The sequence below is a fragment of the Raphanus sativus genome, chromosome 4 (genome assembly GCF_000801105.2).
Source record: "Raphanus sativus cultivar WK10039 chromosome 4, ASM80110v3, whole genome shotgun sequence".
NCBI classification, from domain to species: Eukaryota; Viridiplantae; Streptophyta; class Magnoliopsida; order Brassicales; family Brassicaceae; genus Raphanus; species Raphanus sativus.
Window position 1 is genome coordinate 17406553 of NC_079514.1, and position 70756 is coordinate 17477308.

The window sequence follows — 70756 nt, forward strand, 5'->3', positions numbered from 1 at the left end:
AGAAAATGATATTACACATGCAACCATCTATAGTTATGCACTCACATGATCTTTTAAAATATTTTAAAATTATAATAGTACAACTAATTTACAAATCTCTTAAGGGGTGTTATTCAATGGTGTATTTTAAATGAATTCTATAGGTTTTATAATCTAGTGTTATTCAATGATTAAATTTAAATTCTTTATTAAAATCTAGTGTTATTGGTTGTTGTATTTAAAATATCTTTACTAAAAGATTTTAAAATCTAGTGTTATTGGTTTTTATATTTACAATCTTTTCAATAAAAAGATTTAAAATCCATTGTTATTCAAATAAATACTTCAATATAACATTTAAAATCTTGTGTTCTTCAAATTTGATAGATTTTTATAACTCATTTGATTTAAAAGATTTTAACTGAATTAAGAGATGATTTCATGTGTAAAATATATCACTCAAAATCTAACATTTTACCTACATATTTGCAAATGAAAAACGTGCATTTGTTATTATCTTTTGTCGATCAAACTCAGGTCTCTGTCAACAAAAAAAACTCAGGTTTCTCTTCGTTATCTCTCACGTTGTGATCTCTCAGGTATCCTTTTGTTAATCATCCATCTATAACGTTAATCATTTCCCAATCTCCAAAGAGCACGGAATTGATTTCTTTATAAACAACAGTTACGTAAGGATTTTTTTTTTTAACACTGAAATACTTCATTCAAATGAAAGACCATGAAAGGCCAGAGTAAAGAGTTTGGGAATACCCATAGGCAGACAGACTTAAAGAAAAAGACAGAACTAAAAAAGCATAAGAAAATACAGATACCAGTAGGTACCACAGCACCCATGAAGTTTATAAAACCTTCGATGGAAGGAGATAGAAACGAGGCTTCTCTCGTAAATAACTAGAGGAGTTATGTTCCCCTCTCTTGAATGATCATTTGGCCAAGCCATTGAGGACCTCCAGACGCAACATATGATTGAAGTCGGGCGCCTGTGACTACACTCTCTGCTATCGCTGATGCTACTCTGTTTTTTTGGACAGAGACATGAAAAACAGTCCAATCCTCAAAGCGATTCAGCAGGTCCAGTATTCTCCGGGACAAGGGCAGACAGCTGACGAAGCCATCCGGGTCTAAGAGAGTTTGTCTCACCTCCGTTGATGAAGATTCAAATATAACTTTCTTGATCTTCAAGCTATCCATTGCTTCCACAGCCCATAGAAAAGCTTTCAGGTCAGCTTCTCGTTTACACGATGACTGGCAAAAAGCTCTGCGACTATGATGAACAGGGAGGCCAGAAGAGTCTCTTGTGATCCAACTAGCTCCGTTTTGAGAACCAGAGTTTGACCAAGCCAATCCAATGTTACACTTGATAAACTCTCCAGGAGGTTTAGACCATACGTCTTGAGAGTCAGGGGCACTAACCACTGCCGTTTGCGGTTGATAGTCACTCAAGTTAACCTTATTCCATATATCTGCCTCCTCTAGAGCTTTGGACACACACGAGAAGGCTGACAGGCGACTTTTCTCAGACACTAAGGCATTTCGACCCTTCCACAAATTCCATAAAATCCAAGGAAAGGAGTTAATATTACCTTGTGCTAAGTTCCGTTTTTTTGAGCTAGCCACCAAGAAGTGCAAGTTCAAGAAGGTCGATGATGACGAGAAGCCAGAAGCAGGAGGATCAATGCCTGCCAATCTCCAAGCCTCCACAGCAGTAGTGCATGTGAATAAGACATGACAGATAGTTTCAGGTGCTTGACCACAAGCAAGGCAGGTTGTATCATTGTGCAAACCCCTAGACTGGAGACGCTCCGCCACAGCCAAAGCCCCAGACAAGGCTCTCCATAGAAAATGGTGAATTTTAGGAGACGTCTTGAGTTTCCAAAGGCTCTTCCACAACTGTTTTTCCACTGGAGGCAGAGAGCGGTGTGTAGGCGAGTTCGCGGTATGGATGGTAGACAGCATTTTGTAACCACTTTGAGTAGTGTAGTTGCCATCTTTTGTAAAACCCCACACGTCTTTGTCATCAGACCCCAAAACAGGTTTTATTTTAAGAATCCTCTCAGCATCTTCATCCGTAAAAGTATCACGAACCTTCTGTGTATCCCACCAGGCAGAGTTAGGGATTAAGAGATCACTCACCGTAAGTGTGAGATCAACCACACTGTTTTCACGATACATAGGAGGTCTTGACTCATTATCCAGGAGCCAGTTAGTTGTCCAGACATTAGATTGTTCTCCAGAACCAATGACTCTTAGAAGACCTGATTTCAGCGCTTCTCTGCCGTGAATTATACTCCTCCATATATATGATGGCCTCGATCCAATGCTTGCCTCAAGAAAAGAACCATTTTTAAAATAACGGCTCTTTAACACCCTAGCCATCAGAGAGTCCGGTCTGGAGAGGATTCTCCATGCTTGTTTTCCAAGTAAAGCTTGGTTAAATCGGCCAATATCATGGAAACCAAGACCACCCTCCTCTTTACTCTTACACATCGTGTCCCAAGATACCCAAGGTAACTTCCTTCTAGAACCGCCATTGCTCCACCAGAAGTCCCTCATAGCTGATGTGAGTTTAGCACAAAGGTCCTTAGGGAGTTTGAATACTGACATAGCGTAAACCGGAAGAGCCAACCCAATAGATTTTAGGAGGATTTCCTTACCTCCTTGGGAGAGAGTTCTAGCGAACCAACCATGCAGTCTATGCTGAAGCTTTTCACGGATATAGTTCAGAATATTTTTCTTGGAACCTTTAAAGACCTCAGGGAGACCAAGATAGGTCCCTTCTCCACCTTCGAGTTCAATTTTGAGGACTTGCTTAATGTCTGCTTTTAACCCTTCTTCGACCAACTCACCAAATATGATGGAAGATTTAGAGGGGTTGATTTGTTGACCAGAAGCCTCTCCATAGAGTTGCAGACATTTTAGGATTTCTAGACTGTCACATAAATCAGCTCGGCACATCAAAAGGCTATCATCCGCAAACAACAAGTGATGAACAGCCGGCCCCTGTTTGTCAAGTCTGATCCCTTGAAGTCGACCCTTAGCCTCCGAGTTGTTGAGCACACTAACCAGAGCTTCCGCCACCATAATAAATAGGAACGGGGACATGGGGTCCCCTTGTCTAATCCCACGCTCAGGTTTGATGAATCCATGGGTTCTTCCATTCAGTAAGACTGTATATGACACAGTGCTCACACATGCCATCACCCAACAGACCCATTGACGAGCAAACCCCATTCTTTCCATTAGAGCTTCCAGGAAATTCCACTCCACTCGGTCATAGGCTTTGGACATGTCCGTTTTTATGGCCATAAACTGCTCACTTACCGATTTCTTGGTCCTCAAGGCATGAACCATTTCATGTGCAACAACAATATTATCCGAGATTAACCGGCCTGCTACAAAGGCTCCCTGCGTATCTGATATGATAGTATCCATTATCGGTTTCATTCTCTCAGATAGCAGCTTAGACACGATCTTGTACTGCACAGAACAGAGGCTTATTGGCCTCATATCTTTCATGGTTTCCGGTTTAGTAATCTTTGGTAAAAGACAGAGTTGGGTGTGGTTCCAACCAGCAGGGAGAACCGATGTCTGGAAGAAGCTACGTACCTCTTCAATGACTTTAGGACCCACAATCTGCCAGTAGTTGCGATAGAAGACACCAGTAAGCCCATCTTCACCTGGAGCACTACTCCCCTTGACTGAAAAAGCAGCTGCTTTGATCTCGTCGTCAGTGATTTCCTTGAGCAGAGCCTCATTCATTTCTGGAGACACACGACTCTGAAAACCTTCAAAGAGTGTCTCAAGATCAGTAGGGTTTGAACTCATGAAGAGGTCTCTGAAATACTCCACAGCTAGATTTCCTTTAGCTCCTTCAGAGAACAGTTCAGTGCCCCTTTCATCTTTCAACATCAATATGTTGTTGCGGATCTTCTTTCCTTTAACAACATTATGAAAGTAAGATGTGTTTTTATCACCTTCTTTGAGCCACTGTTCACGACTTCTCTGTCTCCAATATCTCTCTTCCTCTTTATACGCTTCAGCCAGATCAAACCGTAGCTGTTTCATCTTTCTCGCACTCGGTAGGACCTTTGCTATTTCAATCTCCAGCAACTGTTGAAATCTTTGGATTTTCGTTTTAGAGTTAAACTGGGAGCTCTTTTTCCATCGCGAGAGTTCCCTCCTGCATCTTGACAGTCTGTCCATTAAAGACGTTGAATCTCCATACGAACCATCTCCCCAGCCTCTTGCGATAGCTTCTTCTATCCCCACTTTGCCAACCATTCTTTTGTCAAAATAGAAACGACCATGACCTCTATCCTCTGGCTCCAGCGAGAAGGATAGCAAAATAGGCCTATGATCAGACGGCCACATCCCAAGATACTCCATATTAGCTCGTGGGAATAGTTGAAACCATTCATCATTCCCAAAGCTTCGATCAAGACGGCACTGAATCCAGACGTTATCACGCCATCCAGTCCACGACAGGACGTTGCCCATCGATCTCACTTCTTTAATCTTGCAATTCTCAACCATGTTTTGGAAGTCCCAAAACGTTGACTCATTGCGCAGAGAGCCTCCAAGCTTTTCTGAGTTGTCCAATAACTCATTAAAATCACCAATTAGTATCCAAGCATTGTTTCTAGACAAACCAATGCTCTCCAATCTCTCCCATACTAAGTGTCTACGTTCCCTAACGGGATCTCCATACACACAAGTCAGGAAAAAAGTAACCGAACCAAGCTCCACACGTAGGTCAATGATTCTTTTATCAGCAGACAGAATCTCAACCTTGAAACAATCCTTCCAAAATACTGCTAATCCACCGCTCAAGCCAACCGGCTCAACTGTAAACATCTTATCGTAACACAAATCTTTTTGTAAACCAAGCATATATGTATCTCGTTGCTTAGTTTCCATGAGAAACAAGAAATCCGGAAAATACGTTTTGCGCATCTCCGTTAGTCGACGAACTGTCTCGGTGTTTCCCGCCCCGCGACAGTTCCAGCTAAGTATGCTCATTGGGATGGCAGCGGCCTCAAAATGGAGGCCACCGTATCTTCTTTGGTTTTTGATGTTTTGTTCCCCTGTTCCAACTGAGCTTCTTCTGCCTTTCTTTTTGATGAAACCACTTCTGCACTTACTTTCTCCAGATCTTCTGAAGGTTTATCAGCTGCGAACATATACTTGTTGATTGAACTCAGATTGATTATTTGTCTTCTCTTGTGATTCAGTACTGGCCACGTGACCTAACATCATCTACTATGTTTTCCATTTTTATAATAATTTTTATTTCATTTTGCTCTTATGAAAATATTTTTATTGTAGGTTTATAAAATGGAACAAAAATTTAATGAAGAAGATGATTCAGATATTGATATTGTGCTATTGATGCTTTTGGGCTCTTTTACTGCATATGAGATTCTAATTCCACGTCCGGTTAGACGACAAATCACAAGAGAATGACATGATTATATACAAAGGGCTTTGAAAAATGATCCTCATCATTTTCGACAATTATATCGCATGTATCCTGATGTATTTGCGGATTTATGCTAGCTTATTAGAACAAATTCAGGGTTGGAAAACACACGATATATGTGCGTTGAAGAGATGGTTGCGATGTTTTTATGACAGTTGGCCAAAGTTTTAAATACTGTCAAACGATAGACAATTTTAAGAGATCAAAATTCACAGCGAGTACGAACTTTCATAAAGTTCTTAAAGCTTTAAACATGCTCGCACCAAGTTTCATGGCCAAGCCTAGTCATATAGTGCCAGCAAAAATAAGCCAAAGCACAAGATTTTATCCTTACTTCAAGGTATATGTATTTATGTTTAATTTTTTTAAAAAATTATTATTAACATTATGAAAGTTTTATTGTAGGATTGTATCGGAGCACTCAATCTCGAGTTATTTCACTCATATTGCAGCAATGGTAAAAGGCCCTGAAAAAGCAAGCTACCGTAATCGAAAATGAGTTATTTCACAAAATGTATTAGCTGCTTGTAACTTCAATCTCGAGTTTATATATGTTTTAAGTGGATGGGAAGGCTCAGCTCACAACTCAAAAGTTCTACAAGATGCATTAACAAGAAGAATTAACAGACTGCATGTTCCTGAAGGTAATATTTGATTCCGAAATATAATATGAGACTAATTGATATAATGTTTTCTAGATCAAGTATTATATAATGAGTTTCAATATTTCAGGAAAATATTATTTAGCTGACTGCGGGTTTGCAAACCGGCAAAATTTCTTAGCTCCAATGCGAAGTACTCGGTATCATCTCCAAGATTTTCATGGTGAAGGTTGTGATCCAACAAATCAAAATGAATTGTTCAACCTTCGCCATGCGTCCTTAAGAAATGTTATCGAGATAATTTTTGGTATATTTAAATCTCGGTTCTCAATTTTTAAGTCAGCACCACCATTTTCTTTTAAGACCCAAATAGAGATAGTGCTTGCTTGTGCTGCCATTCATAACTTTCTTCGCAAGAAATGTGGATCAGATGAATTTTCTAGTGATGAAGAAGAAGAAGAAGCTAATGCAGAAGCTACAAATCTAAATGAAGAAGAAAATGGTGGTGAAGAAAATGGTGGGGAAGAAAATGTTGGAACACAAGAACAAGAAAAGGAATATGCAAGACAGTAGAGAGCGAACATAGCTTCAGATATGTGGAGAGATGCTACTAACACTGGTAGTCAAAGATAGTTGATTAATCTTACATTCCTTTATGTAAGGTCTATGGTTTTATTTGTGTTTCTTTATTTTTGATGGAAATTGTTTTTCCTGCTTTGGAACCATAAATGTAAGTTTCTATTATTTTTTTGTTTCTAAACATTAAGGAAGCTCCAATTTAAATTATTACATTAAAAAGTTACGTATAATTAAAACTGAGCATTTAACAATATCCTAAGTTGGTCCATTAACATTCATAGGTTATCATTATCAAAAAGAAACTCGTCAACTTTGTCAAGATGGACTTAAGTATATTTTTCATGGTTAGAATCTCAGATTATATAGTTTATTATTATAGCATTTTGAGAAGACGATAACGTTGTATCAATATTTAGGATGTACACTACAATATTAAAACAACCAAAATTTAATTTAAGAATAACTTGCTGATGGTTATCTTATTAATTTCATGTTTATCTCTTCAAAAACGCACCCACTAATTATCTTATTAATTTCATGTTTACTAACTATATATATATATATAAGATCATGAAAATCTCTCTTTGAAGCATAAACGTCCTTAAACTCGAGAGAAAATGTTAGAAACTTCTTATTCTTTCTTCTTACATTCTTTGTTTTTAATAGTTTTGCATTATACAGTATATATTTGAAGTATATGGATGATCATTAAACATGTTTTTTTTTCTTATGGTTGTGAAACATTCTTTTACTATAGCATTGAAGGTGACTACCTTAAAACCTAGTGATTTTAGAAAAAATGGATCTAATTGACTTTTAATCAAATGTAGAATTATAACTTACGAGACATTTGCAGTACATATATTATTGACTTTTGGTGTTTATGTATCTTACTTGTCCTTACTCAGTGATAAGATATCCTGAATTTTATAATGTTTCATTAGATGGGAGATTCATAATTCATGGAATCATGACGACACTAGGATACTAGTACAACTTCTTGTGGAAACAGCTAACAATAACTGGCGTGACTCTTCTGGCTCTTTCAATAAACTCACCGTTGAATCAAAGATTTTGCCAGAACTCAATAAAGATGTCTTCCGTGCAAAAGATTTCAAGCACTATCAAAGCAGACACAAGTATTTAAAACTACAACATAAAAATTGTGCAGACTCTCTACGTTATTCTTCTGGTTTCGGTTGGAATCCTTTAACCAAAATATTTATAGCTTTAACTGAAGTCTGGAATGATTATTTAAAGGTAAGTATTTCATTTTTGAAAATCTGGATATAGTAAGCATGCAGCATAACTATGTGTAATTGATTTATTTTTTCTTCACAGGCACATCCAAAACATAAAAATTTACATAGTGATACGTTTGAATTTTTTGAGGACTTGCAAATCATATTCGGACAAGGTGTTGCTACTGCAAAAAACGCAATTGGATTAGGTGATGGAACTGATGCGCGTACATACAAAGCTGGAGAGACTTCAAATGAAGAAAATGGGAATGATGAAGACAACATATATGAGTTTGATGCATCAACTCGTGATCATGATCTCTCAGAACTGTATGCATCATTTGATTCTCAGACAGTTCCAGAGTCTCGTACGGAGAAGCTTCAACCAAAGAAAAGAGCAAGATCCGAAAGAGGTGTTTCACAAAAGGATGAAAATCCAGCAATGGCTGTCAGTACTCAGATCTTGAATGTAATACAACAAAGAAAAGAAAGACAACAGAAAGAAGCATCAGAAAGAAAGATTAATGTATGAGACGCTTTTGTTAAAATGTCAGTGGAAATGATTGGGAGCTGCCTAAGGAAGCTTGTCGAATCATCAGAGCTGCCTAAGGAAGCTTTCTTGGATGATTGATTGGGAGCCAACCAAAGACTCATTTTTGGGTAAAGTTTGGTTAAAAAAAAGTACACACAATCGAGGCTCATATTTAGCATCTTGATTTTTCATTTTGCAGTGGTAAGAGCTCCTGGCATGAGTCCTTTAAAGATTCCACTGACTAAATGGTTTTATGCATGTGGGAATGGTGTGGCTCTGCCTTTGATGAAGGAGAAGCTGCTAAATGGTTTTATGCATAGAGTTTGATTAACTATTTTTAAATAATTTTGATACAGATACTGAAACTAGACCTTCACCTCCTGAGTGTGCAGCTGGTTACACTACCACATTTGCTAATACATTTCCGTTTCATGGTTTCCTCACAGGTGAGCCAACATCAACAGTTCCAATATCTGTAAGCTATAAATATGCATTTGATCTTCCTCCTCTTTTGTTATTTGTTATTAGGCTTCTTTGGACAAGCTGAATACAATTCTTACAGAACCGGTGCCTATTAACCGTTTTCGACCCAAATAAAAAACTATTATTCAATCTCAAGTTCTTCATATCTTCAAACAATATGATGGTTTTTTCTTCATTGTCTTAATTTTTTTATTGTTTCTCTTGTAGCATTCTCGTCGATAATTGTGATCCTTTTGGGGAAGATCTTTGGGATGAAATCAAGATAAATGATTTAGCCTTCCAAGGAGTTAGGCTATGTAGCCGCTGCAAGTTGAATATTATAATGTGTAAATGTTAAATACTCCCAGATTCTTTAACTTGAAGGGTTCTTATAACTGTTTTCTTCTTTCAGATCAGACAAAGTCTTAATGCCACACAAGAAACCGCATGGAAAGGTTATATATATTTGAAACGTATTAAATGATTCCAAGTATTCTTGATGTACCTAGTGTGGATGCTAAACCGGTTTGTGACAGGTTTTCTTTGGTAAGGATATGGTTTGGAATTGGAACATAACCAACAACCAAGGCAAAGGCAACAAGACGATCAAAGTTGGTGATTCCATCTCTGTCCTAAGGATGATCTATTCTGTATCTGAAGCAGCTGTTTGAAGTCAAAGTTGCTTCTTTCTGTTTTGTTGCTTCTCTAAATAAATTAAAGAAATATGCTTTCTTGCTCATGTAACTTACAAATTAAACTTCACTTGTTCTGACTCTGAGTTTAACTTTGTTGAAATTGTAATTGCATTTCCTTGAATAGTCTCAGTTAATCTTGACCTTTTCAACCTGAGTACTTGAAATAAATCTTGGAATGTAATAAAAAGGATTCGTATCATTTATCATTTATTCTTTGATTGTGTATTCTCTTCAGAGGTTTGGAAATTTGTCAAACCATCCGTTACAAGCTCGAATCGTTATCAAGGACTCAGAGGAATCTTCCTTCTACTATCACTTACTTATCTACTTGACTACTTGGTTTCTTTTGTTTCAGTAGTGATTAAGGGTTCTCTCCATTTTTGTTCTTTAAAAGAAACAAAGTACGAAATTATGTTGTTGGACTAAAGAATTTGATGTGGATAAAAAAGAAGTGTATTTTTTATCAATATGTATTGCACATTCTAGTGCAATGGACTTGTACTGTGATAGTAAATATGCATAGCTAATCGTGTGTTTCATTAGAGTACACAATAAGTAGAGTTCGATTGTCATTTCATCTGAGACGACGCACAAACTTGATTTTTTTGAAAAAACAGGTTTCCAGATCTAAACAGTAAGCAAACTTCTTCAGTACGTACGGTATCAAAAAAATCAGAGGCGTCAATATACTAGAAAAACAAATAAAGTTCACAAGAGCAAGTCAGATAAAGGAGTATAAAAGAATAATTAGAGCCATCATTGAGATGAACTCCAAAAGAGTCATCAATAATGACCTTAAAAGCAGTTCACGATGAGATAAATCCCCTGTATATTAAATTTTGACAAATAGAAAATACTTTGCAATTGTCCAAAAAAAAACACTTTGCAAAAAATTAAAAATAATCAACTAAAAAAAACATTTCGATCTCTAATTTCAAACTGTTTTTTTCTCTTTCATATCTAATTTCTTTTGTCTATACCAATTCAAATTTTTTATCATTCATCACCTGGATAACTATTTAAAAGTTCATGATTGATATTTTTTTATATATAACAGCGGAATGCAGTCATCCTTGAACCTTTCTCAAAGCAACATTTGGATTGGTGCTAGGGGGAGAAATTCTGAGAATTTTAGGATTTTGCTCAAGGTATTCATGGTACCTTTTTTTTAACTCAATGAGTTCATAACTTTTTCTGCAAAAGCCGAGCAACAATATAGCATAAAATCGTGTATTGATCAGTTTAGAAATCATATTTGTTTACTGCAGACTTATAAATTGTTATTTTAAACTATAAATTTAATAACTTAGATTCATTACATCTAAATTTGTTAAAATTAAGTATTTGTTATTCTGTACAAAATCATTGAATAAAGTTAATTGATCAAAATAATAATTTACTTTAGTTGAGAATTATGATAAAGTCAAAGCATTTTAGAACGGTAAATTAATCGGTGCGTAGCATCGGGTATATACTAGTCATAACTCTTAAATAAATTAAACTAGATCTCGACATGCACAACCGTACGGGTTTTTTCTTTTTATATACTATAAAATTTTAGTTCATATAACAAATATCACTAAATTAATGTAATTTATCTATATTATATAAATCTAAAGGCCTATATTTTACGGCTTATAATGTTATTACAATAAATTTTATAAATTTTGTAAAAACTTTTTTGAAAATATTAGCTAACAGTATCATTATAAATAATTTGGTTTTATTTCTAAATTTGAAATGTATATGGAATTTAAATTAAATTGGATCTGCATAACAAAGAAAAAATATTTTGAAATACCGTTAAAACAACAATGTTTTTTAGAAAATTACAAAAGAAAAATTTTAAAAGAGAAACTATTATATATTGTAGTTGGATAAGATTGTTTTATTTGAAATAGAAATGAAATTTTTTTCTAACAAAATCTTTTAAAGATCTTGGTTAAAAGTTTTTTTTTAAACTAATCAATTTAAATTTTTATAATCACTAAAATATTTAATTTTCGTTCATAAATAAAAAAATAATTTGAAACTCTAATTATATTCTATGATAATTTAATTTTAAACTAAATCATTTTCGGAAGTAAATTTTGAAAATTCTGAAAAGATTTTCCTAAAATTTTCTTAAACAATATTTATTTTTATTTTAAATAAAGATATGATAGTTAAATTATGTAAAATTTGATAAATTTTCTAGATGATGGTTCATTAAAAATAATCACACATGAAAAAAGTCATGACTTCTGTTTTAATATAATAGATATATAGATAAACTAGTTACATTTTTAGAAAGAGACCGTATATTGGTTGTGGCTTCAAACTATGTCATCTAGCGATTTTATGAAGTGTAAAAAATTGGTAGAACTCTCTGTAGCAGCCAAAATCCTTCAAAAGAATAAAAATATATTTTCCAGTTCACAAAACTCTTAAAAATGTACAGGTTCTACAAGCAAAGTTAAGAGATAAGCCTTGAATTTTCCATTGTATAGTGGAAGACGCAATCTATCGTATAGAGAACTTCCATCCTATATTGACGAGTTAGGGTAAGAGCATCCCCATTGGGGTATGTTAAGTGGGGTTCACTCAATTCCCAAAAAAAAAATATTAAAATAAGCCAACTTTTATAAACCTCTTCTCCGCGAGTTTTTTCCACCGAACCTGTATTATCATTATTTTGCGGGTCCCAAGATATATAGCGGCCCGCAGTTGATTCAATTATTTTTTTTTTTTTAAATCAAACAGTAAAAAAAAAATATTTTTTTGCGAACCTCTCCATAGGGTTCACTGATGGGGATGCTATAAAGATTCAATGGAAAATGTTGTTAATCGTTAAGCAATCTTCGTTATTGTTTTATTCTTAATGTTTTAAACCGTACTTAGTTCCATGTTACTACATCGTATAGTTAAAGGCGATTGCTAATCTCTATTATTAAAAGAGAAGTACACATAGGAAATGTCCATGAGTTTTCAATGTTAATTACACTTCCATGCCACTGAACCTATTAATTAACATTCTTAAAAAAAATCTTGTCTTTTCAGATTATTAAATGCATGTTTTCTCACTTTGATTTTTCCTTAAAAATCGGAAACAACATCTTCACAGAGAATGAAGTTATTTATTTTATTTTTAATGACTTAATCAATGATAGAGATAAATCACCTATAACAATAGATGATTATTAATTTTTTTTCTTTAGCCAAAATAAATTCAATATCTAAACAGAATATCTTTGCTGACAATAAGTTCTAACCTATAATCACTCTCAAATATTTAATATACCTATAAAACACAGAAACTTATCCTATAATTACGCTAACTTCTAAAATTTGGTGAATAATAAATTATCTTTACATTTTTTTCATATCTAAGTAATAAATAAATTGTTGTTTTAAAATGTTATATTAACAATAATGTAATACATATAATTTACAGATACATATATATATATATATATATACAAAGAAAAAATTTAGTGAAAACAAATATTTATACGGCCACGGGTCAAGCTATAGAAATAAACAACAACAGCGCAAGATTATATTTTATTCATTTATATTTTTTTTTAAAAAATGTTAAGATTTTAGAATTGGAAAAAATTATGACAAACCTCTATATTATTTTAATTAGAAAATTTAAAATTTATATCAAAATATTTTGTTAAACATTTAATCTTAATTTTTATTATAACTATAAATATTAATTTCCAATCTAAATTTATGTCTAAATATTACAAATATATCATTTTGTATAAATAAAAACCTAAAAACATAAAATAATATCCGCCCGGTCGGGCGGGTCAAGGTCTAGTATTCCTTAATTCATTAATATACCACATAATCACATCCCAAGTCAATTTAGGACAACTAAACAATAGTTCAACTTAATTATTCTAAAAAATTGTGTACCTCATCATCAATTATGACATCCATGAGGCGGCGTACATTTGCATCTAAAAAACGGGTAACCTTTGGGCTAGAACTTTTTTTTTGACCATTCAAAGTAATACTTATAATTAGTGTTTCCAAATCACATAGGAGAAGACGACATGGCTTCATACCCTGATATGCACCAACCGCTCTGTTTATTAAATTTTGGCACATGACTGCATTTATCCCATTTGCTAATATACAAGCTGAAGATTTGACCTCAAAAATATCTTAAACTGCCAAACTACACCAAAATGTTAATAAGCAAATATTTAGATACCAGTTGATTTTCCCGTGCTCATGCACGGATATAAATAGTTATAAAATAAATATACTATAATAAGTGATTAACATTTGCTTATAATTTTAAATTAATTAATAAATAATGTTTAAATTATTTTAATAATATTATATTACTTTATTTAGAAATATGATTTTAGATATGTCACTTATCTCTAGTCGGTTTGTTGTTTTTATTGTCGATTTAGTTATCATTTGGAAATATTAGATTGCATCTATTTCTCTGAATTCAACTACAATTTTCTTTTTCTAAATAATAAAAAAAAATTATTAGTTTTCTTATTTGCATTTAATTTGGTTGTTGTCTTATATATGTAAATATATTTTAGTAAGATTATGTATAATTTGATATATATTGCTTAGAATAAAATAAAACAATAAACTAAAGTATCTGATTCCAAATTACATAAATTAATATAACGATAATATTTTGAAGTCTCATGCATATATATAAAATTTAAAAAAATAACTAAATTGTAACCATCAGTTAATATTTTATTTTCATTTATTAATATATCTTGAATCATCCTATAAATTATATTTATAAATAAATATTTTTTTATTCTAAAATTATATATTATTATTGTAGTTAAATATAAAATTTAGATGTCAAGTATTTTCATAATATTTATCAAATTATATGTTCGTTTTTAAAAATATATTAGAAAAATAAAGCTATGCTCAATAGGAAGTTATTACATACATAAGTAACTGGTAAATTTTAAGAAGCTCGTGACCACATTTAAATATTTATAATAATCAATTTTTTTATAAATTCTAAGTATTTTATGTCTTATATTTATTGAATGATAAACTAAAATATATTTTAAATAATTTTACAAATGATAATTCATATTTTCTTGGGTATTTTTATTATGGTTATATTAAGTTCCACAAGCATAAAAACATAAAATTAAAACTATATATTAATAAATCAAAATATTTTAATAATTATTTATGCAATAATTGAATAAATTATATATATATATATATAATTCTATTACTTTGGAAAAATATCTTTTTGTATTTTTAAAATTGTGTTAAAAGAAATAATATTTTTTTTTAATGTCAAGATTATTTGTGTAAACTTTTTAGTGATCACATTTATATTTTCTCATCTAAGAAAATACAAATCTATATTTTCATCTAAGAAAATACAAATACAAAGAAAGTATTTTATTACTTCAAAAGCATATTTCATGTTATTTTAAAATATGTTTTAAATGGAATATTACTATTTTGTGAACTTTCTTTTTAATGAAATTATATTATATATACTTATATTTTCGTTTTTAAATTCATTTTTTAAACTTTATAAATGTTTCCTTTTTATTATATATTTTATTTGGAAAACTTTTAAATGAAATTTACTATTTTAATTTATTAAAGATATCTTAGTAATTAACCATAAAAATTAACGTAAGGACGACATGTAAAAACTGACATTTCAAATAATATTATAGAGATATAAAGGTTCTAATGGGGTCTTTGATCAAAATTTAGAAACTTTCAAACAAAATAGAAAACTCTACATTTAATTAAAAATTTGAACTATTATGCTGAAAATTCAGCCATGATTTCTTTGTAAATGCCACAAATAATAAGAATATATGTTCTTCATAAATTTTGGGAATAATATTCAAAAGCTTTCCAGTTATCCAAATGAATATGAAATGAGACCTACTTTTCAACCTTGTGGATTTGTCATAGCCATCGGTTCTCTGACTTTTACTCCCGTCTACAATCTTTCCAAAAGATCGATGGTAATCCCAAAAGGCAATGAAGTGCCAAATGAGAAAAATATCAGAGATGGTAACTTATTTGCTACATCAGTGTTCAAGAAAGCGCTAGGCGTTAAGCGGGCGGCGACCTAACGCCTAACGCTTAGAACAACTAAGCGGACGTCTAGATTATTAGTTAAGCGGTTTAGGCGTTTATAAATTATAGCATTATATTAAATATATGTAATGTTTTATACTTAATAAAAGTAAAATCTATTATTTATATATGATAAAAATTATTATCATAAGAATATATATTACAATATATTAATTATTAAATTTATGAACAATAAATTATTTATTATTTATTATTACAATATTGTAATTATGTAGACGGTTTAAAGAGTAATCGCCATGGTCTTATAACGCCTATCGCCTAAGCGCCGCCTACACCGCTTTTTAGAACACTACATCACTAACGACAAGAAAGTGTAGCACATTAAAAAGATAATATGTTTTCAACTTTATTTCTTTGGTCAAACCGAGAATTTTTGTCTGGGTGAATTTTTTTCATTCTTCTTTCTTCCTAAAATGATGTTTTTGACAATTACTTCTTTTTTTTTAAACACCAAACTTATATTAAAAATTCAAAAAGTATAAAAGTTTATAACTGAATCAGAAAATTTTGAAAACATGTTCAACGGTAAAATAAAACTAAAAACATTATAAACAACTAAAGATAAAATTCTCGAAAGGTGAATTATGCTCAGCGAAATGAAGAAACTTAAAAAGAAATTCCACTTTTGTCCGATGACGATTGTTTGAATGAACAATTGATAGTCGAAAATGACTTTGATACATCTATAAAAGAATTGGACTGCTGATTGGCAAGAACTTTAGATTATAATCTTCAAAAGTGTAGTCAATATTGAGGGTAGTCTTATCTGACTTGATATTGATATGGAAACAACAAATTAATATTACTAATATGGAAAAGGCCACCCACTGGCAACATTTGACCATGGACAAAAATACAATATTTTTACCGTCCGAATCTATATACTAGACGATTTACCAATGTTCGAAACTACGATAGGCGCTAGTCGGACGGCAATACCAGGCCTAACAAGTTACCAAAAAATCGGGGATTAAGGGAGATTAATCGGAACCTAGTTTTTAATATTGTTTAATATATTTATAATATTTTTATATAACAAACATGACAATAAAGTTTTAAATACATGGTCATGGATACATGTTGGCAGCATTAATAAAATTAATTAATTAAACAACCATTTATCAACTATTAATGAATCAATTACACGAGTCATGGATACATGTTGGCAGCATTAATAAAATTAGTACAGAAAAGTATAATAATGAACAACTAGATATAAGGTTTAATTTATTAAGAATATATCTATAACTACTGGGTAGTGGTCCGTGCCCGGCACATATTGAATACTTAAAAAATATATATCTTACATAGTTGTAATCTTACGTAAAAGTTTTAGCTTTACATTGTTGATTTTTCAGTTAATAGAAATTTAATTATACATGCATAAAATCATAGATATGTTAAAGGTTTTTTAGATCAGAAATTGATAAAAGAAAATCATAACATTATTTTTGTAGTGGTTTGCCACACGTCCTTTCTACAATCAATTTTATAAAAAATATGATATCACTACTAAAATTGATAACATAACTTATTATTAAATATTTCATTTTCTAGACATTATTTGAGAAGTTATTTGTCACATGCCTTTTATACAATCAATTTTACAAAAATGTAATATAACTACTAAAATTGATGACAAGGCTTATGATTAAATATGACATAGACAATTACACTTAATATTGATATATATTTTTGGTAAACTTTATATATAGATATGAAAATAACTCAATCATTACATTTAATATTGATTTATATTTTAGGTAGTTTTTTAGAATATAGTAATAACTCATAATCATCTTTAAAATAAATTTATCTAAATATGACATTGTAAGATTCGAATTATTCAATTTTATTTTTATAATTATACAATTATTATTATGAAAATTTTCAAAAATTTCTACAAGGTTTTTTAAAAATATATTTTTATTGTAATATCATTAGTTTCTCTTAGATATCTACAAATTTTATAAAAAGATTTTCAGCTTTAGTTTTTTATAACTATAAAATTTATCTAAGATTATTATTTTAAATATATACATATATATATTCTTAAATATAATTTAAAATAAAAATATATATTTTTCTCTTAATTTTATGCTTTATTAAATCAAATTTATATTAAATATTGGTAAAAATATAAAATATATAATATTTATAAATTTTAGTTTTAAATATAGTATATATATATATATACTAAGTGTTTTCATGCACCATGTATATATATTAAAGCCTTTTATATTAGAGTACATGTATTATAGAGACTAACTAGACCTTGATCCACGCAACCGGGCATGTATTTAACTCATTTTTAGTTTTTGTTTGAAATATATATAAAGAGAGTTATGTATCTAAGTAAGATACATAGAAAACAATTTTTTGAAATTAAAATATGAAGAAAGAGAGAAGTATGAGTTAGTATAGTTAAAAATTTTGAAATATGATTCAACAGTAATTTTTTTGAAGAAAAATTTATTTATGCAACTACTATAAATTTGTAAAATATAAAAATTTCGATTAAGATTTTTAAAAAAAAATTATCAATTATATAAGATAGTTTCTAACTAGATATTGGTTTGAAGCAAAATTCAGAATATTAATATTCACTTTGAATTTTTTAAAATTATATTAGTTTATATATAGATATGAAAATAACTCAATCATTACATTTAATATTGATTTATATTTTAGGTAGTTTTTTAGAATATGGTAATAACTCATAATCATCATTAAAATAAATTTATCTAAATATGACATTGTAAGATTCGAATTATTCAATTTTATTTTATAATTATACAATTATTATTATGAAAATTTTCAAAAATTTCTACAAGTCTTTTTTAAAATATAATTTTTATTGTAATATCATTAGTTTCTTTTAGATATCTACAAATTTTATAAAACAATTTTCAGCTTTAGTTTTTTATAACTATAAAATTTATCTAAGATTATTATTTTAAATATATACACATATATATTCTTAAATATAATTTAAAATAAAAATATATTTTTTCTCTTAATTTTATGCTTTATTAAATCAAATTTATATTAAATATTGGTAAAAATATGAAATATATAATATTTATAAATTTTAGTTTTAAATATAGTATATATTTGACCCAAATTTTAGTTTTAAGTTTTTGCTTCAAATATTATATTTAAAATTTGACCCAAATTTACTATATATTAATATTCTGAAATTTTTATATATTATTATATTATAAAGTCGTATTTTATAAAAAGTGAATATGTTTAAAACTGTATAATTTATGAACTAATTTATTTAAGATTTTTTGTATGTACACTTAATTTTATGTAATCTTTTATGCCTCACATAATATCCGGACCCAGAAAACCAAACCAAAATCAACTTGAAAATACAGGTTTGGTTCAGATCCGGATCCATGGTTAAACACCTATTTGGTATTTTTTGGACCCGCGGATCAGGTCTTACCTGAGACCCGATCATGTACTTAAAGTACTTAAAATGTCTTGTGTATATTAGGTATATTTGGGTATTTCGAATATGTTTTTGCTATTATAAATAATTTTTTAAGTTTTGGGTTCGCTTTTTGGCATAGTTTCCGGTGAGTAAAATTTCAAAATTTTAAAATATATTTAGGGTACTTAGATAAAATTTTGGATGTTTTTTTAAAAAAATTTCGGTCAGATTTCAAGTATAATTTTGGGGTTTTGGTATTTTAATTTTTCGGATATTTATTTAGGTTTTCAAGTATTTCTTGAATTTTCAGATACTTTAAATATATATGTAGAATTATTGAATATATAATTATTATTATATTGTTTTATCATTTTTGAATATATAATTATATTTCTAAATATTAAAAATTAAAAAAATTGAAAATAGTTTGAAAATTTATTTTCACATTTTAAAAATAATTTTCTTTAAAAAATGAAAAATCTAATTTCTTTTATAATAAGTTCGAATTTAAAACATATAATTCAAAATTATTTTTAAAACATTATTTTCATTGTTTCTTTATTACTCTTTGTATATCTATAAGGCAAGTTTGCCTATTTAATAAAAACTCTTTTGGTAAGCCTAATTGATGAAAATCTGCATCAATCTAAAGAAATTATTATCAAATTTGATAAGTCAATGTATATACAACTTTCACAATACACATAATTTTTAAAATCTATTAACTCTTAAAATTCACAAACTCTATACAAATTTATCTCCCAATAACCCCCCCTTAGAGGATTTTGGATTATGTATATTTTGGTTTCCAAATATGTTTGTTACACCAACTCCTATTGATATGGAAAAAAGATGAAGATTTAAAACATCCTTTTTAATAGTAGTTGTTTATTTTGAAAGATATTTTGATTATATTTGGAAATCTATATTATTAAAGATGAGGAACTAAAAAAGAGGTATATTTTTAAGGATTGTATAAATTATAATTTCCATTATTTTGTTGATTGATCGGTAATGTATTATTTTGACGAAAGTTGACAAAAAATGATTTTAACGAAAACCTAATATTTAAGTATGAACATTGACGTTTTCATGTATACCTTGATTTTGTTTTGTATAAAAATGACAGAGATAATGATTTTTTTTGTCGCTAGATTGTATTATTAAGCCTTTAAGACAAAGAGTTCTAAACAATAAAAACTAACAAAAACAACATAGAAAAGTAATACACCAGTAGGAATCCGAAATATACTAACACATCTATTTTGCGTATGGATGACTAAAGATTTTTCATATAAAAGTTTCATATTTGCTTCTGGAATAGATGTGTCTTAAAAGAGATAATCTTCATATTAATCCAAAAGTACCACACTTCAGAGTGAGTTGAAAACGATTGACATTCTCTTTTTATTACTCTAGTAGAAGCCACCGAAATAAGATAAGACTCTATTTTGCTCTATCAACGGAGTCAAAGAGATTACCATTCCATAGAACTTCATGCTACCTTTTGAAGTAACCATAATTTACAGTAAGAACTCTATCACCATCGAATGAAGAACCATCAACGATTAAAGTCGGTAAGACCCGTCGCCACCATCCGCAGTAGATCTGTCAATAACCTTTTCTAAATAGTTCAACTGAACTGAAAATTGTATCTTTCCAAACCAATTGGATAAGCATACAAAATAACAATAAAAACTTGCTAGATTTAAAATAAATTGACAATAAAATAGCGACCGGAAACAAAACATATAAAAAAAAGAAACAAAAAAAAATAAACAAGCCGATATCGGATTTGGAAAAGCATTCGATCATCGGTTTGAAACTATAAAAAATATTTGTTTTCCTCTCTTGACAGCTGAGAAAATGATTTCTATAAACTTTTTAATTTGTCTTTTTTAAGTTCCAATATAAGATGTGAGGTAGGTATTAAGTAACAGAGCTATAAAAGCGAAAGTATATATCATGAGGTTGATGTCGATTGTTTTTGTTTGGTAAGTATGAATTTAATTTTGGATAAATGAAATATAGTTTCATTTAATATATCAGTGGCATAAAAATATAAATATATTGGAAAAATAAGAGATAATCTAATTTTTTTACTCCTCTTTTTTAATAGATTAGAGAGGCCATCAGCATATAATTGGCTCGGCAACAGCAATGAAGTTACTGAAACTCGCCAAACTTAAAACGTAAATAGAATCTGATTTTAATCGTATAAAGTAGATTAAATTAGTGGTTATACGTATTGAGTTGCCATATAAGACTATCAATTGAATTAGTACGAACGTTCAATTATTACTTACTAAATTTAGCAATATTTTCGATGCCATTAATCCTTCGCTAAAATTACGTTATTACTTCTTGGAAACTATGCATGGTCGTATACTCCATATTCCATAGATGTGTTGTTTAAAAATTGGCCAATATTCCAACTAAACCGTATAAATGACATCTAGTTTATAATTTAAATCATTTTTAAGGCTGAATAATTTAAATCATTTAGTTCCTGTATATTTACATATACTTTTTTGAATGGGTAGTACTCCAAGTAAACTATATAATACAAATAGTATATTTTCATAAGTGATTTTTATCAAATATATAAAAACACTATATATAAATTATATTTGATTGATTTGATCAAAACATGTATCATACTTGAATTGAAAAAAATCAAATATCTTTTACAATTTTATTTTGATCAAATCAATAAAATATATTTTATATATATTTTGTTATATATTATTGAATAGGAAAAGAAAATTTATTTATTTTAAAAATATTATATAAATATTTCGCTCCAAGTAGAACACGGATTATTACCGAGTCTATATAATATGCATGTCTACCCTCTGAAAACTTCTGCACCACCCTGAGCTCTCTCTCTCTCTCTCTCTCTCTCTCTCTCTCTCTCTCTCTCTCTCTCTCTCTCTCTCTCTCTCTCTCTCTCTCTCTCTCTCTCTCTCTCTCTCTCTCTCTCTCTCTCTCTCTCTCTCTCTCTCTCTCTCTCTCTCTCTCTCTCTCTCTCTATGGAAGTAGTAAAGAGTGATCAGAAAATCTACTTAAATTTTTCAAAATTGATACCTTCTCAATGGGGTGATCACTTTCTCAATATCTCCATCGCTGATTCAGTTAGTCCATTTATATATACTCGGACAAAAGCATATACATTTTTTTTTATCTTTAAACGCACATACATACATGCATGGATTATTCCTTAAATACATGCATGGATTATTCCTTAAGTGATATATCTTTGACTTGTATTAACTTTCAGGATTTTGATGTGCTTGCAAGAGAAATGGAAGTACTAAAGCCTAAAGTGAGAAAAAACATATTCACGTTTTCTTCCAGAGACAAAGACGCACTGAAGAGGAACATTCTTTCGATTCATGTTCTGGACAGTATTGGTCTAGCTTATATTTTTGAGAAGGAGATTGTAGAGACCCTAAAATATGCATTCCAGAAGATAGATGAACTTATCAAAGATGAAAATGATCTGTACACGGTCTCCATCATGTTTCGCATTTTTAGAACATATGGTCATAATATGTTGTCTGGTAAGTAATATCTTCTCTTTCTTTTTTGACAAAAACTGGTAAGTAATATCTTAAATGAGTTACGTATGTGTACGTTATATATTAAATAATATATACTTTTCCATGTAGATGTTTTCTATAGATTCAAAAGAAACGATGGTAAATTTAAAGAAAGTTTAGTAGAAGATGTCAAGGGTATGCTAAGCTTCTACGAAGCAGTGCACTTCAGGACAACGACAGATTATATATTGGATGAAGCGTTGAGCTTTACATTGGACTATTTGGAGTCACTAGCTACAGATAGCAGAGCCAACCCACCACATTTTTTAAAGCATATACAAAATGCTCTTTACATACCTCAGCATCAGAAAATCCAAGTTCTGGTTGCAAGAGAGTATCTTTCGTTCTATGAACAAGAAGAGGACCACGATGAGATACTACTCAAGCTAGCCAAGCTCAATTTCAAGTTCTTGCAGCTTCACTACATTCAAGAATTAAAAATTATCACCACGTGTGTGAATGGATAACTTTTCTTCTGAGAGAGCTAGCTAAGACTTTTTTTAAGTAAATGTATTTAATTTTTTTTTATGTTATTTTGCAGGTGGTGGAGGGAACTAGACCATACAAAGAACCTCCCACCTGGCTTCAGAGAAAGAACCTTCGAGAGTTGGTTTGTGGGATCGATGATGTATTTTGAGCCACAATTTTCACTTGGGAGAATTATGTCGGCCAAGTTTTTCTTATTGTTCACCTTTTTAGACGATGCTTGCGATACTTATGGTTCAATTCCTGAAGTTGAAAGCGTGGTTAACTGTTTGGAAAGGTATCTATATATATATACACCTAAGAAACATCTACTTGGTTTCCATCAGAAAACACTGACAACCATAGTGAATTGTTATTTGAACAGATGGGATCCCGAGTATACGGAAAATCTTCAAGGTCACATGAAGACTGCCTTCAAATTTGTGATGTCTGTTTACAAAGACTTTGAAGAAATACTTAAGTCACAAGGAAGATCATTTGCGCTGGAGAAGATGAAAGAAGAGGTGATTAATTACTTACAACACCTTAGTTAATTGTAAATGACCAAGTTTACATTCATTGGTTAGTAATAAAGTTGTGTATGATGTTTAAAACTTCGGTGTAAGCAGTTCAAGATAGTCGCTAGAACAAACCTTGACCTTATCAAGTGGGCAAGAGCAGGTCAAATCCCTAAATTTGATGAGTATGTAGAGGCTGGTGGGGCTGAGGCTGGTTCGTATGCAACCATAGCATGTTCTATTATGGGACTTGGAGAGATCGGTAAGAAAGAAGATTTTGAGTGGCTACTATCTAGGCCAAAGTCTGTCCGATATCTAGCAAGGAAGACACGTCTCTTGGATGATATTACGGATTTTGAGGTACACATTATAATTAGATAGGTTTAGGTTAATCGATGATTTCTTTTTGTTATCTAAATGGCTCGTTGTATTGTCAGGAGGATATGAATAAAGGGTACACTGCAAATGCACTTAACTATTACATGAAACAACATGGAATCACGAAAAAAGAGGCAAGTAGGGAATTTCATAAGATGATTGGAGATATCGACAAGACTGTAAACGAAGAGTGCTTAAAGACAACCAACATTTCACGTCCCGTTCTTATGCAAGTCGTTAATTTTGGACGCATGGTGAATATTCTCTATACGTCGGATGATGTCTACAATAACCGTGAAGGAAAACTAAAGGATTATCTCACTGCTTTGCTTGTTGATCCAATAAATCTTTAGTTAAGAGTTTGCTTGTAGTTCCGTTTGGTTTTCTACTTTACGGTTGTGATGTTAATTTGTGGTTGATAATGACGTCATGACTTTTTTTTTTACTTTTGAATAAAATGTTTCTATCGTATCTAATAAAATTACTGTATTCGTTTCAAAGCACTTACGCAGATTCATCATCTCGGAATCCAAGAAGCTTTTGTTAAAATGTCAGTGGAAGAAAGGTAGGGGTGGATTCAAAATATCATGGAATAAGGAAGTACTAGATCTTGACCCGTCGGACTGGATGTGTGTTTATTTTAACTTTTAAAAATATTACCAACTTATACCAAATTGAAAATTATTGGATTTTATAAAGTATGGTTTACGTTATTTGCTATCATATGATTGTTATTGTATTTAATGTACTTATAACACGAAAAATACTGATGTTAGTATATATACTTTTTGCATTGTTTATTTGATATTGTAACCATATAATTTTTAAATTACTATTGACATATCTATTGTATTAATGAAGAACAAAATCTAGTTTGTGAAAAATATATTTTTACCTTTATATTATATAAAAACTATAAATATTAATTATTATAATAAACAACCAATAATTACAATGACCCAATAAATAATTTAGTTATCAAAATAGATTATAATAGTAAATTAAATAATATGGTCCAATTCTGTAGTAACAATGTTAAAAAGAAAAAGACCAACCCAAGATAAATGCTATTTTTGTGTCCAAACAACATTTTTTTTAACTCTACAATTCATGTTGCCAAACAAAATTAAAAAGTACTTCTACTTTAATAAGATAGATTTTTATTGAACTTTTATGTGTTTTTTCTTTCTTTGTTTTTGGTTTCTTTTTTTTTTTTGCTTTTGATATATTTGAGTTTTTATTTTCATAGTATTTTCACGAGACTAGAATCAATAAATTTTAATTTTAAATCATCCTAAAATCAATAGTGAATCATTCTAAACTCTAACATATTTGAATTGATAAATAAAAGTATTTTTTTAAAATCTTATCTATTTTAAAATCCATTGATATTGATTATAAGAAAGAACTATAAATCATTAATGAATCACTCAAAATATTACACATTTAAAATATGTTGGAGTTAAGTTTAACATCTACAACGAATAAGTCATAATTGGTAGTTGATTGCTCTTATTTTTACATGTTTTGATGACTAAATGATTAAGAAAATGGCTAAAACGGGATCGTTAATTGGTTTCTATCTTAAAACGATAGTCCAAATTTGTTACAACTTTTCTCGACTAAGCATAAGCCTAATTTCAACTAAAACTAATTTTTAAAAATTATTTTCAAACATCTGAAATTTCACATTTTACCATTTCTCCCAAATATTAAATCATTTTTTCTTTTCTATTGTAAACACGAATATTATAAATTATCTTAAGTTTTTTTTCCCAACTTTTATAACACAATTTAAAATGGTATCTATTCCACGACTAAAACATTATTTTATCACTATATGATTATTCATCATAAACACGTAACGGTAATTCAACTAAAAATTAAAAAAAATGATATATACTAAAATGAAAATTAAGTACTATTAAACTTGTCATTTTATAAAATATATTGAAATCTACTATTATTAAAAAAAGTAGTTGTAGCTTTTATAGTTGTTCATGTATTTCTAAAGTGTTTAGATAGAGTTTAATACTTACAAATAAATAAAAATACAGTTCTCATTATTTTAAAGGGAAAATCGCATAAAAAACCTTCAAAGCGTCACTTATTAACACTTTAAACCTTGAAGTTTTTTCACTAACATTTTTAACCTTCAAAATGACTTTTTTATCATAAAAAACTTTCAAAGCAAAAATTGACCTGTTCAGCTGATAATTTTTCAAAAATAATTATTTAATTAATAAAATAAACAAAATAAATAAATTCAAATAATAAATAAAAATTGAAACTTTTAATAAAATTCACAAAAATGAAAACATAATAAAAAATTACATTAAAATTTTAGAAAATTAAATAATTTTCTAAAAAATTTTAAAAATACAAATAACTAAAATTTTAATAAGAAATAAGATTAAAAAATTCAAAATTCAAAATACTTTTTTTTTATTTATAATATTTTTTTCAAAAAATATATCATATCATCATGACAATAACAATTTCAAATATATCACTAGTGACAATAATGGTTTCTGATTTTTATTTAATTTATGAGTTTTTATTAAATTTTAAAATTTTTGTTTAATTTTCTGATTTTTTTTTTATTTTTTTATTTTACTTATTAAATAATATTATTTAAAATATTATTTAATTAGTAAAATAATCAAAAAATAAATAAAAAATAAGAAATTAAACAAAAATCGTAAAATTTAATAAAAAATCATACATTAAATAAAAATCAGAAAATTAGAAAAAGAGAAAATAAGTAATATTTAGAAAATTAAATTCAAAAATAAATGAGATCAAATTAAAAACAGAAAAATAAAAAAATTCATATATTTCAAAAAAAAAATGAAAATTCAAAAGTTTGAAAAAGTTTTTTTTTTGTCATTTTCAACGATGATGTTGGAAACTATCATTAGAGATATGGCAATTATCGTCATTGTTAATGATTATGTGAGAAACCATCATCGTCACTAGTGAATTTTGAATTTTGAATTTTCTATTTTCCATTTAAAAAATTTGTGAATTTTTATTTAGTTCTTCTCTATTTAAATTTAATCTTATTGATTATTAATTTTTAGTTATTTTATTTTATTAATAGTTTAGAAAATTATTTAATTTTAAAAAATATTTATTTAATTTTCTAAAATTAAACTAAATTTTTGTGATATTTTTTATTTTTGTAATTTTATTAAGAGTTTCGATTTTTATTTATTTTTTGGATTTTTGTTTAGTTATTTTGTTTATTTTATTAATTAAATAATTATTTTTGAAAAATTAGCTGCTGAACCCATCAACTTTTTGCTTTGGAGGTTTTTTATGATACAAAAATCACTTTGAAAGTTAAAAATATTAGTGAAAAACTTGAAGGTTTAAAGTGCTAGTAAGTGACACTTTGAGAGTTTTTTATGCGATTTTCTCTTATTTTAAATAAGATTTTAGAGTGCTTTTTGAAAAATAATATCAAATTTTCAAATTCACCTAAAATCATGTAAGGGCATCTCTAATCCTACTCCATTTTTTCTTCCAAAATAGAGTAAAAGTGAATATGGAGTAAGAATTGCTCCAACTCAATTCCATATCTCACTCCATAATAGTGTTTATTCCATAAATAAAGTAATCTAATTGTTGTTTGTTCATCATTCTATTATGGAGTGAGAAATTGAATAAGGTTGGAGTATTTTTACTCTATTTTCATTTTTACTCTATTTGGGAGGAAAAAAATAGAGTATTACATTGGAATTTTGGAAATGCTCTAAAAACTCATTAAAAGTGTGATCATTAAATTTTGTGATGAAAAAAAAAAAATTCTCAAATTTTGAATTTTTTTTAACAGAAAAAACTTTAAAATTCTGAAGTCTTACAATCTAAAAGCGAAAACCATTAATTGTTGTGGGTGTGGGGTTGAAATGGAGACATCATCTCTATCCCCCTCATATGAACATTTTAAATCACTTATATCCCCCTTAAATCTTCGTATCCCTCTGATTCATTAAAAGAATGACAATTACCAATTTAGCCTCAGATAAAAAAAAAAAGAAATTGAAAACGAGAAAAACGTCTCAAAACGCAACTCACTCTTTTGCGTTGCGTTTGTGAAAAACGAGAGAGACCCGACGTCGGAGCTGAGATCTCGTCGGAGCTTCTTCTCTCCTCCAGAGCTCACCCATTCGAAAGCTGCGAGTCAGGCTTGTTATTCCGTCGTCTTTCGACGCTGTGCAAGAGGCAATCTTATCTCTGTCCATCGCCGGTGTATTCTTCCGCAGAAGAGGTATGGTTTTGGTTCCAAAGCTCTTGAATGAGCTGAGAAAGCTGATTTGAATGGATGTAGATGTTGGAGGTTGGTATTGGAATGGAAATGAGTTGAATTGAGTAGGAGAATGGTTGCATTGTTCGATTCTCTCGATTCGTAGGCCAGTGAATGTAGATTTCAAATTCAAAATCTGTACGACTGTAAAACTAGGAAAACTAGTATAACTGTAAAACTAGGAAAACTAGTATAACCGAAATTGTTGCATAGTAAAACTGTTATAAAACTGGTATTCCCAGGGGTGATTTTTCTATGAATAATGGATTGTATTGAATGGTTTTGGCAGGTTAGAATGAGCAACGTCGTCATACACTTCAGATGCGAAGGTCAGATGTATTGTTTAGTGTTCAAGCATGCTGCTGAGGAGATAACTCTTTCAATGCTAGAAGCACGCATATGCAAAAAGGTCGGGGTTAATGAATGTAATGTGAAGTTGAATTTGAGCTACATTCCACTGCTGATTGGGAGTGACGAGAAATTCGCCATTTGTGATGATGAGGATCTGCTGAGTTATCTTTTGTCCCTTGATAAAGATAACCGGAGGTGCATTTTGTTTGTGGAGGTGATCAAAATGGCAGTACTAGCAGAGCAGCTTTCAAGAGTGGGGAAACGAAGTTCTCTAGGTATGAATTATGAGGTGTGGCATGAAGATGAAATCGGAGATAAAGCCATAACTTTATATGGTGGCAATAATCAAGTGGATAAACAACCCGAGGGGGGGATTGTGGCGATTGAGGAGATGTTGGAAAAAGGTGATGAAGACGTAAATGTTGATGGCAATGTGGAGGCAAATGTCTATGCAATTGATGATGGTGATGGCAATGTGGATGAAAATGTGGATGGCAATGTGGATGAAAATGTTGATGGTAATGTGGATAATGGTCGCGAAGACACAGAAAGGAGGGATGAAAATGGCGATGTTCCACATGTTGGCAAAGAGATCCCGTTTATGGAGGAATGGGAAGACGGTCTTGGTTTGAAAATACAACAAGAGTTTGCTAGTAAAAAGGCAGTGCAAGAAGTGGTGGATAGAGGCGCATGCACGAAAACATTTGGGTTTAATGTGGTGAAATCAGATAAGGAGCGGTTAGTGCTAAAATGCATTAAGGAAGGATGTAAATGGGGACTACGTGCTGCGAAGATTAAAAAATCTCAAATGTTCTCTATTAGAACGTACAACAAGATGCATACATGCTCGCATGGGAGTCAGAGTAATTGCAACTCAAAGAGGAGAGGCTCGCCACAGCTGGTTGCATCTCTATTGCGTGATGATTATCCAGGGCAAATGGAAACTCCTCGGCCTAGCAGTATCCAGGCTCTTGTGTGGACAAAACTGGGTGTCAAAATATCATACTCCACTGCTTTGCGAGGTAGAAACGAAGCTGTAAACGTTTTGCGTGGGACTCCCGAAGAAAGCTATCAGATGTTGTATTGTTATTTGTACATGTTAGAGAAGATCAATCATCAGACAATCACGAGTGTGAAATTGGATGATTCTGACAGATTCAAGTACTTGTTCATAGCACTGGGAGCTAGCATCGAAGGTTTTAAAGTGATGAGGAAAGTTGTAACCGTGGATGCTACTTTTCTGAAAAATGGATATGGTGGTGTACTTGTTTTTGCAACGGCCCAAGATCCTAATCGGCACCACTATCCTTTAGCTTTTGGTGTGCTAGATGGTGAGAATAAGGACAGTTGGAGTTGGTTTTTCGAGATGTTCAAGACTGTTGTGCCAGATTCATCGGAGTTAGTGTTTATGAGTGACAGAAATGGAAGCCTCATCAATGCGATAGCTAATGTATTTCCGAAGGCTCATCATGCGCATTGTATATGGCATTTGGCTCAAAATGTGAAAGGTCATGTAAGTAACGTCAACAAAGAAGTTGTGCAATGGAAATTTATGGAGATTGCTCGGATTTACACAGTTCCTGAATTCGAGACTGAATATGATGCTTTCAAGATTCGATATCCATCAGCTGCCAAGTATTTGGAGGAGAGCAGTGAGAAAGAAAAGTGGGCGAGGTGTTGGTTTCCGGGAGAAAGATACAACATCGACACAAGCAACGTTGTCGAGTCGATGAACAGCGTTTTCAGGGATGCGAGGAAGTACTCTTTAATACCCTTGCTAGATACGATCGTTAAAAAACAGCTGATTGGTTTAATGACCATAGGAAAGAAACCGTTAGAGGATCCACTGAGCGGAAACTAGTGCCTCTTGTGGAAAACTATGTGCATGACGCATGGTCAGAGGCGAGGAAATTAATTGTTTCGGAGATAAACTCTTTCGACCTGGAATACAGTGTCGTCGCATCAGATGGGAAGCCATATTCGGTGAATTTACGTGGAAAAAGTTGCAGTTGCCGGTTCTTTGATATTGAAAAGTATCCTTGTGTCCACGGACTAGCGGCTTACATTTTCTACTCTAGCAGTCATGGTAGTGGCTCTGTTTTCCAGTTAGAAGATTTGATCTCTAAATACTATTGGACAGAGCTGTGGGCATTGGCATATTACAGGTCTATTTATGTGGTTCCTGATAGGAGTCAATGGGATGTCCCAGATTACATCAAAGAAATGAAGATCATAGCTCCAAAGCGCGTTGAGAAGAGGGGTAGAAAGAGAGTGAAAAGGTTTCCATCTGCTGGTGAACGGCGGCCAAGGACGCAAAATAAAAGGCGTCCAAGACAAAGCCTGCAGTGGTTGCTGTTTGGAAATCAAAATGTATGAGTTTCACTCTGTATTATTGGGACAACTATGGAAAACTCTGATTTGTAATATCACTATGGAAAACTCTGATTTGTAATATAACTATGGAAAACTTTTTGTTGTAATATTACTATCGAATTAAAAAACGAAATTATTTCTCTGCATCAGAGATTAGCATTTTGATAAACCCGCCAAAAGTACAAGTAGTTGTACCCAGGATAGTAGTTGTACAGAAATTAGAAATAGTTGTACTTCCGGTGAATTTCAATAATTTTGGTTATACATGTACTTATGTTTTGTTTTCATAGTTTTACGATGATGGAATTGTTCTAATAATCTGATTCTTGGTGTTTCCCGTACTAAATTGTATACATAAAAGAGTTCTTGTAATATTTTTGCGGCCACATTTACTACCCAACATACACTTTTGTAGTCACCTACACTAGAGGTCTTGTATTCCATCTAAGATCGATTTGGTAAAACTCTTTTATGTATACAATTTAGTACGGGAAACACCAAGAATCAGATTATTAGAACAATTTCATCATCGTAAAACTATGAAAACAAAACATAAGTACATGTATAACCAAAATTATTGAAATTCACCGGAAGTACAACTATTTGTAATTTCTGTACAACTACTATCCTGGGTACAACTACTTGTACTTTTGGCGGGTTTATCAAAAATTTCAACTTTTGGCGGGTTTCTAAAATGCTTAATTTTGCCGACTCACAAATCGAGGGGAAAAAGTGAGAAAAAGTAAAAAGTAGACTTCTCCTTTTCTCATACATCTCGACTCCTCTCATCTCTCTCACCAGACTCATTTCTCTCTTCTCCATCCCATCTCTCTCATCTTCCTCATTTCCTTTCAATTCCGAACAAGAAATGGATCCATGGGTCGAGAAACAAGAAAAGAGGGAGATGAAGAAGAACAAGAAACACTATGACATGCTCCAGTTTGTTTGCGATGCTCAGCACGGGATTCCATCTTCCTGCCCATGTGGTGGATTCATCATTAACGAGGTTTCTACTAATCCAGCAGATAAGGATTGGTTACCAGGCCGAAGGTACTTCACGTGCAGCGCGTACAAGGTAATGTTTGCAGTTTCTCTGCTTGTTTAACTTACTTCAAGATGTCAAACTGAGTCGAACTCTGTGAAACTTGCAGAATGATGGTCTCCACTTCCGTCAACCATGGGTTAACGGAGTTGAGGAAGAGGTTTGCCGCCTTAAGAGCGAGGTGGCGAAAATGGCGGTGGAGATTGCTCATCTGAAAGACCTTATTACCCATAACTAATGAGCCTTATGTTGTGTTAAGACTTGTGTAAGACTTATGATTTATGTTGTTTCTTTCCTTATGTTGTGTTAAGTCTTGTGTGAGACTTCTGGGAATGATGGTATGTGATGTTGTTCTCTAGTTATTCTCTAGTTATTCTCTAGTTATTCTCAGTAAAACATACATAGTAGTTATTCAAACGAGATCTCTTATTGAAACTCAGTAAAACATACATAGGTTTTTTTCAACAAACTTAAACATAGAATTCTTCAAACTTCCTGAGAATTTCATCTTCATTTTCATCATTCTTGCCCAAATCGCTTCTCATTTGTAAAATGGTCTGCTTCAACCGCTTAATAACTCGATCCTTCTCACGGATTTCATCACGAGCTTCAAGCAATGCTAATCTCTGCCAATTTGTACCATCCTCTACATCATACAACCAGAAGTATTTGCAGCCTACCTCCTGTCCAGGCTGCCAATGTCCAATTCGAAAATATAAATATTCCACAAAAGAAACTCAAACTCAAGCTCAATTACAATTATCATACCTTAAATCGTGGACAGCCATAAAATCGACGCCCTGGGTTTTTGTCAGTCCACGATTGCACTACTGTCGCCGGCAACCGACAAAAGCAGCGTCTCCGACCAGAATTGACCCTCCTCGATGATCCCGAACCCTCTTCCATCACAACTTTTAGATCTGAGAATAAGAGAAGAGAAAGAGAGAGAGTTGATGGAGAGAAGAGAGAGAGAGTTGATGGAGAGATGAGAGAGAGAGTTGATGTCACGAGGAGGGAGGAGGAGAGGACCACTTGTTTCTTTATTGCAATAAGAGAAGAGAAAGAGAGAGAGTGACAGAGACTGACAGATATCAGGAAGAAATGATGTCTCCAATACCTACCTACTTATACTACTCTAAGCAAGAAAACAAAAAGGAAGAAAAAGGCAAATAAAAGAGAAATAAAATGCAACATTTAATGTTTTACATAAATTTCTTACAAACCAAAAGGAGACATAACCTTCGTTTTCGTTCAAAAGATAACATAAGTCTAAAAAACAAACATACCAAAAGCAACCAACATAACATAAGTCTACTTTTAAAACAAACCAAAAGGAGACATAACCTTCTCACTTTTTCTTTGACCTCTTATTACAGCCAACCTCCTTATCAGGCCTCTCCTGATTACTCCTCTTACCAAGTGCTATCTGCTCGTGAATATAAGCCTCTGACACTGCGAGTCTTAAATCAACTTCTCCAACCTTATTCTCAATCCTGTCCATCCGCTCTCCAACATCTTCTCTGAATTTCTTAACGGCCTCTAATATTTCTTTTAGCTGCACCGAGTTCTCTGCTGATTCATTGGCTTCAATGCCGTTTCCACCTGTCTGAGGGGGAGGGCCTTCTCGGGCTGCCACATCCTCCGCAAACATATCGACAAATCTTACAACATATCCACGAGCCACCCTCTTCATCCAGCTATCGACAATTGCATCATCCTTATCTCTGTTATCCTCTGGTTCTGTTATCCGCTCTAGTAGACTCCGTTCCTCTTCTCTGACAGCCAAAACGTTATCAATGTCCTACAGAGTAACCATGTTGAGTCAATGCCTTATTCAAATTTCAAAGAAAGTTTCTTTGTATATTTTGAGGATGGATAACTAACCTGAGTATTACCAAGTGCTTTGTTTATTTTCCATAGCGGAAATCCCTTCATCTCACTTTGCTTGAACTTTGTTTGGCACATCCTTGGACATGTTGGGTCTGGGTCATCAACGGCCTCTCTGAATTTACTACCCAATACAGGAATAGCCTCAAATGCTAGCATCTACACATGTACAAAAAACAAAGTAAGTCTCAATATCACACAGGAAGTCTCTATTCGAGTTATTACTTATAAGACTTACCTCCATTGGAAGACAGAAACCAGGAATTGACCATATCACACCTTCTTTCACCTCCCCATCGAAATGAGCCATAGTGTGTGCAATCTCTTTCATCATGTAATCAAAGGACAGTCTACCCCAAGGGAAAGTTCTACATAAATTCAGATCATCAACTGCTCTCAGCAAGAATGGATCCACGGGAGGGGCTTCATTTCCGCTCTTCGTCTGTCCAAGAAGAACACTCGATAGAAAATACAACACCAACAGCCTCAACCTATCACGAGAAGGTTCCATTCCCTCAAGAACTTTAGCTTTCACGTCTTGATATCTTATTATTCCCCTCCCAAAACATCTCCTCACAAACTTCGTGTCTCCGGCCTCCTTGTAGTTCAATGGATAGTTCCGACAGTTCAATCCAGATATCAAAGCATGTTCTCTGATACCATAGCGGATCGGACAACCATTCACGGCAAACCATGCCTCTTTTTCCTTTGCAATGCGAGTGGTTCGGAGAAGGAGCATCCACATGCCCATTACCTTGTGGTTTCCAGCCTGTGGCATGTGGAATATGTGCTTGAACTGCGGATGATTCACAAACCAATTCTTCTCTGTCGGAGTTATTGGAGGGACTAATTCGGCAAAGGTTTTCATTACATCAGCAATAAAACACCTAGTCGAGATCTTGATCTTCTTCCTATACTCAGACGGTTGGAAGTACATGCCCAAGGGTTTTAACGCCTCATTGTCGGAATCCTACAAACAACAAACAAACACCAAACACATCCTCCATCAAACCGAAACAAAGACATTGTCATTCTTCCTATAACAAACAGACGAGTTATCCACAGTTCTACCAGTTATCCACAGTTCTACCAGTTATCCACAGTTCTACCAGTTATCCATAGTTCTACCAGTTATCCACAGTTCTACCAGTTATCCTTTGTTCTACCATTTATCTTAATTTTATCCTTAGTTCTACCAGTTATCCTTAGCATAATTGACACGGGAAAATAAGGAACATAGAGATTCTCACCTCGCTTTCGGTTTCACTGCTACTTCCTCCATCTCTACCGACATCTACTTCTTCTGACCTCTCTTCCTCTCCTACTCTGGAATTTCCATCCAAGTTTGCCGCTTGCTCCTCTGAGTTCTCTGCCTCTCCTTGTACTCCATTTCCATCCAAGTTTGCCGCTTCCTCCTCTGAGTTCTCTTCCTCTCTTTGTACTACATTTCCATTTCCATCCACGTTTGCCGCTTCCTCCTCTGAGTTCTCTTCCTCTTCACTTTGGTTCTCGGAGGCTTCTTCGTTTCCGTTCTCTTCATCTTCACTTTCGTTGTGGGAAGCCTCTTGATTCTGGTTCTCTTCATCTACACTTTCGTTTCCTGGAGAGACCTCTTCGTTCTGGTTCTCTTCAACTGGGTTCGCATCTTCAATGGGGCTCTCAAGGCTCTCGTGAGACTTCTCGTTCTCTTCATCTTCGTTGCGGTTCACATCTCCATCTTCAACAGACTCCGCTTCCGGTTGAGAAACATCAGTAGCTTCTTTTAAAGGAGGAGAAGTTATATCCTTCAGTGGTTTCGTTCTTCTCTTCTTAGTCCACCTTATCTTTGCCATTCGTCCCTAAACCTAAAGATATAATTAGAGGATTAGGAAATGGAGAAATCGTCTCCAATGAGACCAGAAACCAGAAATGAATCGATACAAAGCAAAACGAGAGAACCGAGACAAATCGAAAGATACACGACGGAACGAGAGACAAACGCCCAGAAATCGAATTCAGAAACCCAGAAACCTTACCTCAAGATCGTTTTCCCCCTTAGTTCTCCTAGTTTCGCGAGAGAGATGAGATAGAGAGGATGAGGAGAGGATCGGGATCGAGAAGGAGAAGAAACTAAACATTCACTTAGAGAAAATAAGGAGAGGAAAAGAGGGGAAACGAGAGAGTGATTAGAAATCGCGTTTGATTTTAGGGTTGGTTTACTTTTTTACGGTTTACCCATTTAGGTCCGACGGATTGCTGGATGGGTGGGTTTGACCCTGGTTTTCATTGTAAATATTTCCACTTTCCATTCTTTGTTCGTAATTTACTTATTTTTCGATTTAAAAATAAATGTAAAAGAAAATCACCTTATAACGAGGATATTGTAGCTTTAAAATTTTCTTCCACGGGCATTGGAGACGATTTCTCGTTGAAATGGGATAAAACCTAGGCGTGGCTCTTCTCCTTCTTCCGTTGAAATTGATCTCTGCTTGTTTGAATACTGATCAACTAGTTTCCCAAAGCCGAAGACTGCGGGACTGCGGCGAATCAAATCGACGGTGAGTCCATCAGATTCATCTCTCGATTTCACCTCTGTTCGACTAATTCAAACCTTAGAACCAATCTCTTTAGGGTTTCGTCGTCTCGGTGATGGGGTACGATAGAATAAGCTTACTCCCAGATTCCTTACTAACTCAGATACTCTTACACCTCCCGACCAAAGACTCAGTCAAGACAAGCCTCCTCTCGACCAGATGGAGAAACCTATGGCTCGATGTTCCAGGCCTAGATCTCCACTCCAACGACTTCCGTTACTCCAGTTCCGCCATCAAGACCTTCACCGACAAGTTCCTAGAATCAAACCGCGAGTCACGCCTCCTAAAGTTCAAGATCAAGTACGACGAATGCAATGTCTACCTCTTCGGAATCAGCGAATGGTTCGTCACAGCGGTTAACCGTGGAGCTCGGGTTCTAGACGTTGACACCCTTAGGTGTCCTTTCTACAAAGACTTGATGCCTTTGGACGTTTACAAGAGCAGGAGTTTGGTGTCTTTGAAGCTTGTCAACGTAGGGTTGTTGAATCCGGGGTTTGTTGTTTCTCTACCGTGTCTCAAGATCATGCATCTTGAAGATATTCAGTACTGTAGTGACGATGGTGCTTTGATCGTGGAGAAGCTCGTCTCGGGATGTCCTGTTCTTGAAGATCTGACTTTGTGCAGGTCTTTTGATGATAAGTTGCCGGTGGTTCTGCGTGTGAGTTCTCAGACTCTCAAGAGGTTTTGCGTGAAGTCTGGCTCTGGGATGGAGAATGATGCTCCGGGACTTAAATGTATTGAGTTCCGAGATGATGTGGGGAAGAAGAATCTGAGCTTCTTGCACATGGTGGACATCGATTTTAAATTCAATGTTGAGATTGGTAGTAATTTGGAAATGAAGTATCCCAACGAGGTTCTAAATGGTGTTTCGAGTGTAAGACATTTGATCATCTCTCAGCGTACTCTAAAGGTATTATATATTATTATGTACTCTTTGTTTCATAATGATCTTTCTCTATATATAATATAATTTTTTTTTCTTTTGGGGGGCAGGAACTATATCGTTGCTTAAACATGGAACCGATCAGCAAATTTCATAACTTGTCTCGTTTGGAGGTTTCATTCTCCAGTCTCTTATTACAAGTGTTGCCCAATTTTCTTGAGATTGGTCCTAATCTAAAGTACCTCACCTTGGTAAATCATGTTACAAACTTTTGATTTTGTATTTGTCTTTTTGAGACAGTCATTGTGGAAGTTCCTGATTTTTTCATTATTTGTTTTTGGCAGTACCTAGTTTTCTCAACGGAGATTGAAGGAGAAAATCTTGAGCTTACGAATGTTCCTCGGTGCTTACTATCGACTCTGGAGTGTGTTGAGATTAAAGAAGTGATTACCGGAGAAGAAACTGGGATGATGAGGACTAATAAGATAAGGGCGTTGAGAGTGGCAAAGAAGAAGAAGAAAATATGGATGGAAGTAGTGAGGTACTTTCTTGAGGATTCCTTAGTTCTAAAGAATCTGATATTGTGTCTAACAGATTCAGATATCACAAAGAAGCTTCTCACATTCACAAAACGTTTTCGCCGGTGTCAAACTATGTTTCGTTAAATGAGTAAATGATGCTTCTGAGTTTATAATTTATTGTAAGATATCTTCATGTAGTGGGAAATCACAGCTAGGCTTAGCATTTGAGAGATAGATAGAGGGAGAGATGGTTTATTATGTTAAAAAATCTTGTGGTTATGATGTTTTGTACAGATTTGGATTGTTCAACCATCGATAAATTAAAAAAAAAAGTCAGATTAGTGCGAAGTTTGTTGCTTTGCTACTCAGTTTCTTGATGTATAAAAGCATTAGTCTAAAAACGTAAACACAAAGGGGTTGCAATGACTGGGATTCGAAACTTTGAGGAAAGTATAAGTAAGTTCTTAGAGCATCTCCAATGTAATACTCCATTTTTTCCTTCAAATTGGAGTAAAAGTGAAAATAGAGTAAAAATACTCCAACCCTACTCCATTTCGTGATGAACAAACAAAAATTAGATTACTCGATTTATGGAGTAAACATTATTATGGAGTGATATATGGAATTGGGTTGGAGCAGTTCTTAATCCATTTTCACTTTTACTTCATTTTGAAGAAAAAAATAGAGTGTGATTAGAGATGCCCCTTAGAAGATCAAGAGAGGATCAGTGACGAGCATTACTTAGTAAATCGAGAAAATAGTCAGTGACCGAGTGGCTTTTATCCCATTACCTTGTATTGCGTCTCTATCAATGAAGAATGTTTGCTCAATATGGAATCAGAAAACACAACCCCAAGATGCCATGCTCCCAAAGAAAGAATTGACAATCCTCTCGAAGCTAAAAACTAGTGGGTCTCTGTACTCAAATATGAAGGTCAGAATGGTGCTAAAACTAGTGGCCGGTCCTTGTATTTTCTCTCATGTCATGACCATAGTTTAAAAGAAAAAAAGAAAAAAAGAAAAGCCAATGTCTATTTGGAAAGTAGGGATGGCGAAGAATATAGTTATCCTAAAGCCCAAACACCCTCTAAATCATTTCACAACATAGTTGCTTGCTCCCTTTTCAGTCTCTTTCGATTTAATCAGAAGAAGAATCGTGTTCTTCCTTTGCTTGGGAGACGAAAAATGCAGAGGCTTAGCACAAAGCTGCGTTCCATTTCATTCCATTCTAATCGAAGTCTCTCTTTCGTTGGCGTTCCTCACCGTCTCATCCACCATTCTCCCACTCCGCAGCTAACCCTAGGTTTCTCCACTCCCAGCAAATGGAGCTTCTTTCCCTCCTCCTCCCTCCGCGGAGTTTCTCCCTCCATGGGCTCTGCCTTCCTTCCTCATCATGTAGGTTTAAGTGCTGATTGAGAGATCCGATGACGAGATTCATTAGTTTTGATTGTGTTAGTTTGGTTTTGTAGAACCTACAAGCTCTCTCTCATTGATTTGTTGCCTTCTTTGTTTAAATAATGTGAAATGGAATCGAACTAGGCTCTGATTGATTATGGTGTCGGATTATACAATAGGGAGAGGAGTGTGATTATCAACTGATAAAAAATGTCTTCGTTGGTATTTAAACATTCGAGTTGTTGTGTAAAGCTCTTTAGCTTCGTCTCTCTTGTTTGATTGTCCTCATCCTGGCTTATCTGCTATAAGGAAATGGATTTAAGTAGTTCGATTTCATGCCTTCAGCACCACCTCTGCAAGACTAGTGTTGCTTAATTCTCTTTATACATGCGCTGGACCCCCCCCAGGAGATCTGGTTTATAGATGTTTCAGTTGCGTGCATCTTAGATTAGACTAAAGGAAACGACAATTATATGTTTCCCTTACTGTGTAACATCATTTTTATATCTCCGATGGCTTATATTATTTTGACCTTTGATCCTCTCTTGTTTTCAGCTTCTTCAAGTTCGGAATATCACTTCCAAAGAAAAAATGGCAAAATGGAAGAAGAAGTGGCGGCCTAGGACTCCAATCACCTCCAAAGTCAAGAAAGTCAAGATCAAGTTCTATTCGTACGTCTTCTTTTCCAACATTTATATATACATCATCATCATCAGTGTTTTTTTTTCTGTGGTTCTCTCTATTAACAAGTAATTCTTTTTTGGTTGAAATTCAGGTCATACAAAGACAGGTTTAAGCCACTGAATGATGGTACCATCCGTCGCTGGAAAGAAGGCAAGCGCCACAACGCACACTTGAAGGTAAACTAACTTCACCATTTTCCTCATTTTATAATTAATATTAATCAAATGAGTTTTCATATATTTATTTGGCCGATGCCATATGGTAGAGCAGTATGATAATAACTAGGAATCTTACTGATCAGAACTTGCTTTCATCTGATTTATTATTACAATGTGAGTATGTTTAACATAGAATGCGTGATTCCTTTGTTTAGCTACATTGATAAATGGGATACATATACTCTATAGTTTGGAGTATGTTGAGAATAATGCATTTCTTTACTCGTATGCAGTCAAAGAAATCAAAGCGTAGATTGAGACAGCCTGGACTAGTCCCACCAGCATATGCCAAAGTCATGAAGAAACTCAATTTCTGCAATTGAGAGATAAGTATAAGAAACAGTTCAGTCTCTTCCAGTTTTCCTCGATAATACTCACCTGATACGTGGTACCCAAAAATTTAATCAAACTTCACTTCTTTTCTTGTTGTTTCAGTTTCAACCATATCTCCAAGTAATAAATTGGCACTTTGTTCCTTTCCCCTTAGGGTTCAGTATCAGTTGAAACTTTTATTTATTATTTACTTTTAAATTTTGATTGAATGTACCAATTTACGAAGATTTTAATTGATGTCACTAAGTTGAAAAAGAAGGGTTTCAAACATGCTTCTACTTCTGATTTCTGAATATGGTGAAACCTTAGGGAGGTGTACTAGTATTTGTGAAGATTTTGAAGTTTTTTTTATTTTGTCAGTCTCTTATATATTAAAAGTCTACTATATATTAAAAGATAAACATTACAACATTGTTAATAACCATGTGTCATCGCCACGATCATTCTTAGAATCTTTAGAAAAATATATAATCCATCTAAATATATAATATTTTTTTATTAAACTAACCAAAAATTAATTATTGATGTTTTTCATTGTTTTCTTATATCAAAATCACAGAATTTCCTAATGTTGTTTAAATATATATATATGTATATATATTGGTTTAAATATATATGACAATTAATGATTTTGAATAATAAAAATTTGATAAAAATTGGTCTATTTTCTATCATTTCATAAAATTATAACTTATTAAAAAAATTAACCACATAAATTATATAATAAAATTTTAGATTTTCTATATATGTTATATTTAATTTTTTTTAAATGACTATAAACAACTAAAGTTGTTAAAAATCTCACTTAGAAATTTTTGTGATTTATGGTTTTAAATTTCTGTTAAAACAAGATACAACTGATTACAAAATTATATAAGTAGGAAGTCTTACATAATAAATATATATATATATATATATATATATATATAATATTGTTTAATTAAGTTATGTACCATACAGAAATACATAATTATTTACTTTCGAAATTTTCTTTGATTTTTTAAAAACATTTTGAACAAATATTGATAACTTAATATTTATATATTTTAAACTTTCCCTTGAATGTTATTTTAAATTACTTAAACTATTAAACATCCCACAAAAACATTTTGTAATCAGTGATTTAAATTTTTGTTATAAATAAAAATGATCAAAAATAGAAAAAATGTTTATTTGGATTAATAAAATTTATTTATGTATTTGCACCAATTTAATTATATATGTAGCAGTTACTAAATTTTTTATTATATATTTATTATTTCATAATATGTAAAACATATAATATATAAAACTAATTTATATATAATATTCATTTCCCGCAAGGTCCGGATAACCTAGTAGTTATTATTAATGAATTTCTGGATGATTTTATATGATTTGTCGTTTTATTTTTTATTCTTTCAAATCACTATACTTGAAAATTTGTTTTTACAGATTCTTTTCAAAAACTACAAACTTTTTAAATTCATAATTTTTTAAAAAAATTCAATTTTAAAATATTTAATGAAAATAAATGTTAATTAAGAATGTATTTTATAATTAAAATTAGTGTTATTAGATTTAATGCTTCTTATAATCTCTGTTAAATGTTAAAACATTATTTTGATGAAAATCACTCTAAATTCATATTAACAAAATCCTCATTAAAATTCACACTTACTGTTTACTAATTAGTTTATTGGTTGAATATTTAATTGAAAAGAAAATCTAATAGAGTTATTGGACAACTAATATTTTCTTTGATGCCTGTAATCTTAGTTATGTGTTATCCGGTTGATATTAATTATTAAGTAAATTTTAGTGTATTTTATTAAGTTAAAAAATTGGTAAATCTTATATTTTGATGTAATTTGTTATAAAAGATGATCTGAATTTATGATGTTTTTTTTTCATCTGAATATAATTGACAAAACTTGGTAGAATACAAGAGTGAATTACAATATGATGGAATACACTAAGACCTCCAAAATTAAAATCTAAAAAAGGAAATCACAATCCCAAACGGGAGAATCACATATAAAAGAGAACAAGCTGAATTGAACTCTAAAATCACATTCACAAGGTGAATTTATGGTGATTAAACATGTTTTATTTGCAAAATCATTTACAAGTTAAATGTACACAAACTAATAAAGAATTTACTCTCTTTCTCAAGATCTTACAGAGAACATTTTTTTTGGTTTCCTCACCGAGTTCTCTTCCAATGCTCGAACCTCCTTTCCGGTATCGATGTCGTCCACTCGGTTCTCAGTTCTGGCTTTTAAATTTGGATGTCTTTGTTTTCTTTTTCTATTGATGGGCGATGACTTTTAATTTTATGTCGCACTTTACATTTGTGTTGATGGTGCTTTCCACCAAAATCTTCACGGTTTTGTTTATTCTATAGTTCTTATGGTTCCTCTGTTCAACCGATTCTCCTTTCTAACCTCCTATGTGTTTTCCATCCCTTGGTTGGGTTTTTTTTTATATTTGCTTTTTGTCCTTATATTAAAAATGTTTGGAATTCTTACAGGAAAATCGAAGGTTTTAGAACTGATTGAAGTTGATTGGATTCTATTTCCGAAACGTAGATCCGGTAAGCGATTCAGGTTTTGGTTGAGCAATTTTTTCACTGTATTGTTTTTACTGACGGTGGAGTTCTGTCGTGCTACTTCTTTGTCGTCAAAGGAAGTTGAGTTGATTTTCGTATTAATGTGTCCATTGATTGTTGGGCGATCAAACACGTGGTAGGGATTGTTAACTCTTTTTTCTACGGTTTCTTATTTGGGTCTATGACATTAAGTTGTAATGTAAAGTTTGTGTTTTCTTGTTGGACCTCTTTATTTTTATATAGAGAGATTAAGTGTAATATACTTAACAAAGACCCATATTAGCTAAATATCCTTGTGGTGATAAGCTCCAAAGACCTTCTACCCTTTTGGGCTTAGAAGGACAATAATATCCCTGCTTTTTTTTATAACACGATCTATGGAACCACGAGTTGTGTCAGAGAGGATATGCAGAAGGGAATTCGACGCATAATTGTTCACAGGTGTAGACCTGACTGTAGAAGACGCTTCACTGAAAAATCCGGTAGATAAAAAGTAGATTTTGTATAGAATCCGGTGAATAAGTGGATCTATGATATCTTATGGAAAAGGTTACTTAATACTAGAGTTTCTAGTGTAGAATATATAACTTAGCAGACAGAGAGAGGTTTGTGTGAGAGATAAATCGAAAACGAAAAACTTGCACTGAGAGTTAAAAAGGATAGCAACTCGTTGATAGTGTACTTTATATTTTACAGCAAAGGTAAGAGAATTGTGCTTGTTGCTAACACGATTTGGGTTTGTCAACTATTTTGTTAGCGACTATTCCTGAAGTTGATTGCGTAAGGAAGGCATTATCTGATAAGAAGAAGGGTAAGATGCCAGACACTGTCGTTCATGGTAAGCACTTTATGAACTTGAAGCTGGGTTTAGGTTTAGGTTCTGGCACCCAGCAATTTGGAACGGCTGATGTCCTGGCAAACGACGATAGTCCTGATGATTGTGAGATTCTAGGTATTTAGCAAACATGCTAGCGTTTTCAGTAGTTGCTAATTTCTATATTACCTAATAATGTTTAGATGTAGGAGATATTTGAATACATTAACTAGTACTTGTGTCCTTGTTATTTTTCAGATTGAACTGTCAGCGTTATGTGTTATTAGCGGTTATGTACACTAATGTCAGCACGTAAGTTAATAACCCCGTCTAGTTGATAAACAACAAGCACATAACATAACTTTTTAATTGATAAATAATATGTTATTTTTTTTGTTATTGGGTTATCAGTTAATTTGACAGGATAGTTATTTTCTATCATAATGTCACCGGATAGTTAGTTATAGATTCCCTTTAGTATTGTTGGTTGATAATAACAATGTTATCTGATAAGAGGATCAGTTATGATCTATAAATATCTACATGTGACTAAAAACACTTAATTCTTTGTGTAAACAAACATGTATGTAACATACTTGTCAGTAGATAAATAAATTTTTATCTGATTTGGTAGTTTGGAGGGAAAGTTACAATCTATCAGATATTCACCCCATATATAAATAAGGTCTTTGTGACGGATTGTTAGTTGCTAATGAAGGTGTTATCTTATAAGTGAATTGTTGATCAGTTATTTACATCAGTGATCACATGTCTACAATATGGACACCGTGGTTTTAGTGTAGGCACAATACATGTAACCTACATATGGTAGCTGGTAGTTAAAATGTTAACTGATGAGTGGATTGGTTTTCATTTAAGTCCCACAACATCATCACACATGGGTCCAATGTTGTTAGTATATGCCAAAGATAAGATCTGATAATGTCTCTGTAACAAGTAGAACCAGAAAATAAAAAGAGTTGGGTGAAAAAAAACTACATTAATCTAAGACATTTTTGAAAAGGTGTCATAGAACTTAACGGCCAACTGTTTTGCAGCTTTTGCGAGAACGCAAGGAGTGATAGCCTTACATTGATCAACACCACATGAGGCGTGAGCTTTCAGTCAAGAGCATTGTCATGATGGCTGACTCTTTCATCAGTCGGTTCCTCGCCAGCTGCAAACACTTTCAAAGGGAGGTTGATTTTTCCATCTTACGATTAAGAAATCAAAGCACTATCTTTGACTAGAGTTATGATTTTAGGAGAAGAAATAAGAAAAAAATTGGATAAAAGAGGAATGAATCAATGAATTTAAAGTAGATGGTTATTAGAGGTTAAGTTAATGTTAGTGTTTTTAAAACCGGACCGGCGAGCGAACCGGAAATATTTTGGGTCATGGGTCAATGTGGTTCGACCTGGTTCGACCTGATTCGATTGGGTTCGACCGGGTTTGATGTACTAAACTGAATTTAATATTTTTTGTATATAATATGCATATCTTAACAAAGAAATTTAGAAAATAGCAAACTGAACTGTAATAAAAGTAATAAAACAATCTAATAGTTCAAATTTAAATCAATAGAAAAAATACATTTAAAGTTTACTTTCCAGGTTTTTATCACTATAAATCTTTATCATTTAAAAAAAATTATATACACATTGTGACGGTTGTTGATTTGCTATGTTTGAATTTGATGGAAGTGTAATTTCTTAATCATTCTCTTCCATTGTTTAGTACACTGCAAAAAATTTGTAGAGAACATCAAAAATACAAACGTAAGTTTTCAATTATTAATTTCATCCAGAAAGACAATACCTTGAGAAGTATAAAATACCTTGTGAAATGTCACAAACTTAAAAAGAAAAAGATGTCAAAGAAAGAAATACCTCGAGTTTTAGTTTGTTACAACCCCTATTTTTTTATTTTGAAAAAAACTAATTATTTTATTAACAAAATTTTTGTTTTCTATACGAACCAGGGTTTAAACGGTTCGTTGGGTCACCGGTTCTCGGGTTTTTAACGGTTCAATATGGATTTTTTTTTTGATTAACCAAGGGGTGATCCAAAGGCTTTCTAGGCCCAAGACTAATCCCCCTGAGGCCGACGGCAACCCACGTATTCTTGCGATTTAATGCTAGTCCCGGTGGCCAAGTGGAATCGAACCCAGGGCGGAAACTCCAGCCGGAGCCCCTTTACTACTAGGCAAAGACAATATGGATTTTTAACCGGTTCAACTTTGATTGGGTTTTAGCATTAACCCAACCCGGTTTGGTGTCCGGTTCGCGGTTGAACCCGGTCCGACCACCGGTTCAGTCCGAGTTTAAAAACACTGGTTAATGTTTAGACCGATGGAAAAATGATGTGTGTTTTAAGTCTTCTGAGACTCAATGCAGATGGTTTATGGCGTAGGGAAGATATGTGGTAAGGATAAAGCAGATCGAGGAAATTTAACTTTAAATATTGTGAGTATATTGCAAAATAGATGTTGGTTTAGGTGTATTGACATCAATTTCTCTTTTATATATTGGTTTTTTTCTTCTGGATTTTGTCATAATATTAATTATCAAGCTGAAATAAATTCAGTAAGCAATTTTTGAGCCAAATCCTTTTTTTTAGCCAAAACTTTTGCGTACCAACAACCACCGTATCTAAATAGACGGAATACACTAGGTTTTTTTTTTTTTTGAAAATGACACTGGGTTTCTTGATTCCGTCTGTTATGGGATATTTTGGATTAGAAGTATAACCATACTGGAGCCCCGAGAGCATAAGCCGTGAAGTGAAACCTACTGTGTGTTGTAATCTATCTGGTTAGGAATTAGGACAAGTCGTGGGACTGCCGTCGTGAATCTCCCTCGAAGCAGTCATCGAAGCACATGTTTTATAAGTGGGTCCCGATCTAATAAACGTAAAGACAAAAGAGCTGGTCTACGTGTTACTTTTAGAATTTACAATTAAGTCCCCACCGTCGAACATGTGACTTTCAGATTATTCTACTCTCCTTGTCCACCGGCGAATATTCCACGCTGGCAATCTACGTGACATGCTCGCCCCATGCACTCACTTTCTTTCCGTAAATCATTGATTTGATTTTTTTTTTAGGGAAAATTCCTAAAAAATACACAGACTGAATTTCTTTTGCTGAAAAAATATACGAACTTTTTTGGCTTCCCAAAAAATACACAAACTAATTTTGATTGTCCATAAAATATACAAACTTTTGAATTTTGAAGGTTTCACACCTCGATTTTAACGGTGTAAACAGTGACTAACAGAATAGTAAGACGCCGTTAGACGCCGTTAACTCTGAATAAAAAGTTCATGTATTTTATGGACAACCAAAATTAGTTCGTGTATTTTTGGGAAGCCTAAAAAGTTCGTGTATTTTTTCAGCAAAGGAAATTTAGTATGTGTATTTTTAAGAAATTTTCAAATGGAGTTTGGATATTTCATATCCTATTCAGATGCTAAATATCTGGACCCAATACAGATCCAAAATTTTATATTTGTAAACTTTCGATTTGGTTTTGGACCGAATATTTTCGGATCAGTTTCGATCCAAATTTTTGAATCCGGCTAAAATATCTAGACCTAATCTTGACATTTTAGCCGGATTCAAAAACTTGGATTGGAACTGACCAGAAAATATTCGGTCCAAAACCAAACCGAAAGTTTACAAATATTTGTTGGATTCAAAACTCTTCTACTTGAAAGAATTGAAACCAAAAAGAACTGATCCGAATAGACCTGAGCCTAATAAAATCGATACGAATAGATTCAATCCGACAAGATCTTTCTGCTAACAATTTTGTTATTATTTTTGCAATTTTTTTTAGTTTTGTTTTTGTAACAGAAACATTTTAATTAATATGAAACTTTCAATGTAAAATTTAGAGTTGTTTGTGAATTTTTAGATATATATATGATAGATTTCCATTAAATTGGACTTAACAAATATTTGTAAACTTTTGGTTTGGTTTTGGACATAATATTTTTGGGTCAGTTCCGATTCAAGTTTTTGAATCCGGCTAGACATTAATTCGGTCCAAAATCAAACCGAAAATTTACAAATATGAAATTTCGGACCTGTATCATGTGATAGAGAATGTGTTTTTTTCAGGTCTTTGGGTCGGGTTTGGGCCGTTTTTTCCGGATCTGGATTTTTCAGATCGAAAATATCTGGTCCAAAACCAAACCGAAAGTTTACAAATATAAAATTTTGGATATGTATTGGGTCCAGATATTTAGCCTCTGAATAGTATATGAAATATCCAAACTCCATTTGAAAATTCTTTAAAAATACACATACTAAATTTCCTTTGATGAAAAAATACATGAACTTTTTAGGCTTCCCGAAAAATACACGAACTAATTTTGGTTGTCCATAAAATACATGAACTTTTTAATTAGAGTTAACGGCGTCTAACGGCGTCTTACTATTCTGTTAGTCACTGTTTACACCGTTAAAATCGAGGTGTGAAACCTTCAAAATTCAAAAGTTCGTGTATTTTATGGACAATCAAAATTAGTTTGTGTATTTTTTGGGAAGCCAAAAAAGTTCGTGTATTTTTTCAGCAAAAGAAATTCAGTCTGTGTATTTTTAAGGAATTTTCCCTTTTTTTTAATGCCAATCAATTATTACTATTCTTATTTTTATAGCCGATCCATAAAAATAAGAGGAAGCTTTGTGTCGCTCTCGTTCCGTGACGCCGCTCATCATGCATTGCTCCTAAATGATTTATTTCATTTTTTAGTCAACAATAAAATGATGTTTAACCAGAAAAATAAACGATAATGCTAGGTATATGATTGAACTGAACTGTTGTGTTTTCTCAATTTTTCTCCTGCTGTTAAAGAACTATGATATTCATGTGTGTTCTAAAGTTCAAGAAGAATAAAAATCAGATGGCATTGCCATAGATCCGAGTCCGACAACACATAAGAATATAAATATATATGATACCTAAACAAAGGACCAACGTGGAGAGAGATTTCATTGTTTGGGAATGAGACAAAAACTTTAGTCACAAAAAAAAAACTTCAATCATAAGTTATACATGACTTTTAAATACCGAAATCTAGCATTTTTCTAAATACCGTATCACTGATCTAGTTGGGTTCAAAGAAATAATGCACTTAGTACTACCGATTGAACTGATTATATACTACATTGTATTACCTGAGTTTAGAATTTCTTCCGCTATGAAACGATTCAATGTTACGGTCCACAATTTAACTATGTAGATCGAATCCCAAATCTAGAATTGTCTTTTTTTTGAGAAAAGGCATTCAAGAAATCCCAAATCTAGAATTGTCAAAAACGTTAATTTAGATTTTAGAAAAAATCAGAATTAACAAAATTGACGTAGATATACGTGGAGCTTCAAAAAATTATCACTAGACTACCACCGTTTGAATGCATTTAGCTATTCAAATTCCAAAATTAATTATAATTCCCGAAAAACTATATTAATTCTTTGGACATTATATAATCTAGTAGTAAACAAATATGCATAATGCGGGCCATGTTCCTCTCTTCCATGTTACTTACGCTAAATAAAAAAATACAAATACAAATATATTTGTTTTTTTAAGCGAAGGTTGACGTTAGATGACGAATCATGTCTCCACTTCTCCTCCTCCACCATCATCACGGCGACGACTTTTTATTCTCTTTCCCTTTTTCTCAGTTTTTTCCTTAAATGGTTTCTTGATATCTTTCTTCACCACCTGCTCTCTCTTTTCCTCTCATCCTCTCGTTTTCGATCTTTTAACAATTTCTCTTAAAACCTAGTTTCCACTTGCATTCCCATTTTTTTAATTTTCAAGTTTACGCTTCATCCTTCCGATCCCTTACTCGACGTTAGATTCCTTCTGCGTTTCCCGCCAATTTGATCGGAGAAAGGAAATGGAGAGAGTGAATCTAGGAGGTTTAGGTTATGAAAATGGAGGAGTGATGATGACTAGAGATCCTAAACCGAGGCTGAGATGGACCGCCGATCTCCACGATCGCTTCGTCGACGCGGTCGCAAAACTTGGTGGCGCAGACAGTAAGCTCCTCTTTCTTGGTTTGATTTTCCTTTTTTCTTCAATAATTGAGATAACCGGTTTCCCATTATGATTCCGGTTTATTCCGGTTTGATTAATATAATTATTATCTTCTCTGTTATGTAAATGAATATGCAAAATTGGGAAAAAAACATTTCCCTAATTCATAATTGAAAAGATTCTTTAATCAATGTAATTATCTGGGATTGATAATTTTCTTTGATTTGATCTGCAGAAGCAACTCCTAAGTCGGTTCTGAAGCTTATGGGATTAAAAGGCTTAACATTGTACCATCTCAAAAGCCATTTACAGGTTTAATTTCAATTCACATCGACATATACGAAACTTAGTTATATGATAAAGTAACATGTTGTACACTTTACTACAGTATAACTTCTTTAAATTAATAATATATAAATTAATATAATTTCATAGTTCCAAATTAAGTTTTTGATTCAATTAGTATTTCGATAAATTAATAATTTCTATAAATTAATAAAAAATTATAATTTTGGTGTAGTCCCAACATTATTGTTTTATAGAGGTTTCATTGTATGTCTCTTTTACATAATTGGTTTACAATGTGTGATTGTGTAGAAGTATAGACTTGGTCAACAGCAAGCGAAAAAACAAAATCGAACAGAACAAAACAAGGAAAATGCTGGTATGTTATGTATCTTAAGTATGTATAAATGATTAAATGATCATAAACACACATATGGCATAGGAATATAGATTAGTTAGATGTAAGCAGAATAAGAATTTGATTATAGTTTTACGCTAAAACGTTGCAGGAAGTTCATATGTGCATTTTGATAATTGTTCTCAAGGAGGAATCTCGAATGAATCAAGATTTGATAACCATCTTAGGTATTAATACCACTCTCAATGGACTTGTAGACTTTTTTTTGTATATATAATATATGGTTTGACAACATGTAACAAACACGCGCAGACAAAGTGGGAATGTACCTTTTGCTGACACGTTGAGACATCAGGTCGATGCACAACAGAGGTTCCAAGAACAGCTCGAGGTAACAAGAAAGGAAACAAGCTCTTCTTTGTTCTCTTGAAACAATCAAGAAGCAATTTGAATCTATGTTTTGTGATGTTATATAGGTGCAGAGAAAGTTGCAGATGAGAATGGAGGCACAAGGAAAGTATTTGTTGACTTTACTAGAGAAAGCACAGAAGAGCATGCCCTGTGGTGGTAATGGAGGAGAGACAGACAAGGGTCAATTCTCCGACTTCAGTCTCGCACTTTCAGGACTTGTAGGAGATCATGATCACAAGAATGATAAGACGGGTTTGGTTACTAATATCCTACACGTTGATGGTGATTTGACCGAAGATTTTCAGTTATGTGGAGAAAGAAAGAAAGGAGAAAACGGAGATGAAGGTGTTAAACCTGAATCCGGGTTTGTGCACTTTGATTTGAACTCCAAAGGTGGGTATGATCTCTTGAATTCTGGGAAGTATGGGATTGAAATGAAGCCAAATATGATTGCAGATAGACATCAATAAGTCAAAGAGACACTTTAATTTATTTCCTTTTTTCTTTAATAGAATGTTACACATATTGGCTTCATGTTTTCATCACACTCAAATATCAAAACTCTTTGAAGTCTGGCCACTGAATCAGTGTTAAAATGTCAGCCAAATAACTGTTCCTTTAACTAATAAGTTATGTTTAGCCTAGGGAACGGTTATTAATTTATACTCCCTCCGTTCCACAATGTAAGATGTTTTGGAGAAGTTTAGATGTTTCAAAATATAAGATGTTTTGTTATTTTTAAGGTACTTTAACTTTATTGAAAATTGGTTAACCAATAGCAGTTTATTACTTTATCTATGATGGGTTAGTTTATATTTAATTTATATTATTTAATAGCATTATCTTTTTAAAAGTAAGTTTCTTAATTTTTGTGCATGCAAGCAAAACATCTTATATTATGGAACAGAGGGAGTACATTTTGTTTTTCAAAATGTGATACCCCTTCCTATGTAGTTGAAAGATAGATGTTTTGCTTGTTTCACACAGTTTATTTACCATTTACTCAAATATTTGTCATTAACCCACTTTGTAAAATGGTAAGAACATTACTAAAGTGTAATTGGAATGCTAAAACTGAACCTATTAAAACCGAAAATACAGTTTGGAATTGACTATACCAGATAAACTGTATCGATGCTATTATCTACAAATGGCAGTATATGAATATGATTACGTTATTAACTAATTGATTACATTATAATAGTAGACTAGATTTTGATGAAAGCGCGGATTTAAATTTGAATAAAATATTAGTTGATATTAGTAATAACTTTTTAAATTTTGACCTATGTATTTATTTTATAAAAATAATTATATATATGTCCTTAGTTTTATTCAGTGTTTTTATATCATATCCAAACCCGTAATTTAAACGATAAATCCGGTGACCCATATATATAATCATGTTCAAATTTAAAAGTCCGGTAAAGTTGGCAAGAATCTAAAAACAATATAACCCGTTATCAAACACCCACTGAACCAATTAAAAAATCCAAAAAATCTGATAATATGTTAAAAAGTTTTTATAAAAAATTTCATATGCTTAGAAATGTTACATATATAATGCATTCATATACTTTTACATTTAAATACCCGGTTACATTTTGCAGGGAGAACCTACATGATCTTTATGTATTCACAATGATGGTTACTCGAGAAGCTTGAACGTTCACCTTCCAAATTTTTTTTTCAGATTTTGTTATCCATGTGTGAATCTTCCTCTTACTTGGTTACCAAGTACCATGGACTCTTTTCAATATACCTTTTTTTTCTTTTTGCTAAAGTCTTTTCAGTATACTTGCATATGTAATCTTAAATTGTTTCATTTGACCAAAACAAATTCTGTTTCATATGCATTCAAAATAAATTTACGTATGACTTCTAATCAATTGTGTATCTTTCTTTGTATTACATGTCATGGAATTTAAAAATCATAGAATCTCAAACGCAAAGGAAAATTAAAGTGGGGAGTAGTTGTAGTTTTTAAGGAAAATTGGAAAAAAGACATTTTCAACTTTTGGTTGTTCTTTTAGGACTTTTCATATTTTGGCAATTTTCGACATGTTTTATTGTTTTTTTTAATGGAAAAAATAATAAATTAAATTTTAAAAATGTAAAAAAATATGAAAACTATTCGAAAAATAAATATGACAATATATATGTTTAATCTTTTTTTAAAGTGGAATCATATTTTATTTTATCTTCTAGCTACGGTTAAAACACACATTCTGGTTATTTAATTAGTCCAGAATCTGGATACTAAAGTTTTAACATAGATATATCCAAAGTATATAATGTAACCTAATCTTTCTTGTATATTCTACTAAAATACGTTATGTTATAATCTGGAAAATGTCTTCAGCCTACCTACAGTTTGATAACGACATATAGCCACAACTCAATGATATATCTTTTTTAGATTATGGATCATAACATATTATCTCTTTTACCTTATGTGATGCTTAAAGAAGAATATGTTTCTCATCTATTCTACTGTGTTCTGCGTATGGTAGAATATATACTCTAGGCAAATCCAAAAAAATAGAAATTTCCATATTCAGTTAAAGAAATTTCCTAAATCTATACCAAATCTTCCTTAAATATCGCACAATATCTTTTCTTTCACGTTTTTTCTCTTCCATAATCTTTTTCTCTCCCATAATCTTTGAAATAATTAAAATTCGAACGAAGGCAAAAAAAGGGACACTATATTATTTGAATCTACCACCTATGACAACTTTACAAGGCATTTTACCAATATGACACAAAGCCTTTTGTTATTTTATACCCAGAATTTAAATATAGTTATTGACTAAAATATGTTTGTATTTCTTGTTAAGATTGTTGATTTGTGTAATATCAACATTATTAAAAAAAACTTGGTGGAACTCTTGATTATACACGGTGTTATAAACTATATAGTGTGGATGTCCATAACCGGACAGGACCAGTCCGTACCAGTCCATACTGGACCTGCCAGAACCAGTCGCACCGCCTAAAGCATAGTCGGTCTATTTCCTTTTTACTTTAGCCTACTTTCTTTTTCCTAATGTGATTAGGATTTGTACTCTTTTCTTTTTCCTTACTGATTTAGGTTTTCCATATGTCTATGTATTACCATTTATCTATGACGGTGTAAACTCCCTATATATAAAGGGCTCCTGATTTATGAATAAGAGAACAACCAATTCCCCAATGATTTAAAACACGTTATCAGCACGATCTCTCTAATTCTTTGAGTTCTAGAAATTGACCCCAAAACCTATTTTCATTTTCTTTCTCGTTTTGAAACCTTGATCACCATAAACCCTAATTCTCTCTCTCTCTCTCTTTCTCTCTCTCTCTCTCTCTCTCTCTCTCTCTCTCTCTCTCTCTCTCTCTCTCTCTCTCTCTCTCTCTCTCTCTCTCTCTCTCTCTCTCTCTCTCTCTCTCTCTCTCTCTCTCTCACCCGATAAAGCCATCGGATCCGATACAAGCTCGATCATTCTAACGATCCGACTAGCCTGCACTTACCGACGAGGTCGATCCCAATAAGCGATGAACCGATAGCATCCCACCAAATGACCCGTTCGCGTCCTGACGTACCGATGATCCAGACGATATTATAGCAAAGCGACTGATGATACCGACCGTTCTTCGCGACCCGACGATCCGATCCGGCACGTACCTGTCCGCGAAGTCTCTCTCGATTCTCGGTGGTCCATTCAGCCCGTTTGGAGGATTAAGGTAAACATTGGATCCTTAAAACTTTAAAAACCCTAAATCAGATTATAATACTCCGATAAACCCTAAATCATGTTCCTACATGATTAAAACTCCAAATCGGATTTTACATGTTAAATCCGATAAATCTTAACCCTATATCTATAAACCCTAAATAATATAAGTATCAGATTAATTATACTATAATTATCAAATCACATATTAAAACCCTGATCGAATATTTTGAAATCAAAACTGTTTTTCGGTTTTGATCATTGATGTTTTAAAATATCTGATTGAATCTGATGCTAAGTTGCTAAAATTGTTTGACAGTTCAGTTGCTAGATTTATTATTCACATCCTGCTAGTTTAATAATTCTGATCCGTTTAAGTCCGACATGCTTGTTCTTATTAATGCTTTGATCACAGTTAGGATTGATATTTTCATGATCTGATTACATGATTCTTGAGGTTTAATATCATCTTCTAGGATTGATAGTTTTATAATCTAATATGTTTTAAATAGAAACCCTAAATAATCCGTATGCTAGGTTATATTGATATGATTTGAATGTCTTTGAGAATAGAGAATCCGTATGCTAGGTTGATAGATTCATGATAAAATCTAATGTCTTGAGGTTTAAGATTGTATGCTAGGTTCAATTTTCTTGATTGATCTGATTAGAAATCATGAAACCCTAATTCTAGTCCTAACCCTAATCCGCATATCTGAAACTTGAAACCCTAAATTCATTATGCTTATGAGTTCTGTTAAATTGATTGATCTGATTATATGCTTTTGAGGTTTGATAAATTCGAATACTAGATGAATTATTTACATACAGTTTATGCTAAATACTGATCAGCCTTGAAACTGATAAACCTGAATCTGATAACCCTAAAATCCGTGTGCTATCTTTATACATACAACTTTGAAACTGATTCATTGAAATTCATGCTTGAAATCTATATTCTAGTATTGCTAAAATCAGCCTTGAAACTGATTGAGTGATTAATAAATCTTATTGCTAGTCTTGCTAAAATCCATTGATTGTTAAACCCTAATTGCATGATTAATTGAATCCGTTTTTGCTAGTCTTGATAAACCATAATATTATGAGCACATAGAAATAGTATTGCTGAGACTTGCTAGAAATTGACTAATTGATTAAATGCCTTTAAGATTGATAGTTTCATTGTTCTCACAAAGTTGAAATCCGAATTGATTGTTTTTAAGAGTAAGGCCGCATGAAAATATATCTAAATATTGAGTGATATATGATTTGAGATGTCGAAAATCAACTTGGATTTTGCTGACCTAAATCTGTTTGGAGATAATTATTTACAGTGGGAATTGGATACAAATATTATTCTAAAGTCAAAAGGATTTGGTGAATGTATCGGCAGAAGGCAATAATGCCAATGAGAAAGATTGATACAGGGAAATATTAATTATTCACCATCATTTTATTGAAAGTCTCAAAGATCAGTATTTGACAATTGAGAATCCTCTAGATCTTTGGACATAATTAATTCAAATCGAGATATGATCACCAAAGAAAGGTGTTATTACCAAAAGCGATGGAGGAATCACAGAATCCAGGACTACAAGTCCGTGGATGAGTCTATTGCTAGCAAAAGAATTGAAACCTCCTGGATCAACCCCATTACCTGAAGCCAATAAGGCCGCAAAGGAAAAGAAAGAATCCAAAGAATCTAACCACGTCCAGGATGATAGACCACACGTCCATGGCCGTGGAGGGTGGAAAAGACGTGGCCATGGCCACTATTATACATTTGACCGTGGGAACCACTATGGCAAAGGCCATGGGTATCAACCTAATTTGAGCCGTGGTCGAGGCAGAGCCCGTGGTATATCCTTTAAACCACAAAGCTTGACCACATCAGTGTGCCATAGATGTGGAATGGGGAACCATTGTGCTAAGATATGTAGGACTCCCAAATCAAACTCAAATTTCGCAACGGCGCCAATTTGATGTTAGGAGTTTTGAGGCTCCTAAGTCAAATGATAGTATAGTAGAAGATGTTGTCGAACCAGATCTGAGTGATTTAAAATCAGAGAGAATGCAAGTATTTGCCTAATCTAAGTGCAACCAGTGATTTGATGAATTATAAACTAATGATTAAAGCTAATGCAAAACAGTAAAATGATACTCTTAAGCTATTGGAAAGGAGAACTCATGGGTATAGGGATTTAGACCTTGGGTGATCAGGTTTCGATCTTAGGAATGCAAATGATAAATCAAACTATCAACCTTAAGCCTAGACACAATTCTAAGCAAGCTCTATGTCTAGATGAATACTCATTTGCTAACATATCTCAAACATCAAATGCCTTTTGTTGAATAACATGCAAGCAATCATTACTAACAAGTCTATTAGCTATCTTAGCATCTTTAACAACAAATGTCTTTGGCAAAGTACACTAAAAGCCTAGGAGAGTTGACTCAGGCATTTCATCAAACACCTGTCGGGTGAGAAATGCCTAGAGATAACCCTTTGAGTGGCCTACTCAAATGATGCATTAAGATCACTCTACTAGCAAGGAACAAGTATGATCTATACCTAAAACATCCTAGAACTAGCCTAATCACCCTTAGTCACCCTAACCCATGAATCCAAAAGGTGATTACTCACTAATCTCCATGATTTCTCTTAAACCCATGATGGATTTCAGATTAATCATGTAGAGAAATAGATGAGAGATCACAAGAACAATAACAAATCAAGCCAAAAAGAGATGTTTTTCTTGAGAGAGTTTGTGTTCTTCAATAGATAAAAGATATTTTTCTCCTTGGATTACAAAAGTATCAATATGATCTTCAGAAAACCTAATGGTTCCCTTTTAAAATGTCTAAAATACCCTTTTAAAATGTCTAAATTCGAGCAAGTAAATGACTTGACCCGGGTAGGAATCGATGTCGACAACCCGAGTCAGCCAACCAGAGTCGTCTCGCCGTTCAGCTTCTTCTCCGTGCGCGCGGGTAAGGGAACCCGAGTCAGCCAACCCGAGTCGCCTCGCCGTCCAGCTTCTGCTCCATGCGCCCGGGTAAGGTATCCCGAGCACTCCAACCCGAGTCGACCAATGGTGAGGCCTGCGCCCGGGTAAGCTATCCCGGGTCATTCTACCCGGGTCCGACTCATCCAACTTCATGTGTGGCTTGACTAAACTCCATTCTTCACCCCAATTTGGATCACAAAGTTCCCAAACATCTCCAGTCAATCCTTAAGACACTCCAGCACCTGATAAAGACATATGAATGCACTATGGATCCGAAAGATGCCTAATACCTAATCTACATGATCATTATGAACAAGAAATGATGGTTAAAACCATGAAAATATGCAAGATATCAACTCCCCCAAACTTGTCCTTTACTTGTCCTCAAGTGAACTTTCTAGGACTCATTGGGAAGAGGTTTGAAAGTGGAAGCTCATAGCCAAGAGAAACACACAAGCACTCGCTTCAACATAAGAATTCAGCACGAGCACACTCTCTCTTATTATCCTCCAGCTTCTCTAGGCCTATCTCAACTCAACATTATTCATTCACACATTCAATTCAGCCAACTCTCACATTCATTAAGCAATACAACAAGCGAGCTCTATGCAAATGGTCAATTGGTCCAAGTCATTTGGGTAAGGGAAGGCTTTTTTCATTCTAGTGATCAAGGGGCTCACAACTCATTATCTTCAAGGTTTCACTCTCAAAACAAGTAGCCTTGACATTGCACATAATATATCTAAGAAAGGGATCAACTAATGCATACAATGCTCAATCTTCATTGTTCTACCCTTTTTCAAACATACAAGTGACACAATTATTCCCCAAGTTACACCCATCTCACATCTCTCACCCAAAAAATCTCAAGAACACATCCACAAACTCTTTAATCAAGGGAAAGACTTAAACTTTTAAAACACAACCTCTAAACTCATTCTCACTTGCTAGCCCCCTTTTCTCTATCTCTTTTTTTTTTCGGTTTATTTTTTTATTTTATTTTATTTGGGGGCCAAGACTTTCATAACTTTGAGCTAGAGGTTTATACAATTCCCAATAAGACAATTAAGCACAAGAGTTCATTCATTCCCATTCAACTTTCAAGTTCCCAAGTCAAACTTTACAACACTCACCCCCACCTATGGCTAGACAATATGGTATCCAATCTAGCAAGAATGAAGACTGAGCATTGTCGTTCCCAATACTCTCAAGATTATGCACATGTAAGACTTTCCGAAAAAGGCCCCACTCAACAATCAATTAAGGCTTAAAAGGAGGAGAGGGTTTTAGGGAGTGGAGTGCCACTAGAGATTGTCAAAAAGATCGGTATAAAAGGCGCGACAATTCTAGTGTGTATATCCATGACTTAGCACACAAGGGACCATGAGCAAGAAATTAGGTTCATTCAGTTCATTCAAGGTGATTGAGTTTCAGGGAGAGCTTTCAAGGCACAAAGCTTACAAGGTTTTCAAGAGAGGTGCATGAACTATACAAGGCTAGACATGTGCTCTCTACAAGGCATTTTAAATCATTGCTCCCAAAGCAAATGAATGCAACTTATATGCTCTAGACTCTCCTAGAAGTGCAAATGATGCAAACTAAATGATTCTTTTTGTGTTTTTCAAATTTTTTTTTTTTTTTGGTTTTTCTATGCAAATAAGAATGTAATATGCAATGCATGAGACTCAAAATCATCATAACAAACATGATCAAATGCTTGGCACCTCCCCCACACTTAAATCACACAGTCTCTGTGTGAGTGAGGTACCCAATGAAATTCTAAAATGCAAAGAAAAACTGGGAGAAGGGAAGTTTCCAGTTACCTGAGACGGGAGCGAGGTGGAGGGGTCGCTGTGGGCAAGTTGCTCCCAGCTGGAGCGACTTCTCTCCCTCGCTCCATGACCTCGCTCTGATGTCCGATTTTCTGCTCCACACCTGCAGACAACTTCATTTTTCCATTGTTTTATGCAGTAAGATGAAAATGTAAATACTAATGCAATATATACAAGGATACTCATGGGACTTCCTCCCAAGTGAGCTTGTTTTAAGTCTCTAGCTTAACTTTGCCTCCTTTGGATCAGGCTGGAGTAGGTGCAGAAAGTGAAGTTAACACCCCATCTTCCTCAGGTGGTAGCTCACCAAGGTGATCATCAGATGGAGGGCCCATTTCTTCAATGATGAAGGCTTGTCCAAACACAGTTGTGTTCCTCATTTTCTCCTTGATGTCAAAGTGGAGGATGTTCTCCTTACCCAAATGGAGGTCAATTTTGCCTTCTTTCACATTCACAATAGCTCCTGCTGTAGCTAAGAATGGCCTTCCAAGAATCAATGGGTCTTGAGCCTCCTCACCCATTTCAAGCACCAAAATCTGTAGGTATCTCATACCCTCCAATCTTCACAGGGAGGTTCTCTAGGATGCCCACATGGTACTTCACTGAACGATCAGCCAACACCAGAGAGAGTCTACACTTCTTGTATTGAGTGAAGCCAAGCTTCTTTGCCACATACAAAGGCATCAAGCTGACACTAGCTCCCAAATCGCAGAGACATTTCTCAAATACCATAGGTCCAAGAGCACAAGGTAGTGTGAAGCATCCTGGATCTTCTAGCTTCTCTGGAGCATCAAGCCTCTGAATGATGGCATTGCACTCATGACTCATAACCATCATGCCCTCCATCTCTTTCTTCTTAGCAGCTACAACATCTTTCAAGAACTTGTTGTATTGAGGAATCAGCATGAAAGCATCAATGATGGGAACTGTAACCTGAGCTTCACTCATCTGCTTCTCAAACAAAGCCTTGTACTTCTGTAGCAGCTGCTTCTTGAATCTACCAGGGAATGGAAGCTTGGGTTCATAGGGAGGAGGGACAGAAGAGCTCTCACCTGCTGGAGCAGCAGACTCACCATCTTTTGTTGTCTTCTTCTCTTCTCCAACCTTTCCTTTACCCTTATCTTTCTCAATCTTCTCCAAGATCTCATCATCTGTCTTCTCATCAACAATGACCACTTCATCATCTAGATTGATGGCTACCTCCTCACCTTGTTTCTCAGCATCTTTGGTGAGGGTTCTAGGAGGTAACTGCTTACCACTCCTGAGTGTGACAGCTTTTGCTTCCTTGGGGTTTTGATCAGATTTTCCAGGTAGAGATCCTGGCTGGCGATTCTGGTGGGTGCTCATGAAAGCAAACTGATTCTCCAAATTCTTGACAGAAGAAGCAAGGTGGGAGAATTTGTTGTTGAGCTCATTGTAGCTCCCATCAATCTTGGAGTGAAGGTTCTTCAGCTCATATCCCACATGTTTCTCACTTCTAGTCTGAGACTCTAAGATATGTTTCAGTAAGGCATCAGTGCTGCTCTCTTGAGGGGCAGAGGAGCTAGGAGAGGGGTTTTGCTGAGGCTGATAGTTGCTCTGCTGGTTGTTTCTAGGCTGATAACCACTCTGTTGGTTGTTTGAATAGGGCTTCTGTTGGTAGTTGTTGTACTGAAAGTTGGGTTCCTTCTTGTACCAGCTACCATTGCTGTTAATGAAACACAATTCTTCTTGCCCTTCCAAACCCTCAACCTCATTGACAGTAGGAGGTATCTCCTGGCTTGGGTTGCCAACAAAGTTCACCTGCGCTTGTGTGGCCCTATCAGCAAGGAGTGTGTCAATCTTCTCCTGGAGAGCCTTTATCTCATTCCTTGTGTGCTTGTCATCCCCTCTACTGCTTCTGTCATGGTCTCCACTGTAGACTGCATCACTCTTAACCATGTTGTCAACCAGAGCCTCTGCTTCTTCCTCAGTTCTCCCCAAAAAGAACCCATTGCTAGCTGTATCCAGTCTGGCTCTGTACTTAGGAAGAGCACCTCTGTAGAATGTGCTCAGCAAGTTCTCCTTAGAGAATCCATGGTGTGGGCACTGAGCTTGGTAACCATTGAATCTCTCCCAAGCTTCACTGAATCCTTCCAAGTTTTTCTGTTGGAAGCTGGAGATTTCATTCTTCAACTTAGCAGTTCTTGAGGTAGAGAAGAACTTCTCTAAAAATGCCCTTTTGCAGTCTTCCCAAGTGGTGATGGAGTCACTTGGTAGAGACTTCTCCCACTGACGTGCCTTATCCCCCAAATAGAAAGGGAATAACTTGAGCTTTAAGGCATCCTCTGACACACCATTAGTCTTTGACATACCACAGTAGCTGTCAAACTTATCCAAGTGATCGAATGGGTCCTCCACAGCCAGACCATGATACTTGTTGTTCTCTATGCAGTTTAGCAGTCCTGACTTGATCTCAAAGTTGTTAGCAGCCACAGCTGGTGCTCGGATTCCAAGTCTAGGACCATGGATGTTGGGGCGGTCATAAGTGCCAATGGGGCGAGCTAGTCGCTGTTGGGGCCCTTGTGGAACATTGTTTACTCCATTGGGGTTCAGAGGATTTTGTGGATCAGCCATCTCAGCTTCCTGTGTCTGCAGTAAAGCTTGTTGCTCTTCTTCTCTTCTTTTTCTAGCACACTCTCTCTCTAAAGCTCTGATGTCTGCGGCTCTTGGAACAAGGTTTGATGTACCTTTGCTCCTCAAGTTCATACACCTGAAAATCACAAAGATGTGAAGAAGAGAATCATTAACTTACAAAAATAAAAATGACTTAGTCTCAAGCAAATGACTAAATCTCAATGTTTAAATCAAACTCAGAATTTGGCAACGGCGCCAATTTGATGTTAGGAGTTTTGAGGCTCCTAAGTCAAATGATAGTATAGTAGAAGATGTTGTCGAACCAGATCTGAGTGATTTAAAATCAGAGAGAATGCAAGTATTTGCCTAATCTAAGTGCAACCAGTGATTTGATGAATTATAAACTATCAACCTTAAGCCTAGACACAATTCTAAGCAAGCTCTATGTCTAGATGAATACTCATTTGCTAACATATCTCAAACATCAAATGCCTTTTGTTGAATAACATGCAAGCAATCATTACTAACAAGTCTATTAGCCATCTTAGCATCTTTAACAACAAATGTCTTTGGCAAAGTACACTAAAAGCCTAAGAGAGTTGACTCAGGCATTTCATCAAACACCTGTCGGGTGAGAAATGCCTAGAGATCACCCTTTGAGTGGCCTACTCAAATGATGCATTAAGATCACTCTACTAGCAAGGAACAAGTATGATCTATACCTAAAACATCCTAGAACTAGCCTAATCACCCTTAGTCACCCTAATCCATGAATCCAAAAGGTGATTACTCACTAATCTCCATGATTTCTCTTAAACCCATGATGGATTTCAGATTAATCATGTAGAGAAATAGATGAGAGATCACAAGAACAATAACAAATCAAGCCAAAAAGAGATGTTTTTCTTGAGAGAGTTTGTGTTCTTCAATAGATAAAAGATATTTTTCTCCTTGGATTACAAAAGTATCAATATGATCTTCAGAAAACCTAATGGTTCCCTTTTAAAATGTCTAAAATACCCTTTTAAAATGTCTAAATTCGAGCAAGTAAATGACTTGACCCGGGTAGGAATCGATGTCGACAACCCGAGTCAGCCAACCAGAGTCGTCTCGCCGTCCAGCTTCTTCTCCGTGCGCGCGGGTAAGGGAACCCGAGTCAGCCAACCCGAGTCGCCTCGCCGTCCAGCTTCTGCTCCATGCGCCCGGGTAAGGTATCCCGAGCACTCCAACCCGAGTCGGCCAATGGTGAGGCCTGCGCCCGGGTAAGCTATCCCGAGTCATTCTACCCGGGTCCGACTCATCCAACTTCATGTGTGGCTTGACTAAACTCCATTCTTCACCCCAATTTGGATCACAAAGTTCCCAAACATATCCAGTCAATCCTTAAAACACTCCAGCACCTGATAAAGACATATGAATGTACTATGGATCCTAAAGATGCCTAATACCTAATCTACATGATCATTATGAACAAGAAATGATGGTTAAAACCATGAAAATATGCAAGATATCATATTACCATAGTTAGTTTAGTCAAATATCAGGTTTCTAGAGTTCAATTTTCAAGAAAACAAAATATGATAAAATTAATAATAATCCATAGAAAAATAATGAAAAGAAATTAAATGTTTAGTATATTGTTTCATTTTAAAATAAATTAACAAAAATAGGTTAATATATGAATAGTACAATTACATCAAATTATATCAAATTATAAAATTTTAATATAATATTATGTATAAATAAAAAACTTATTATCAAACATCTATATTATAAAACAATATATTCTACTCTATATGTAAATTACAAAACATAAAAAATGCATTGGATTCCTTTATAAAATCAGCGGTTTATGAATTTACGTTGAACACAAATTAAATCAAACATCCGTGTAGGGATGCATGTCAAGTTCTAGTTTACTTATTACTAGATCATAACCCGCTCGACCGAGCGGGAGTCAATTTTTTTTTTTATCTTTGTTTGTACTAAATGTTATAAATGATTGCTATGTGTATTAATATAACATTTTGATAAATAACAATGTGTACTAATGTGTTTAAATAAGCAATGTGTTTTAATTACTAAATTTGATTTTTAAAATTTATGATAACGTAAAATAGATTTTTTATATATTATTTAAAATATATAGTGCTATATATTTTGTATTTTCAACATTTATCATACAAAATTTATATTGGAGTATTATTTATAAGAAAAATATGTGTATCATAATATATTTATATATTGTATAAACATATCTACGATTTTTCGTAAAAGGCCATGCGCACCCGCACAGATTTTATTTTTAAAATGTATTCTATATTGTTTAGTTTTATGTAGTATCGAGTTTGTATAATTCAATTTTGTGTTTAAAGAACAATATCAAAACTGTCTTTCGTATGTAAAAATAACACTTTGCAAACGCGAGTTGTGTCTTGTAACACAAAATTTGATATAAAACTTATGTTTTTTTGTACATTACGAAGTTTAATTTTTAAAAATAATTATTATATAATTTCAAAGTAAATTTTATCTCTCAGGTCAAATATATTTTGTGTGCAATGGTTCAAAGTATTTTGTCGATATATATTATATTTCAGCTTGGTTTGTTTTTAGTATTATTGTATATGTATATACTATACAATATTACTATATTCTATACAATATATAAAGCTATGTGTTATTTGTTTTAGAAAGTAGATTAGGCCAACGTAGTTAAACAATAGTCATATATTTATGTATGTGTCTATGAATTATCTACTTAATGTTATTCGTGCAAATAAAATCAATATGGCCAATGAAAGTATACTGATCAATTTAAAATGAATTGTATAGGATAATTCTAGTACGATTCATATTTTTAGTATTCTTTATTCGTACAAATAAATCTATTTTATTTAAATCGACATGTAATAAATGTGAACCATATATAGAATATGGACAAACAGAGGAATTGTATTTAAGGAAATATATCAATGCAAAGTTAGACTATGGTACGTATTATATATAAGAAATAAGATATTTAATTTAAATATATGAAGTTCACCTTTAAAATCCACCTAGAAGAAATTGTAATGTTTCTGATTTAATAAGATAGATATGATCACCACATGATTTTTCATTTTGTTTCCTCTACATTCACACGATATTAATAATCACTTTAATATGTCACATATCATTTTGATACTCTAGTTTAAACACATTTAACTCTGATGTTTTATATAGACAAGTGGTCAAAAATAAATGCATTTTATTAACGTATATATCAACCAAATCAATTTTTAGTCATCTTCAAAAATATAGTTTATTTACCAAAAATAGAAATGTTTCAGGAATTGAGATATATAAGAAGCAATTCTAACATATTTTTTTTTAATTTATTAATCGTACAGTACTTTAATAAATCTCTTTCCGTTTTTTTTTCCCAGCATAAAGAGACAAAGAAGCTCATAAAGGTTTCTTCGTTGTCTAAAATATGACTATATGTTCAATTTATAGAATCGAGTTAATATACAACTAAATATTGTTAAATAAGATATATCTTGTTTAAGTTTTTCTTTTTGACAAATCATATTTCAATTGGCACATCAGTTATTACATCATTTCATTTTTGTGACATGAATGACACATTAATTTTACTAACATAGATACTACATATCCAACGATATGTTGATTTTACTAACATAAATGCCACATGTACAATAACATGATTTTAAATAAAAAATCATTGAAACAAAATGGTCAGTTTATCAAAATAAAGTTATCGAAAATATACACATCAGCACAATTTAAATTTAAATATAATAATTTTTAAAATAAAAAACAAAACCAATCATAAATTAATAAATGTACCGCATTGAGTTTTTTTTAACGCTGATTTATTATGACATTGAAACTATGAGAAATATTACATAGACAATTCGACAACCGACAATACTACATGTCTTATGAGATCTACGTCTAACTGCATCATCTGAGCAGTTCTATGAAGATTCACTCCTGACCAGATTTACTTACACCATATTGAAGATCTCTTGTACATCTTTCTTCCGTAGTCTGCATTAATAAATCGTTCTCTCTGGGACTTGAAACCTGGATTTCCTGTAATCTGCAAGAAATTGCATAGTCTGGGATTTGAACCGCTGACCTGGATGTAAAAGCCTTTAAACCTTAACCACTACGCTACGGTGCTTCCACAAATTATGGTGTGATCATAAATTTTTTGATCTGCAATGAAATGAAAAAGCGAGTGGTCGAGATGTGGAACACAAATAAGTTAAGTGTTTTTTCTTGTATTAATTGCTTTTAAATAATTTCGTTCTATTTGTTTCATTCACTTTTTAGACCAAACAAAAAGTCTCTTCAAAATATGATTTAATATTTCTCATTTCTATGAAACAAATTGTTTTAGTTGAGTTTATAAATAATTATATGTAAAAAACATTATTTATATATTATTTTTATAAATACGCTTATGGATGTTATTTTTGTATCCTATTAAAATATATGACCATTTAAAATTTTGGACCCGCAGCTAAACTTTTGTATCCTATTAATACACAACATAAATTTTCTGATCTGCAATGAAATGAAAAAAGAGAGAGGTCGAGATGTGGAACACAAATAAGTTAAATGTTTTTTCTTGTATTAATTGCTTTTAAATAATTTCATTCTATTTGCTTCATTCACTTTTTAAACCAAACAAAAAATCTCTTCAAAAATATGATTTAATATTTCTCATTTCTATGAAACAAATTGTTTTAGATGAGTTTATAAATAATTATATGTAAAAAACATTATTTATATATTATTTTTATAAATACGCTTATGGATGTTATTTTTGTATCCTATTAAAATATATGACCATTTAAAATTTTGTATCATATTTTCAACAAGAAATTATTATTTTTGATATAAATATTTTAGTTTAATTCATGCAGATATTTTTTAAGTGTATAATGCATATTTTAATTGCATGTACTAATAAAATTCAGATTATTTATAATTACTTAATAATTTTGCACAATGAAATGTCAAACATATTTTTTTGTCATTAGATACTTTTTTGTTCCATAAAAATAGTTTTTTAGTGTTTTCACATATATTAACAAAACACATTAAAAATAACTATAATAATTAATAGATGTACTCCCTCCTTTATACAAATGCTAGTGCATTCCGGCGCTATGCGCCGTGTTCGTATGCTGTATTCTTACATGAATTTATAATTTATTATATGACCTTAGTAAATAAAATATTCTAAAAATATGAAAATAAAAATATGTTAAAATTATATTTGATCTTTTTGATAGTGCTTAGCGATCATAGTGTATTACTTTGTTAACCGAACAATCACCTAACTTAGAGAGAGAGAGAGAGAGAGAGAGCTGTGAGAAAGTCCTCCCAGGCCCGACTCCCTAGACGGTTTACCCCGTCTGGTTTTTTCCTCTTTAGTCAATTATCCTTCTGTTTTCTTATCTCTGACTTTCTCAACCACCTTGTTTGTTACCATTTATAGTAAAATTTTCAAATTTCTCCCAGTTTTGGTTGCTGTTGTCCGGGTTCAGCCCCCACTTCCGGATCGGAGGGTCAGTGACACCGTCGCCATGGTTACTACCGGCTCCTCCTCCGTGCTCTCTTGCATCGCCAACGTGTGGCTCACCCTAACTTATCTCCCGGGAAGCCTTACGCCGCTAAGCTCCTCCGGTTAAGCCACTACAAGAAAACACGGCCTTAGCGACGAAAGTTAGCGACAAAATAATTTCCTCGTAAAATTACGTCGGCTTTACGAGGAATTTACGTGAAAAGACAATAAACACGTAATTTCGTCGTTAAATAACGACGAAACAATTTCGTCGTAAACCAAACGTAATGTAACGTAACGTCGTATTTACGAGGAAACAGCATTTCGTCGTAATGAACACGTAAAACTTAACGTGTGATTAACGAGGAATATTTTACGAGGTTTTTGCGAGTTCAACCTAATTTTAGGTGAGACACGTTTTTTATCTAGTCTACCACCCATATTTCGTCGTTAATTCGTAGTAAAATCTCACCTACCAATTTCGAATTTTCCTATAAATATGTCATTTGTGTTTCATTTGAAACACACCACATGCAAAAGGAAAAAAAATCTAAAAACGTGAAAGAAAAAAAAATGTCCGGTGGTGGAAATTATTATGAGTTGTGGAGGTGGATGTACACGCATAGAGATGCTAACGGGAGAGTGACGAAAGAGTATCTGGAAGGACTAGAGACATTTATGCATCAAGCAGATTCTACACCGCTCGCCCAGGAAAGCGGTAAGATGTTTTGTCCTTGTCGGAAATGCAACAATTCAAAACTGGCAACTCGTGAAAATGTTTGGAAGCATTTAAAAAATAGAGGTTTCATGCCAAATTACTATATCTGGTTTCAACATGGAGAAGGTTATAATTATGAGAATGAAGCTAGTAGTAGTAATAGCAATTTTCAGAATGAACGGGTTGATCATTTGCATAATCAACATAGATACCATCAGGAGGAGCAGATGGTAGATAATTATGATAGGGTTCATGATATGGTAGCTGATGCATTTGTTGCTCATGATGATGATGAAGTTGAATAACCTAACATAGATGCAAAAAAGTTTTATGAAATGTTAGATGCTGCGAATCAGCCACTTTACAGTGGCTGTAGAGAAGGTCTCTCTAAATTGTCGTTGGCTGCTAGAATGATGAGTATTAAAACTGATCATAATCTACCTGAAAGTTGCATGAATGCATGGACAGACTTGTTTAAAGAGTATTTGCCGGAAGACAATGTCTCTGCTGATTCTTATTATGAGATTCAGAAACTAGTTTATAGTCTTGGGTTGCCTTCTGAGATGATAGACGTTTGCATCGACAACTGCATGCTCTACTGGGGAGATGATGAGAAGTTAGAAGAGTGTCGATTCTGCAAGAAGCCACGATTCAAACCGCAAGGACGAGGACGTAATAGGGTACCGTACCAAAGGATGTGGTACCTACCAATTACCGACATATTGAAAAGATTGTACCAATCTGAGGAGACTGCTGGAAAAATGAGATGGCATGCCGAGCATACTCAGACGGATGGTGAGATGAGTCATCCATCAGATGCAAGAGCTTGGAAACATTTTAACAAAACATATCCACAATTCGCTAGCAATAGCCGAAATGTGTATATGGGATTATGCACGGATGGATTTAGTCCCTTCGGTATGTCAGGGAGACAATATTCATTGTGGCCAGTCTTTATGACGCCATACAACCTGCCCCCAGATATGTGCATGCAACGGGAGTTTCTGTTCTTGACGATATTAATACCTGGTCCAAACCATCCAAAAAGGTCTCTGGATGTCTTTCTACAGCCACTGATAAAAGAGTTGAAAGATTTGTGGTCAACAGGGGTGAGGACGTACGACTGCTCAACGAAGACGAATTTTACGATGCGAGCGATGCTTTTGTGGACCATAAGTGACTTTCCTGCTTATGGGATGTTGTCTGGGTGGACTACACATGGGAGATTATCTTGTCCATATTGTAATGGAACGACAGATGCATTTCAGCTGAAGAACGGTAGGAAGACAAGTTGGTTTGATTGTCACCGTCGATTTCTTCCCATTAACCATCCTTATCGAAGAAACAAGAAATTGTTTAGGCAGAAAGGGGTTGTGAGAGACATTCCTCCGTATTTAACTGGAGAACAAATTGAACAGCAAATCGATTACTACGGAGCTCAAGAAACAGTTGGTTGTGGTGGTAATTGGCATGTTTCCGGTAATATGCCTGATTATTATGGAGTTCAGCACAACTGGCACAAGAAGAGTATATTTTGGAGTTGCCGTATTGGAAGGATCTTCTTTTGCGCCACAACCTAGATGTGATGCATATTGAGAAGAATTTTTTTGAGAACATCATGAATACAATATTGAATGTTCCTGGGAAGACAAAAGACAATCAAAAATCGAGGTTGGATTTGCCTGATATTTGCTCAAGACCCGAGTTACACATAAAAAGCAATGGACAAGTTCCTGTACCGGTATTCAGATTATCTTCAGAACAAAAGTCGGTCTTGTTCAACTGGGTTGCATCAGCAGTGAAGTTTCCTGATGGGTATGTTTCAAACCTCTCTAGATGTGTTGAAAAGGGCCAAAAGTTCTCCCGATGAAGAGTCATGATTGTCATGTCTTTATGCAAAGACTACTTCCCTTTGCATTTGCGGAGCTACTTCCAACAAAAGTACATGAAGCACTTGCAGGTAATATATTATTAATATTCACACTAATTAATTTCTTAATTTATTTTTCAAAAATATGCACTAATAATTTGCTTAATTGTTTTTGGAATATATACAAAGCCATTGGAGCATTTTTCAGGGATTTGAGCACTCGCACTCTTAAAG

At 33.3% G+C, this 70756-nt stretch overlaps 7 protein-coding genes and 1 non-coding gene across 17 annotated transcripts; 6 read left to right on the plus strand and 2 right to left on the minus strand.

The window, feature by feature from the left end:
* The first annotated feature begins 22109 nt into the window (after positions 1-22109).
* Positions 22110-24621, plus strand: LOC108851518 (alpha-barbatene synthase). Its single transcript, XM_018624958.2, has 7 exons — positions 22110-22292; positions 22439-22721; positions 22830-23211; positions 23302-23523; positions 23611-23749; positions 23855-24103; positions 24181-24621. The coding sequence occupies exons 1-7, from the start codon at positions 22191-22193 to the stop codon at positions 24472-24474; spliced, it is 1671 nt and encodes a 556-aa protein (XP_018480460.1). The 5' UTR covers positions 22110-22190; the 3' UTR covers positions 24475-24621.
* Positions 24622-32571: 7950 nt separating this feature from the next.
* Positions 32572-33220, minus strand: LOC108834838 (uncharacterized). Its single transcript, XM_018608160.2, has 2 exons — positions 32965-33220; positions 32572-32888 (listed from the first exon to the last, which is right to left on the minus strand). The coding sequence occupies exons 1-2, from the start codon at positions 33100-33102 to the stop codon at positions 32667-32669; spliced, it is 360 nt and encodes a 119-aa protein (XP_018463662.2). The 5' UTR covers positions 33103-33220; the 3' UTR covers positions 32572-32666.
* A 144-nt stretch (positions 33221-33364) lies between these two features.
* LOC130511777 (uncharacterized protein At3g43530-like) lies at positions 33365-36488 on the minus strand. Of its 2 annotated transcripts, none has more exons than XM_057009366.1 (5): positions 36429-36488; positions 35334-35927; positions 34322-35053; positions 34081-34242; positions 33365-33997 (listed from the first exon to the last, which is right to left on the minus strand). In XM_057009366.1, the coding sequence occupies exons 2-5, from the start codon at positions 35913-35915 to the stop codon at positions 33545-33547; spliced, it is 1929 nt and encodes a 642-aa protein (XP_056865346.1). In that variant the 5' UTR covers positions 35916-35927; positions 36429-36488; the 3' UTR covers positions 33365-33544. The 2 variants fall into 2 exon arrangements, with proteins under 2 accessions (XP_056865346.1, XP_056865345.1); XM_057009365.1 differs by lacking the exon at positions 36429-36488 and adding an exon at positions 36099-36266.
* Positions 36468-38408, plus strand: LOC108849223 (putative F-box/FBD/LRR-repeat protein At5g44950). 2 transcript variants are annotated; one of them, XM_018622758.2, is made up of 4 exons: positions 36468-36620; positions 36694-37566; positions 37650-37790; positions 37884-38408. In XM_018622758.2, exons 2-4 carry the CDS (start codon positions 36712-36714, stop codon positions 38202-38204), a joined length of 1317 nt encoding a protein of 438 aa, XP_018478260.2. In that variant the 5' UTR covers positions 36468-36620; positions 36694-36711; the 3' UTR covers positions 38205-38408. The 2 variants fall into 2 exon arrangements, with proteins under 2 accessions (XP_018478260.2, XP_018478259.2); XM_018622757.2 differs by having other exon boundaries at positions 36479-37566.
* Positions 38409-39164: 756 nt separating this feature from the next.
* Positions 39165-40964, plus strand: LOC108838154 (uncharacterized). The gene is made up of 4 exons (XM_018611121.2): positions 39165-39455; positions 40011-40126; positions 40231-40315; positions 40591-40964. The coding sequence occupies exons 1-4, from the start codon at positions 39246-39248 to the stop codon at positions 40678-40680; spliced, it is 501 nt and encodes a 166-aa protein (XP_018466623.2). The 5' UTR covers positions 39165-39245; the 3' UTR covers positions 40681-40964.
* Positions 40965-41717: 753 nt separating this feature from the next.
* On the plus strand, positions 41718-46635 carry LOC108849037 (uncharacterized). 8 transcript variants are annotated; one of them, XM_018622535.2, is made up of 5 exons: positions 41720-43265; positions 43653-43762; positions 44038-44091; positions 44152-44232; positions 45153-45559. In XM_018622535.2, exons 2-5 carry the CDS (start codon positions 43687-43689, stop codon positions 45188-45190), a joined length of 249 nt encoding a protein of 82 aa, XP_018478037.2. In that variant the 5' UTR covers positions 41720-43265; positions 43653-43686; the 3' UTR covers positions 45191-45559. The 8 variants fall into 8 exon arrangements, 4 of the variants coding, with proteins under 4 accessions (XP_056866053.1, XP_018478037.2, XP_056866052.1 ...); XR_008945534.1 differs by lacking the exon at positions 41720-43265 and adding exons at positions 44353-44406; positions 46076-46635 and having other exon boundaries at positions 43650-43721; positions 44038-44232; positions 45153-45293; XR_008945535.1 differs by lacking the exon at positions 41720-43265 and adding exons at positions 44353-44406; positions 46153-46635 and having other exon boundaries at positions 43650-43721; positions 44038-44232; positions 45153-45293.
* A 3065-nt stretch (positions 46636-49700) lies between these two features.
* LOC108851533 (myb family transcription factor PHL11) lies at positions 49701-51778 on the plus strand. Its single transcript, XM_057007464.1, has 6 exons — positions 49701-50147; positions 50381-50457; positions 50743-50809; positions 50940-51015; positions 51101-51179; positions 51265-51778. Exons 1-6 carry the CDS (start codon positions 50006-50008, stop codon positions 51667-51669), a joined length of 846 nt encoding a protein of 281 aa, XP_056863444.1. The 5' UTR covers positions 49701-50005; the 3' UTR covers positions 51670-51778.
* Positions 51779-61805: 10027 nt separating this feature from the next.
* LOC130512112 (small nucleolar RNA R71) lies at positions 61806-61912 on the plus strand. Its single transcript, XR_008945673.1, has one exon. It is a non-coding gene; the product is annotated as a small nucleolar RNA R71 (small nucleolar RNA).
* The last annotated feature ends 8844 nt before the right edge of the window (positions 61913-70756 follow it).

Excerpts from the sequence above, each read along its gene's own strand:
- LOC108834838 (XM_018608160.2), bottom strand. The coding sequence starts at position 33,102 with ATGGAAGAGGGTTCGGGATCATCGAGGAGGGTCAATTCTGGTCGGAGA. Across the intron at positions 32,889-32,964 it reads ATGGCTGTCCACGATTTAAG|CCTGGACAGGAGGTAGGCTG; the intron begins GTATGATAATTG and ends GGACATTGGCAG.
- LOC108851518 (XM_018624958.2), top strand. The coding sequence starts at position 22,191 with ATGGAAGTAGTAAAGAGTGATCAGAAAATCTACTTAAATTTTTCAAAA. Across the intron at positions 22,293-22,438 it reads ATATCTCCATCGCTGATTCA|GATTTTGATGTGCTTGCAAG; the intron begins GTTAGTCCATTT and ends ATTAACTTTCAG. Across the intron at positions 23,750-23,854 it reads TGGAGAAGATGAAAGAAGAG|TTCAAGATAGTCGCTAGAAC; the intron begins GTGATTAATTAC and ends CGGTGTAAGCAG.
- LOC108849223 (XM_018622758.2), top strand. The coding sequence starts at position 36,712 with ATGGGGTACGATAGAATAAGCTTACTCCCAGATTCCTTACTAACTCAG. Across the intron at positions 37,567-37,649 it reads TCTCTCAGCGTACTCTAAAG|GAACTATATCGTTGCTTAAA; the intron begins GTATTATATATT and ends TTTGGGGGGCAG. Across the intron at positions 37,791-37,883 it reads ATCTAAAGTACCTCACCTTG|TACCTAGTTTTCTCAACGGA; the intron begins GTAAATCATGTT and ends TGTTTTTGGCAG.
- LOC108851533 (XM_057007464.1), top strand. The coding sequence starts at position 50,006 with ATGGAGAGAGTGAATCTAGGAGGTTTAGGTTATGAAAATGGAGGAGTG. Across the intron at positions 50,810-50,939 it reads ACAAAACAAGGAAAATGCTG|GAAGTTCATATGTGCATTTT; the intron begins GTATGTTATGTA and ends AAAACGTTGCAG. Across the intron at positions 51,016-51,100 it reads AGATTTGATAACCATCTTAG|ACAAAGTGGGAATGTACCTT; the intron begins GTATTAATACCA and ends AAACACGCGCAG.
- LOC130511777 (XM_057009366.1), bottom strand. The coding sequence starts at position 35,915 with ATGGCAAAGATAAGGTGGACTAAGAAGAGAAGAACGAAACCACTGAAG. Across the intron at positions 35,054-35,333 it reads GCAGTGAAACCGAAAGCGAG|GATTCCGACAATGAGGCGTT; the intron begins GTGAGAATCTCT and ends TGTTGTTTGTAG. Across the intron at positions 34,243-34,321 it reads GTTTCTGTCTTCCAATGGAG|ATGCTAGCATTTGAGGCTAT; the intron begins GTAAGTCTTATA and ends GTACATGTGTAG.
- LOC108849037 (XM_057010072.1), top strand. The coding sequence starts at position 43,082 with ATGGTTCCTCTGTTCAACCGATTCTCCTTTCTAACCTCCTATGTGTTT. Across the intron at positions 43,266-44,037 it reads ATTTCCGAAACGTAGATCCG|CGACTATTCCTGAAGTTGAT; the intron begins GTAAGCGATTCA and ends CTATTTTGTTAG. Across the intron at positions 44,233-45,152 it reads TGATGATTGTGAGATTCTAG|CTTTTGCGAGAACGCAAGGA; the intron begins GTATTTAGCAAA and ends ACTGTTTTGCAG.
- LOC108838154 (XM_018611121.2), top strand. The coding sequence starts at position 39,246 with ATGCAGAGGCTTAGCACAAAGCTGCGTTCCATTTCATTCCATTCTAAT. Across the intron at positions 39,456-40,010 it reads CTGCCTTCCTTCCTCATCAT|CTTCTTCAAGTTCGGAATAT; the intron begins GTAGGTTTAAGT and ends TCTTGTTTTCAG. Across the intron at positions 40,127-40,230 it reads GTCAAGATCAAGTTCTATTC|GTCATACAAAGACAGGTTTA; the intron begins GTACGTCTTCTT and ends GTTGAAATTCAG.